This window comes from Adiantum capillus-veneris, chromosome 11 (assembly GCF_014529385.1).
Source record: "Adiantum capillus-veneris isolate H3 chromosome 11, ASM1452938v2, whole genome shotgun sequence".
NCBI lineage: Eukaryota > Viridiplantae > Streptophyta > Polypodiopsida > Polypodiales > Pteridaceae > Adiantum > Adiantum capillus-veneris.
The window spans coordinates 84,450-156,538 of NC_140941.1; positions in this window are offsets into that span (position 1 = coordinate 84,450).

Below are 72,089 nucleotides of genomic sequence, written 5' to 3' on the forward strand. Positions count from 1 at the left end.
TGACCTGCTTCATGTGCCTCTCCATTTAGAGCACGTTCAATGTGTCTGATGATCCATGCTTCGAACTTTTTTAACAGGCCTTTAATTCTGAAGAACATTTCCTTCAATGAGGTGTTCTTGCTCTTCCACACACCCAGCACTTGCTTCACCACTAACAAGGCATCACCTTTTATGCTCAACCTTCGAACCCCATGCTTCAAAAAAATGTGTAATCCGGCTTCCAGAGTAGCATATTTAGCCTCATTGTTACTATGAGCATCCAATTTGAACCCTCTCTTGCATACTAGCTTCCCCTATGGATCATAAAGTGCTATACCCCCTAAAGCTGCATCATGGCTCTTTCTGTATGAACCATCAAAGAACAACACATGTGCATTGCTGATTTATGGAACGTCTTCAACTACCTTTCTCACCACCTCTTCCTTAACAATAAGGGGATTCTCCTTGTAGGTCAACAAATCAGCTAGGGTAGCCCTTGTACTATCTTCCACTAGAAAAGAGAACTCAAACTCTTGCAGATCAATTACCCATTTCTTCACCACATTTGACATGTTAGTACCATTAATTAACTGTGGCAAAAAGGCATAACTCATCAAGAAAACAAAAGGTCGTGGTAGCAAGTAATGACAAAATCGTCGATAAGAAAATATTACACTGGCCATCACTAGCTCTACTTCCAATAACTTTCTCTCCGCTACCAACTTCACTCGGCTTGCACAATACACTGGCCTCATATAATGGCTGCCCTTCCCCTTTTGCAATAGCATGGCTCCAATGTCATCATCCCCTACTAATGGATTTACATAAAACACTTTCTCCCAATCAGGAGCGTGCATGGCTGACAACCCCCCTAGCACCTCTTTCACCTCTTGAAACACTTCTTCACACTTGTCATCCCATTGCAATGGATCATGCTTTTCCACTTGTTGTAATGGATAAAGAAGCTCCAAAGACAATGGAATAAACCGTGCCATGTACTTCACTTTGTGTATAAAAGTTTCCAATTGCTTCGTACTCGTAGGTGATGGAAGAAGAATAATAGACTTAACCTTATCTCGATCAGCTTCAATGCCATTTTCTGACACCATATGGCCCAATAACTTCACCCTTGGCTGTGCTAGATGACATTTCTTTGGATTTAGTTGTCCTCCACATTTATCATATCGAGCCAATGCCATCTGCAGCTTCTCATGGTGTTCAGTCCTACTGCTATAAACACAGAAGTCATCCATAAAAGCTTTAACACAACCACCAATGAATGGTTCCAACACCCAATTTGCTCTGTCTTGATAGAAGGAAGGTCCATTTGACAACCCAAATGGAAATACTGTGTAGCAATAGCATCCCCATTGCGTAATAAAAGTGGTCTTTGTGCGTTCTTTAAGAGCAATCTTCAATTGAAAATAGCCTGAAAAACCATCACACACACTGTACCTCTCATAACCTGCCACTGAATCCAAGATCTGATCGATCAATGGAAGAGGATATGTGTTCTTCTTAGTGGTTGCGTTTAAGGGTTTAAAATCTACACAAATTCTCCACTTCCCATCCTTCTTTGGATTGACTACAACTGGACTCACCCATTCTGTGGTCTCCACAGGGACTATGAACCTTGCCTTCAACAACTTGTCCACCTCTTCTCGCAAGGCTTCCATTTGCTCTTGACCCATCCTTCTTAGCCTTTGCCGCACTGGCTTAGCACCTTCTTTCAGCTCTATATGCATCTCTTCACCCTTGAAACCTCTGATCTCTTCATATGAAGTAATGAACAAATCAGGAAAACTAGACAGCATGTGCAAATATATATCCTTCTCCATAGCTGAGAGGTCTCTACTGATCATTTCTGTCATGAATTCCTGCTTCTTTGACAACTCAACCTTGGTTTGCATCAGCCCTTCAATCACTTCATAAGGCCCTTCACTTTCATCTTCAACCTCATTCGCAAATGCAAGTAAACCAAACTCCTGGATTTCTTTGTCCATCAAAAGAAATGCAACATCAGCATCCTCATCACTGCTGGTAGTGCTATCACTGTCCTCATCTGTCACCGTGGAAGAGTCTTCATCACTAGACTCATCCTCATCTTCATAAAGCTCCTCTAATCGTTTCCTTGTGTCCATATTATAAAGCTTCTTGGTACCTGTCTTTCCATAGAGGCTAATCGTACCATGTCGCAAATCTTGAACAGCTCCCACTACACGTAACCATGGTCTGCCCAGTATAATAGGATATGCTCCCAACCCTGCTGGCATCACATGAAAATCAACCACTGTCTTTGCATCATATGCCTCCACTTCTAAGCTCTTTACGACACCCAAGCATTTTACTTTTTGATGGTTTGCCAATCTGATCCGAAAACCTGACACCCCAGCCACTGTGAGACCCATCTTCTCAACACATGAGTGTGCTATGACGCATATTTGGGCTCCGCCATCCACATAAACTTGTCCCAAATTTTTCCTTTTATGCCACACATCTACTATTGGAAAAATGTTTGGTAGCTCATCCATTGCCAACACCTTTACTGAACCTCTCTCTAGCTCTGTCTCCATTGGGTTAACCATCCTCTTCCACTGTCGCTTTAGCTTAGGCACCATCGCTATAAGCTGCCCAAAAGTAACATCTGCCTTCCTGCTCGTCAGACCCTCCTTCAAGTCATAGCTTAATTGCCCATCCCCTACTGGAAAATATGAAACATGAAACTTTCGACGAGCTCTCCTTTTCCTCTTGGCCTTGACATCCTCGCCTTCATGGCTCTTTCCTTTCTTCTTACTAGGACCTGGGGCACTTCTTCCTTCCTTATCCTCGGTGCTCCTCTTCCCAATAGGCATCACTAATGTATCCTCTAGCTTTGATGCCTTCTCCAAGGTGACTACACTTAGCACTTTTGTCTTTCCCTTTCCCTCCTGGGTTAATCCACTGGTTCCTTCGTCTACCTTAATTTCGATGCCATAATCATTTGACCTAGTTAGCACTTGTGTTGGCAATGGATACATGTCTCCTCCCATCCTTGGTGGCTTATCACATTACGGGCTGATGTGACCCAACTCTCCACAATTATAACATGTGGGCGTCTGCCTCTAGAACCTACCATTGCTTTTTCCAACACCATTCCTAGGCCTTTCTTCATCTCCTGGCTGATTTGCAAACCTCCCTCGACCTCGATTATTTCCCACTTGACCTAGCATGTTTAGGCTGAGATTCTTCATCAAATCTACCACTTGCCTCATGTCTTGCCTTAGCCCATCATCTTGCACCGATGTAAGGACCACTGCTGGCATAACCTGAGTAGTAACAGGAACCACTGGTTCATGATGAAACCCTGACATGAGACCTTGTAAAGACTCTATAGGCTAAAATTCAGACCTCATGGGCAAAGACTCCACCCCTAACTGGCTCATTTTCCTCAGCTTCCACTCTTTGTTCCTGGCTACCTCTAGTGCATCCTCATATGTCCTAGGCTTCTTTAGCTCCACTCTCCAACGTATATTCTCCCAAAGACCAGCCAAGAACCTGTCCTTCGTCATCATGTCAAGCAGGGGTACCTGTGGTGCTAAGGCCTTGCACATTCGCTCCTATGCCAATGAGAAATTACGTATGTACGCATCTCCTGGATCATCTTCCTTTTGCACCAAACCTTGTACTTCTTGCCACACTTTGTCAGGATCTTCTATCTTCACAAACTCCACTTCCAACCCATGCCTTAGATTGTCCCAACTCAATCTTACAGGTGGATCCGCTGCACGCACCTCCTCTTCAAATGTTTTGGACCAGACTCGTGCATCACTCTTCAAACAAATTTGGAGAAGACGTAACATCTACGCAGGGTCATGAATCTGGTTGCTAATGCAGGCAACCTCCATCTTTTCCAAAAAATATTCCACATCTTCATCACTTCTTCCATGAAACTCCGAATAAGAGAAAGCCATGGCTACCCAAGTTACAATGCTTTGAGAACCCCTTTGAACACACGTGCAAGAACCCAAAACTTTTGACTACCCAATCCCCATAAACTTTAATGGAGCTCAACTTTAGATAAGGACAAACACATGCACATCAAATGAGTTTTCATAGTTGATCATCGGAATTACAACAGGCAAAGGACATTCCAAGATCTCTCGTAATCTTCTTGGCCCGAACATAAAGACTATGCGCTGCTGGAAAAAAATCTTCCTGGACACATGAACATTTATCTGGATTCTTTGAGTTAAATGAAATGGAGTGAATTGAGGGCCATTTTGATCATCCATTAAAGCCAACCATGAAGCTCTCAAGAAGGCACACTTGACTTAACCTCTGATTTTGCCAAAATTTCAGCAGCATAACAGCATAAATGACTCAAAAGACCAAAAAACCAGCCATCATAACTTGCAAAAATTTTGGCAGAGTTTCCCTAGAAATAGAGCAGTAGGAACCCAAAATATAGACTATATATGTATGCATAAACTGTCAATAATAGAACCCGAGCATCAAGTAGGACTCACTAGTACATAGCCTATGGCGAGGTCACAAAAAGGGTGCTCCAGCTACTTGTATCACAGAAAGGATCTCCACATTTGAGAATCCCCCAGCTCAATAAAAACCTCACGCTATCGACCCTCACACGAAGGCTAATGCAAATCACGTATAGTCAAGTCTCATAAATGACTATCTTCTAGACCAAGTCTTAGAAATGGCTGGGATTTCCAAATACAACCAAGTATGGCTCCACAAATGCGTACAATGGCAGTTTCCACAAGTAACATACAATCCAGAAGACAATGCGCTTACATAGGCGCCAACTGATGCATAACCACAACAACTGCAAGTGACATCACTGGTAGTATATCACTATACTCCAGCTACCTGTACCTGTGTGAATCACCTGTACCTATACCTGTCCCTGTAACCTGTAACCTGTAATCTGCAACCTGTAATCCCGAATCTCGAAGCTTGAAGCTCGAAGCAGAAGGTACTCGAAGAAGATCCTCCGTGGGGGCGCCAAAAGCATGTGAGCGGGATGAAAACACACACAACGCCTCTATAATTACCCGACACACACTCTTGGAATAGTTTACATATTTTTCATGTGGCTCAAATAGTTTACACAGTATTGAGGAAAAATACAAGATACAACCACAAAGTTAAGGAGAGGCTTCACTCACTGGAGAAGATTACACAAAAAAATAGCAGAAAATCTGTGAGGAATTTGGCAAAATGGACAGCGCCATTACGTCCGGAACGCCCAAAAACCCCACCCGACAATGTCACAGTGCTCAAATCCGACCTCGGATGAGCAGTTTACGGCCAAAACAGGCTCCAAAAACCCCAAAAACACAGTTGCGGCTGTTCCTCCTCTCTTCTCCACGTTTTTTCTGGTCTTCTCTCCATTTTTTCAGTTCCCACACTTAGCTTTATTATTTGGGCACCCGTGGTCTTTTAGATGACCTCAAATGGACCCCGAACAGGCCAAAAATTGACCTCACAGTGCATAGTTGTCACCTTTTTGCATCATCCGCACACCTTGCAGTCAGATTATCCAAATAATGCATCCCGAAGCCACGTGAAGTGGCCCCAAAAAGTGGTCCTCATGATGACCTTTCTGCATAAGTATCACAAGAAAACACCCACGTCGTGTCCATACTTCTCCGCGTGCAAGTATTGACCCCGTTCGACCTCCTTACGCCACTCGATACCATCTGACGCACCTGTTGACCTCATGTCGTTGGCCTCCGGATAGCTTCCTTGAGAAGTTTTACGCGCTACCAACTCCTCCTTATTGTAGAAAAAACACAGTGGTACTGGTAATAGTGAAAATCGATGCACTATGTACACCCTGTCCTACCTGTACACATGTGGGCCCCACGTAACCACCTGGCTCTGAAAAATGGGAAATTTTTTATTTGATGCACCATGCATGTATATGTACATATGCGCAATCCCTTGCTCCAAAAAACTCCTGACAACGTGAATTCAACAGAAGGGTATTTAAAGTTCTTGAAACTTACAGAAATATATATATTGAAGGGAAATATTTTTTCAAATTTGAAACAAATTTACAAATTCTAAAAGAAAAGGATATATTATATTCCTAAAAAAATTCATAGATAAGGGGTTTTATAAACATGTCTTGAACGCACATGATATGGTAGTTTTACACATAGTGACCCCTCCGAGGTTTTAAATGCTGCTTTTGAATAAGAAGGGGGTCCATTTTCAATCCAAAACTCATCAATGTATATGCAAATGCCCCCGACGTAGTAATAAATGTTGTCTTGGCTACATCCGTTGTGAGCTGGATGAAATCACACAGAACGCCTCTTTAATGACCTGACACACACTCTTGGGATGATATACACACACACTATAGGGCACCACTCGGCTTACACAATCCACCTGGCCGAGGCAGGGAACACACCGATGGAGTGAGAGGAGAGAGACTATCCACTTGCCCACTCCACACAGAGACACACACACACACACACCCAAAAAACTCAGATCAAAAGAGGAGAATTTTTGATGTTTCGATACAATAGAGCTTGGCCCAACACCAATGGGGCAAATAGCTCACACAATATAGGTAAAACTTGCTAGATACAATCACAAATTGGAGCAGAAGCTTCGCTCATAGGAGAAACTTACACAACCAAAACATCAGAAAAACAGTGAGGAATTTGGAAAAATGGACAGCTCCATTGCATCTGAAATGGCCCAAAACCCCAATCTACAATGTCAAAGTACTCAGATCCGACCACGGATGAGCAGTTTACGGCCAAAACATGCTCCAAAATGAGCAAAAACACAGTTGCGGCTGTTCCTCCTCTTATCTCCACGTTTTTTCTGGTCTTCTCTCTGTTTTTTTAGTTTCCACACTTAGCTTTATTAGTTGGGCACCCTTGGCCTTTTAGATGACCTCAAACGGACCCCGAACAAGCAAAAAACTGACCTTGCAGTGCATAGCTGTCACCTTTTTGCATCCATCCGCACACCTAGCACTCAGCTTTTTTCAATAATGCATCCCACAACCACGTGAAGTGGCCCCAAAATATGGTCCTCATGATGATCTTTCTGCATAATTATCACAAGAAAACATCCACGTTGTGTCCGTACTTCTCCACGTGCAAGTATTGACCCCATTCGACCTCCTGACGCCACTAGATGCCATCTAACGCATCTGCTTACCTCATGTCATCGGCCCGCAAATAGCTTCCTCGAGAGTTTTTGCGCGCTACTAACTCCTCATTATTATAGAAAAAACACATTGGTACTGGTAACGATGAAAATCGATGCCCTATGTACATGCTGTCCTACCTATACACACGTGGGCCCCACATAACCACTTGGCTCTGGAAAATGGGCAGTTCTTTATTTGATGCACCTTGCATGTGTATGTACATATGCACAATCCCTTGCTCCAAAAAACTCCTGACATAATTTGCCCATCCCCTAGCCTGCTAGAGCATTCATGCTCAGCAGAGCAGCTAAAAGAGATATTCACTCCACCTGGATCCCACACAAAAACACTTGCCATTCCTTGCATCAAAAGCTTAATCAAGCTTCCACCTGGTTCCCAAAGAAAACTTATAGAGATTCCATCTATCAACCTTACATCAAGAAAACCATCAATTACTTTGGCATAGACCTGCATGTGCAAATATATCTCCTTCTCCATAGCTGAGAGGTCTCCACTTATCATTTGTGTCATCAATTCCTCCTTCTTTGACAATTCAACCTTGGTTTGCATCAGCCCTTCAATCACTTCATAAGGCCCTTCACTTTCATCTTCAACCTCATTTGCAAATGCAACTAAACCAGACTCTTGAATTCCTTTATCCATCAAAAGAAATGCAACATCAGCATCCTCATCACTGCTGGTAGTACTATCACTGTCCTCATCAGACACTGTGGGATAGTCTTCATCACTAGACTCATCCTCATATTCATAAAGCTCCTCCAATCATTTCCTTGTGTCCATATTATATAGATTCTTGGCACCTGTCTTTCCATAGAGGCTAATCGTACCACGTCGCCAATCTTGAACAGCTCCCACTACATGTAACCATGGTCTGCCCAGTATAATAGGATATTCTCCCAACCCTATTAGCATCACATGAAAATCAACCACTGCCTTTGAATCATATGTCTCCACTTCTAGGCTCTTTACAACACCCAAACATTTTACTTTTTGATGGTTTGCCAATCTGATCCGAAAGCCTGACACCCCAGTCACTGTGAGACCCATCTTCTCAATGCATGAGTGTGTTATCACACATATTTGGTCTCCACCATCCACATAACCTTGTCCCAGATTTTTTCTTTTATGCCACACATCTACTATTGGACAAATGTCTGGTAGCTCATCCATTGCCAACACCTTCACTGAACCTCTCTCTAGTTCTCTCTCCATTGGGTTAACCATCCTCTTCCACTGTCTCTTTAGCTTAGGCACCATATCTATAAGCTGCCCAAAAGTAACATCTACTTTCCTTCTTGTCAGATCCTCCTTCAAGTCATAGCTTAATTGCCCATCCCCTAGTGAAAAATATGAAACATGAAGCTTGCACGACGAGCCCTTCTTTTCGTCTTGGCCCTGATATCCTCGCCTTCATGGCTCTTTCCCTTCTTCTTTCTAGGACCTGGGGCACTGCTTCCTTCCTTTTCCTCTATGGTCCTCTTCCCAATAGGAATCACTAATGTATCCTCTAGCTTTGATGCCTTCTCCAAGGTAACCACACTTAACACTTTTGTCTTTCCCTTTTCCTCCTGGGTTAATCCACTGGTTCCTTCGTCTCCCTTGATTTCAATGCCATAATCATTGGACCTAGTTAGCACCTGCCTTGGCAATGGATACATGTCTCCCCCCATCCTTGGTGGCTTATCACATTGCGGGCTGATGTGGCCCAACTCTCTAGAATTATAACATGTGGGTGTCTACCTCTAGAACCTACCATTGCTTTGTCCAACACCATTCCTAGGCCTTTCTTCACTTCCTGGCTGATTTTCAAACCTCCCTCGACCTCGATTATTTCCCACTTGACCTAGCATGTTTAGGCTGAGATTCTTCATTAAATCTACCACTTGCCTTAGCCCATCATCTTGCACTGCTGTAGTGACCACTGCTGGCATAACCCGAGGAGTAACAGGAACCACTGGTTCATGATGAACCCCTGGCATGCAACCTTGTAAAGAGTCCATAGGTTGAAACTTAGGCCTCCTTGGCGAAGACTCCACCCCTAACTGGCTCATTCTCCTCAGCTTCCACTCTTTGTTCCTGGCCACCTCCAATGCATCTTCATATGTTCTAGGCTTCTTTAACTCCATTCTCCAACGTATATTCTCCCAAAGACCAACCAAGAACCTGTCCTTCTTCATTATGTCAGGTGGGGGTACCTGTGGTGCTAAGGCCTTGCACATTCGCTCCCATGCCAATGAAAACTTACGTATGTACGCATCTACTGGCTCACCTTCCTTTTTCACTAAAGCCTATACCTCTTGCCACACTTTGTCAGGATGTTCTATCTTCACAAACTCCACTTCCAACCCATGCTGTAGATTGTCCCAAATCAACCTCACAGGTGGATCAGCCGCACGTAACTCCTCTTCAAATGTTTTGGACCAAACTCGTGCATCACTCTTCAAACAAATTTGGAGAAGACGTAACATCTGCGTCGGGTCATGAATCTGGTTGTTAATGCAGGCAACCTCCATCTTTTCCAAAAAGTCTTCCACATCTACATCACTTCTTCCATGAAACTCCGGATAAGAGAATGCCATGGCTACCCAAATTACGATTCTTTGAGAACCCCTTCAAACACACGTGCAAGAACCCAAAACTTTTCACTACCCTATCCCCAGAAACTTCAATGGAGCTTAGTTTTAGATAAGGACAAACACATGCACATCAAATGAGTTTTCATAGTTAATCATTGGAATTACAACAGGCAAAGGACATTCCACGATCTCTTGTAATCTTCTTGGCCCGAACATAAAGACTATGCGCTGCTGGAAAAAAATCTTCCTGGACACATGAACATTTGTTTGGATTCTCTGAGTTAAATGAAAAGGAGTGAATTGAGGGCCATTTTGATCATCCATTAAAGTCAACCGTGAAGCTCCCAAGAAGGCACACTTGTCTTATCCTCTGATTTTGCCAAAATTTCAGCATAACAACATAAATGGCTCAAAAGACCAAAAAACCAGCCATCACAACTTGGAAAAATTTTGGCAGAGTTTCCCCAGAAGTAGAGCACTAAGAACCCAAAATATAGATTGCATATGTATGCATAAACTGCTAACAATAGAACCCGATCATCAATTAGGAATCACTAGTACATAGCCTATGGCAGGCCTATGGCGAGGTCACGAAAAGGATGCTCCAGTTACCTGTATCACCGAAAGGATCTCCACATTTGAGAATCCCCTAGCTCAATAAAACCTCATGCTATCGACCCTCACACGAAGGCTAATGCAAATCGCGTATAGTCAAGTCGCAGAAATGACTATCTTCCAGACCAAGTCTCATAAATAGCTGGGACTGCCAAATAAAACCAAATATGGATCCACAAAAACGTATAATGGTCCACAAGTAACGTAAAATCCAGCAGACAATGCGCTCAAACAGGCACCAAATGATGCATATCCACAACAAATGCAAGTGACACCACTGCTAGTATATCACTATACTCCAGCTACCTGTACCTATACCTCTCCCTGTAACCTATAACCTATAGTCTGAAACCTGTAATCCAATGTTGAAGCTTGAAGCTCGAAGTAGAAGGTACTTGAAGAAGATCCTCAGTGGGGGCACCAAAAGAATGTGAGAGGGATGAAAACACGCAGAACGCCTCTATAATGACCCGACACACACTCTTGGGATGATATACACACACACTATGGGGCACCACTCGGCTTACACAATCCACCTAGCCGAGGCAGGGAACACACCGATGGAGTGAGAGGAGAGAGACTATCCACTTGCCGACTCCACACAGAGACACACATACACATACACCCAAAAAACTCAGCTCAAAAGAGGAGAATTTCTGATGTTTAGATACAATAGAGCTTGGGCCAACACCAATGGGGCAAATAGCTCACACAATATAGGTAAAACTTGCCAGATACAATCACAAATTGGAGCAGAAGCTTCGCTCATAGGAGAAACGTACACAGCCAAAACAACAAAAAAAAAAGTGAGGAATTTTGCAAAATGGACAGCGCCATCGCGTCCGGAACAGCCCAAAACCCCAATCTACAATGTCAAAGTGCTCAAATCCGACCTCGGATGAGCAGTTTACGGCCAAAACTGACTCATAAAGGCGCAAAAACACAAAAGCGGCTGTTCGTCCTCTTCTCTCCATGTTTTTTCTGGTATTCTCTCTATTTTTTCAGTTCCCACACTTAGATTTATTAGTTGGGGACCCTTGGCCTTTTAGATGACCTCAAACGGACCCCGAACAGGCAAAAACCTGACCTCGCAGTGCATAGTTGTCACCTTTTTGCATCCATCCGCACACCTGGCACTCAGCTTTTTTCAATAATGCATCCCACAACCACGTGAAGTGGCCCCAAAATATGGTCCTCATGATGACCCTTCTGCATAATTATCACAAGAAAACATCCACTTTGTGTCCGTACTTCTCCACGTGCAAGTATTGACCCCATTCGACCTCCTGACACCACTAGATGCCATCTGACGCATCTCCTTACCTCATGTCATCGGCCCACGGATAGCTTCCTTGAGAAGTTCTACGCGCTAATAACTCCTCATTATTATAGAAAAAACACACTGGTACTGGTAATGATGAAAATCGATGCACTATGTACATGCTGTCATACCTGTACACACGTGGGCCCCACATAACCACCTGGCTCTGGAAAATGGGAAATTCTTTATTTGATGCACCATGCATGTGTATGCACATATGCACAATCCCTTGCTCCAAAAAAATCCTGACACCGTATTTGCCATCCAAATCTGATTCTACTCTGAAAATACATCAAAAAAACAATACATATCATGGCTTGCCATCATCCAAAATAGAGTCCACAAAGGGAAATGGGAATGGATCTGCAATGGTTATTGCATTCAATTTCCTGTAATCCACACTAACATGGATTTTTCCTGACTTCTTGGGAGCCACTACTATAGGTGACAACCATTCCGCTTGATCAATTTGAACAATAAATCCCACTTGGAGAAGCTTATCCAACTCCTCTTTAACCTCCTCAACATAATTGGGGTTCATTCTATATCTGTGCTAAATCACTGCAACTGCATCCTCCTTCAAATTAATTTTGTGCTTGTACACCTTTGGGTCCATGCCCTTCAAATCAGAATAGTACCAAGCAAAAACATCAATAAAATCTTGCAACAACTGCTGTAAATCCTCCTTAAATGCATCATCTCGATGAACACTAATTTTAACAACTTTGGGACTCCCTTGAGATCCCAAATTCAAATTCAAATCATGCAAATCATCCTCCTTCACTCTAGAAACCTTCTCCATCAGCTTATCATACAGGAACTCTGTTCTAAGGATTGCCTCTTTTGGTGCAATATCTCCCTCTGAACTGTCCTGATCCTCTTTATCACCACTGTGACTGAATTTTGACTACTGGTCTAACTTCTGATCCGCATCCGTTGTTTTGGACTTAACAGGTGACTTCTACAACAGTTTGTGATTCCCATACTCCTCAACAATTTTCACAACATCCACTCTAAATATCGGAACCACGTAGTATTAGCCACCAAAAAACATGCTTCCTCATTGTCTTCCACTTCCTCAACCAAATTTATAGTCTGAGCCAACATTGGTTTCATTGATGTCAACAACTGCTTCATTGAACTCATCAAAATCCTGCTACCCTTCTTCAAAATAACCTCATTCTTTTTCCAATCTTGTTTCAATTTTGCTGACTTAAACCATGGTCTACCCAACAACATAGAGTAAGCATGTCCAGCATCTTGCATCTTCAGCACAACAAAATTTGCAGTAAAAAACAATCCATGCACTTTTAGAGTCTGGCTTCTCAACATCCCAATAGGCTGCACTCTTCTCTGATCTGCCATCCACACTTGGAATGGTGCAGGCTCCAGCTTCACATTTGTCATCTTCTAAAATTCAGTTTCTAACAGTATATTCACATCAGACCCACCGTCTTACATAACATCTGGAAAAATACGGCCATCAAACTCAAGCGGCACAGCTGGTATGGTGAAATCGACATCATCTGGATTAATTGATAACTTCCAACTTATTTCTCCAATGTATTTCAAGTCATTGGAGCTTTTGTCATCCTGATCGCAGAGTAAAACCTATCTCGGAAAATCGGTACCAACGAAAGCAACTGATCCATGGTAAAGTGCATAGGAGTATTCAACAATTCCTCAAACAAAGCTCCTGAGCGCAATTCAGAATTCACCACTTTCTTCATCTGCTTTTGCATCTTCCTAGAAATTGTCTCATTAGGACACAATTTTTGAACTTCCTCAACTACTTCATCCCTTACTTCTTTTTGTTCCTCCCAACCCAGAGGTGGTTTAAGCCGCACTTTAGAACGTGTCACCACCAAAATATTTAGATCCTCCGACATGTCTTTTGAAGAATTACATTCTCGAGAACAATCTACTGACAATGTATTTGCTCCATGATCTGAAAACATTTGAACACCAATTAAATTACTATGAGCCACTTCCTTTGTGGCAACGTGGTTTGCTGGTGGTGCAGGCAACTGTCGTAGCTGTCCATTTGGTACTTGCTAATTCCACCCTAGTGGATCCCAACTCTACTGATTCCAATTCTATGGTTGCTGCCAATTCTGCTGCTAATTCCAATTTCCTCCCCAAGGCCAAAAGTTATGATATCCTCCAAACCTTGGTCGATACCCTTGATGAAAATTTCCCCAAAATTGTTGATTCGGATTAAAAAGTGGTCTCCACCCTAAGAATGGCTGCTGCTGCCTTTGCCATCCCTGATTATTAAATGCTATTTGTTGTCCTCCAGCATCCGGAAATACTCCACTTACTTATGCTAAATTCTGTTGAATCTTCTGCTAAATCATGTCTGGGATTGGTCCCCATAAATTTGGATTATACCAACAATTGGGTGTGACATGACCATCTTTACCACATATGTCACAATGTAGTTTCTTACTAGATGACTCCTGCTTGATACCCAACTCTTTCAACTTCTTCTCCACCAACATTTCCACTGTAATGCCTTTAGACTTTCCTTTGGCCTTCTTCTTACCCTTGTTTGTATGTTTCCTCTTCTTATCCTCCTTCTCTGACTCAGAATCAGAATCTGAACTTCCTTTGGAATCGAAATCAATGCTAGAATCTGAATCTGAATCATATCAAGATCTGAATCAGAATCTGACTCATCCTCACTACTATCATCTGCTGATCTCTTCTTCTTTCTCCCCTTTTTTTTCTTCTTCTTGGATTTATTTTTAGAGAAACTCGAGTTTATAACTCCAAACCTCTTCTCTACCCTTGTGGTAGTTTCTACCAAATTATCCAAACCTGCTCGAACATCAACACCTACAATGGCATTCCATGGCTCTTTTTGCAAACCATTCATATAATATCCGGCTAACATTTCATATGTAGGCCTCTCTGCATAAGTAATCCAATTCAAATATTGATTAAGCTTCTGAGTATAATCTTCAACAAACATTTTTTACTGCTTAATACCCTTGACCTTCTTATGCACATCATTTGGTGTCTTCTCCTTACGCAATCTGTTCAAAAATTCATTTCTCAATGCATCATAATCTACAAAATGTCTCACATTAAAATTACTTAACCACTACATGGCCTTCCTTTTCCAATGTCTCTTGGAATTGTTGTATCTTGACTGCTATATCATATACTCCGTCAAATTCTTTGGCCTACCATCTTGTCTCAAATTGAGCTATGTTCCAATCAAGGTCTTGTTTGGATTTCCCTAAAAAAGGTCCAGAACTTGACGCGTAAATCCACTCTAGCCGCTTCCGCCATATTCCTTTGCATATTGGGAGATAATTGCCCTGCTGAGGATGATGATGATGATCTCGGTACTACTGTTTGCTATGGGATATTTCTACCAATGCCCAAAGGATCATACTCTAACCTTCTTCTTGTCGGAAACAATTGCTACAACACAACACCGCCAACATATCTTGGGCCTACTAGCCTATTCTCCTTAGCCTCATGAAAGATACCACCATACTCCTCAATATCCTCTAAATCCTCCATACTTGGCTTTAATTATTCTTCCAAATTTTCAACCTAAAAACCTTTGTCTTCTTGACCTTCCTAGACTGCTGCACATTGTTCCTCTTCCTGGTGCTGCAATTCGTGCTACCTTGCAGCCAACCATGTCAACTAAGAAAGTGTTGATCGTTGTAAATTATCCACAACTGATTACCCGATGGAAATTCACTCCTTCAAACCAAACCTGTCGTAATAACCCCCAATGAGTTTTTGCTTCCACTTCATCTTGGCACTCAATCTTCCCACAGAAGAGAGTAAATCCGACCATGAGCACATGTCACTAACACTGTAATCGCTAGTGTATTATTAACCTTAAACATCCACACTTCCAACACCATGCACTCATGAAAAAATTCCAAACAACTTCTCAGATGCAGTTACAAAAATATGCCATCATTACAAGCTTCAATTAACTCTCATAGACATACTTTGCAGACAATCACTACTTCATCTATGTATTCAGAGCACCAGGTTGACAAGAATACAAAAATGAAAAAAGACAATAGTGTATGACAAAACTGTATTCACTTCCTTGACACAGATAGAATCCGCCATTACATTGGTTGCATCAGCATATATCTACTCTCGCTATGCCTGAACACCCTTTCACAAAAAACATCACATCCCTTCACTAAGATTCGAAAAGACACACTATCCTATTAAGATCCATTACATAAGTTAAAACCCAAAAATACTAATCCGCCGTGGTGCAGCCGTAACATAGTGCCTCAAAGCCTTTAGCAGCAAAGTACATCTCTGCCAAATCAAATCATGATGAGTGATCATAGCCCAAGTTCCAATAGGCCGTCTTTCATGTGTAATCATCCACCTGAGATAGAATTTCCTTTGCTAAATCCCGAGGGTACATATGCACAACCAAATTGGTGAAACATAATGTAGATTTGCAGGTATTATGTCACACCTTTAACTAACATGGGAAGTGAGTGTCAGGCCTATGGTAGGACCATACAAGGAAAGGCACTAAAATACTGATGCATATCAAGGGGTCCCCTAAAGGAGGGAAAAGGGCCTCTTCGGAGGTATGTTGTGTAGAGATGAGCATGGAATAGGACCCTAGGCCCTTCACTAGTTATGGTGGGAAGGGTATATAAAAGAAGGATGGCTAGGTGGAGATGAGCATGCAATGGGACCCTAGGACTTTTAATGAGGGGTGTGTCATCTGTGTGTGTGTGTGTGTGTAGTTGTTTAAATCTTAACTGATAAGACATAATTGAATTTTTACATTCAAAAGACAGCTGGCCAAGGAATAATGAACAGATATGTACAAAGCTAACTCACTATCAGAATTATTTTGGTACAATGATTGTAGGAAAAAGATCCTCTTTCAGTAAGACCAGCAATAAAAGAACTTTCCCATTCCCCAGTGAGTACTTCAATACATTAAGGTTGCTTGCCAAAGAAAAAGGGTGGTATGCTAGACTTCTAGCTTCAGGAGTAAAAATCCATCGACTTAATGAGGTGCAACATTTAAAGAACCATGACTTGGTTACCATGTCAAAGCCCAAGATAGCTGTTATATACTTACCTTGAGAAGTCCCAAATCCATGATCTCCTTATACCAGCTAATACCATCCCTTAAAACAAAGAAGGGTAATGTTCGGCCATGTTTGTGTAAGATTTCAATCATTATTTCCATACATTGTAACTACCAAGGTTACCTTGTGGATACCACTGCATGGCCTTCGCCTGCAATGTCTCTTGGAATTGTCGCATCTTGACTGCTGCATCATATACTCCGTCAAATTCTTTGGCCCTTGTCTCAAATTGAACTATGTGCCAATCAGGGTCCTGTTTGGATTTTGCTAAGAAAGGTCCAAAACTTGACACGTAAATCCACTCTAGCTGCTTCCGCCATATTCCTTTGCATATTGGGAGATAATTGCCCTGCTGAGGATGATGATGATCCCAGTACTACTATTTGCTGTGGGATATTTCCACCAATGCCCGAAGGATCATACTCTAACCTTCTTCTTGTGGCTACTAGCCTATTCTCCTTAGCCTCATGAAAGATATTACTATACTCCTCAATATCCTCTAAATCCTCCATACTTGCCTTTTATTATTCTTCCAAATTTTCAACCTAAACACCTTTGTCTTCTCGACCTTGCTGGACTGCTGCACACTGCTCCTCTTCCTTGTGTTTCAATTCCTGCTGCCTTGCAGCCAACCTTGTCAAATAAGAAAGTGTTGATCGTTGTAAATTATCCAGAACTGATTATCGATGGCACTTGACTTCTTCAAACCAAACCTGTCATAATAACTCCCAATGGCTTTTTGCTTCCACTTCATCTTGGAACTCAACCTTCCCACAGAAGAGAGTAAATCCGACCATCAACACATGTGACTTACACTGTAGTCGCCAGTGTATTATTAACACTAGTTTGGTACCAAAAAGGACACTTTAGTGTCCTTTTTTGTGAGTTTAAATAAAATGATACATGAAATCTAGAACACATCTCAAGAAATGCTTTTGCAAACTTATAAAATGTTTCTCAAAGTACTCATAGAAATTCTAATCCCTCACTTTTGATCATAACCTCAATGGTAACTACATTCATGAAAAGAACCTATGTAAGAGAGCATTCAATGTTTCATTAAAACTCGTACTCTAGCCTAAGAAAAAAATAAGGAGGGTGCATGCAATAATCCGTGGTAACTACTTATATATGTGTTTGATATTTTTGCAATTTTTATGCGAGAAAAAAATCCACTGTGTCTAGAATTAAATATACAAAGTCCTGTAGGTCAAATATGCAACGTTCAAAAATTCAATTAACACTAGAATGGAAACCTAAGAGGACATAAAAGTGTCCTTTCATGGTTTTGGGAAAAAATTCCAAAACCATAGTAGATCCACTCATTTTGAAAACTCCTTTCATGAGCTTATAGTTCAATAACTACTACATATGGAAAAAATGAGAAACTTGTAATTTTTATCATCCCTTGGTCACTACAAGCCTCCAAAGTTGATGGACCAGTGCATTTTGCCCAAAACAGCAATTTCTTACGGTTGATTGCATATAAATAAGAAGGGGGATTTTTTGTAGGACATGAGATAAAATGCCCCGTTAACTTCAAGGGGTCGGTGACCAAAATATATGGTTGCTTTTACCTCACTAAAATTTTTTTGGGAAAAAAAAATAGGTACAAGAAAGTTGCATTTTTGCCATTCTACGGACCTATCATCAAAGTTTCTATAGTTACGCTCAATACAGATACTATATACATGTTTTCTTAATTCCCTTTGGGCCTTTGGATTCAAAAGGTGCCATGGAGCATGTCAAAAGGATAATGGATCTCTCACAATTGGAACCTTGGGGGCAATGATAAAGTGCTAAATACAACAAACATGAAAAAACTGGGTTTAGCATTATGACCTTTAGAAACCCATAGAAACTACTCAATATCTAGCCAAGTTTGTAGTCTATGATTAGATATAGTTACTACCTAAAAAATACACACAATTGGCCTAAGAAACTATCAATATTGAGAAAGTTATACTTGCTACTCTAAAATGTATCGTATTCTTCAACAATCAAAAAACTCAACCATCATCATATACTATGCTATATAGCATATTAGGTCCCCCCAAACCCAAGGAATATTAGCTTTATGTTATACATTACACTTACACAATCAAAATTGAATTTGGATATCAAGAAAGCCACCAAAAAAATCATAAAAGTGCTAATTTTGGCCAAAAAACAGGATTATGCAATTCTTGTAAATTGGTCATAACTTTCAATTTTAACACTTAGCTCTCCCTACAAGCATCAAAACATGTTGAGAACTATGAAGGCCTAACCTCTAGCCATCTAAACCTCACAAACATGAAGTTTAGAGTGGTATAGTTGCCAAAAATTGTAAAAAAAGCCAAAAATAGGACACGTTTTTTCACACAGTTTAGGTTCAAAAATGTCATGCAAGAGTAAGGTTAACAGTGAGATCGATACTAAAAAAGAATTGATAAGTTTTTTTCAGCTCATAAGGCAACTTTGTCGATGTATAGCACCTAAAAATTCCTTTTCATACTCTTCAAATAATTCAAGCAAAATGGTCACTGAACAGGACACAAAAGTGTCCAAGGACATAAAAGTGTCATGTTACCATTCTAGTGTTAACGATCACAAAAACCATTTAGTTCATCTAAATTTACAACGTCATATGATACATATACACTAGATCTATGACTCCATTACATAAGGTTATAATTTTTAATGGTTATGCAAGCCACTTTTGGTGATTTATGGCGTAACCAAAAAACTGCACATGTGTAATTATGATTTTTTATTTATCAAAGATAAGCCTTAAAATAAAGTCCACTTTTGGATTTTTTCATTCGTCTCACTTATTTGTATACAAATACCTCATATGGACACAATTGGGATATTTATATACACAGTTTCATTTGTTTTTAACAGCAATGTTTTTTTTTGCAAGAAATTATGTACTACAATTTTTTTAAAATGGGTTTAAATTCCAAGATTCCTATGAGTTTGAACCCTTGAAAAATGCTTAGTTGATGGATATTGACCTATAGATATATTATACACCTTAGTTTTTCTCCCATAACCTCATCATGTTAATGAAAGATGCCTTGATTTTCCTCTTTGTCGGCATTTTCAAGATTTTGATCTTTTGATTATAACAAAAATCTAGTCCCATAACTAGGTTATAAAGCTCAATTTCTTGCTATAATAAGTTTTTTCCTATCCGCACACCTTGGAATCTATGCAAAATCTTATTTTGATGAGCAGTTATATTCAATTTATGAAAATTTTGTTACAACTGCACTAAATTTCTATGATTTTTTCATCTTAAAACTTATCATTATAATCTTAATTTGGTATATATTTTGGAAAAAGTAAAATTTGGCTATGTTCTTCACCTCATAGTTCACCTAAGATATGAAGGTGACCTCTAAAGTTTTTTTATAGATTCACCAAATAATTATGAAAAGTTGCTAGAAAAATAGGACACTTTAGTGTCTCAAGACATTTGAGTGTCCGATTACAGAACTAGTGTTAACCTTAAACATCCACATTTCCAACACCATGCACTCATTAAAAGCTGCCTAACAACTTCTCAGATAACTCTCACAGACATACTCTGCAGACAATCAGTGCTTCATCTATGTATTTAGAGCACCAAGTTGACAAGAATACAAAAATGAAAGAAGACAATAGTGTATGAAAAAACTGTATTCACTTCCTTGAAACAGATAGAATCAGGCATTACATTTGCTGCATCAGCGTATATCTCCTCTCGCTATGCCTAAACACCCTTTCACATAAAACATCACATCCCTTCACTAAGATTCCAAAAGACACATTATCCTATTAAGATCCATTCCATAAGTTAAAACCCAGAAATACTAATCCGCCGTGGTGCAGCCTTAACATAGTGCCTCAAAGACTTTAGCAGCAAACTACATCTCTGCCAAATCAAATCATGATGAGTGATCATAGCCCAAGTTCCAATAGGCAGTCTTTCATGTGTAATCATCCACATGAGATAGCATTTCCTTTGCTAAATCTCGAGGGTACATATGCACAACCAAAATGGTCAAACATAAGGTAGATTTGCATGTATCATGTCACACCTCTAACTAACATGGGAAGTGAGTGTCAGGCCTATGGTAGGACCATACAAGGAAAGGAACCAAAATACCGATGCATATAAAGGGGTGCCCTAAAGGAGGCAAAAGGTCCTCTTTGGAGGTATGATATGTGGAGATGAGCATGGAATAGGACCCTAGGCCGTTCACTAGTTATGGTGGGAAGGGCATATAAAAGAAGGATGGCTAGGTGGAGATGAGCATGCAGTGGGACCATAGGACTTGTAATGAGGGGTGTGTCATATGTGTGTGTGTGTGTAACTGTTTAAATATTAACTAATAAGACATAATTGAGTTTTTACATTGAAAAGACAGCTGGCCAAGGAATAATGAATGGGTATGTACAAAAATAACTCAGTATTAGAATTATTTAGGTACAATGATTGTAGGAAAGAGATCCTCTTTCAGTAAGACCATTAGTAAAAGAACTTTCCCGTTCCCTAGTGAGTACTTCAATACAGTAAGGTTGCTTACCAAAGAAAAGAAAACCCTCCAAGATAGGATAGAGTCCTTACCTGAATCCATCTAAACAAGACAACAGTTCTTCTAGCCTTGGGTGTGTTTTACAGGTATCAATGGACCATATCAGTTGTTATCCATGTCCATCTTATAGAATTTAATCACTTTAGACAAGCTAGGTCATCTATTAGAAGTTGTATGTTAGCAATATATATTTATTTACTTTAAACAAATGAGTGGTATAATCTCCTTTCTCAATGGTGAAGTCCACCAAAGAATTTAACAATATTGCGGTTTACTTGTAAGTCTAGAGCAAAACAGCCCTTTTCGTTTCTAGAGCTAATTTACTTGATAACTTCAATATGTAATTTTTTAATCTTTCACTAACGGCTGGCCCAAAAAGTAAAGCCCAAGTACTTCCAAACAAGTTAAAATATGCCATGCTGATTAGTTCATTTACAGTGAGCTCTATATCAATAACTGCTTCTAGTACCTCGGTTTTTTTTTCAGAGAAAAACATATCATACTCACTATCTCCATTCGGCAAGTTGTTACTGGTACCAAAAAGGGTGGTATGCAAAACTGCCAGCTTCAAGTGTAAAAGTACATTGACTTAATGAGGTGCAACATTTAAGGAACCATGGCTTGGTTACCATGTCAAAGCCCAAGATAGTTGTTATATACTTACTTTCAAAATTACCAAATCCATGATCTCCTTATACCAGCTAATACCATCCCTTAAAACAAAGAAGGGTAATGTCCGGCTATGTTTGTGTAAGATTTCAATCATTATTTCCATACCTTGTAACTACCAAGGTTACTAAACGAATAGATCCCCCTTTTTTTCAAAAACCAAACTAGCATAAAGGCACAATAACCAGTTAAGCCCGTAACTGTAAGAACCTGAGGCGGCTAGCATAGAGCCAAGAAAACCCCAACCAAAACTATTTTTTTGCCTGAGTTAATCAAAGCACAATCGCCTTTTATTCACAAGAAGTTATTAGGGCCACACTATATATGTGCCAAGGGATAGCTGCTGTTGGGAACAGCCATGTAATCAGGCCGAACCAGTATCCTCACAAAAAAATACCCACCCACACACATATCCGCACATTGTGCCTGCATCAGTAAAGCCCTAAGGCGGCAAAAAACCCAATATAGCAATCTGTAGAGTTTACATTGTTCATTCAAGTGTTCTCCCCATTAGTACAGTCAACAAAAAGGCCCAAAATCAGTCGCTCTATATGCATAAGAGGTCCTAAGGCCCACAACAATGCCCAGGCATAGCCGTTTTCAGCAAAAACCAATTGTATATGACAACAGGCTCCCAAACTTAGCTACTGTGTACACATTGTTTAGCTCAAAATAGCAACAAACGAGTACTGTAAAACCTAGTACCTGAGATGTTTGAGCAGCAAGCTCCATGGCCCAGGAAGTTCAGACAGTAACGAGACAAAGCAGAAAAAAATCTAAATGAAGGCTAAGTGAGGGCCAATGCGTGCCCTCACCTTTCTTTATATAGGTTGGTTTGCATGCATCCAAAGCAGATGAAATGAAAGGGCCAGCCCCGCCACTATTGTTTGAGTTCCTCAAGCGATCAACGAATACCACTGCATGGCCGTCCCATGCAATGTCTCTTGGAATTGTCGCATCTTGACTACTGCATCATATACTCCATCGAATTCTTTGGCCTACCATCTTGTCTCAAATTGAGCTATGTGCCGATCGGGGTCTTGTTTGGATTTCCCTAAAAAAGGTCCAGAACTTGACGTGTAAATCCACTCTAGTCACTTCCGCCATATTCCTTTGCATATTGGGAGATAGCTGCCCTGCTGAGGATGATGATGATGATGATGATCCTAGTACTACTTTTGCTGTGGGATATTTCCACCAATGCCCAAAGGATCATACTCTAACATTCTTCTTGTCACAAACCATTGCTACAACACAACATCGTCAAAATATCTTGCGGCTACTAGCCTATTCTCCTTAGCCTCATGAAATATACCACCATACTCCTCAATATCCTCTAAATCCTCCATACTTGGCTTTAATTATTCTTCAAAATTTTCAACCTAAACACCTTTGTCTTCTCGACCTTCCTGGACTGCTGCACATTGTTCCTCTTCTTGGTGCTGCAATTCCTGCTGCCTTGCAGTCAACCTTGTCAAATAAGAAAGTGTTGATCGTTGTAAATTATCCAGAACTCATTAATGAATGGCACTTGACTTCTTCAAACCAAACCTGTCATAATAACTCCCAATGCCTTTTTGCTTCCACTTCATTTTGGCACTCAACCTTCCCATAGAATAGAGTAAATCTGACCATGGACACATGTCACTAACACTGTAATTGCCAGTGTATTATTAACCTTAAACATCCACAGTTCCAACACATGTCTCAAATTCATTTACACAAATCCACCATCGTTACAAGCTTCAGTTAACTCTCACAGACATACACTGAAGACAATCACTGCTTCATCTATGTATTCAGAGCACCAGGTTGACAAGAATACAAAAATAAAATAATACAATAGTGTATGACAAAACTGTATTCACTTCCTTGACACAGATAGAATCCGCCATTACATTTGTTTCATCAGTGTATATCTCCTCTCGCTATGCCTGAACACCCTTTCACATAAAACATCACATCCCTTCACTAAGATTCCAAAAGACACATTATCCTATTAAGATCCATTACATAAGTTTAAACCCAAAAATACTAATCCACCGTGGTGCAGCCTTAACATAGTGCCTCAAAGACATTAGAAGCAAAGTACATCACTACCAAATTAAATCATGATGAGTGATCATAGCCTAAGTTCCAATAGGCAGTCTTTCATGTGTAATCATCCACATGAGATAGCATTTTCTTTGCTAAATCTCGAGGGTACATATGCACAACGAAAATGGTCAAGCATAAGGTAGATTTGCATGTATCATGCCACACCTCTAACTAACATGGGAAGTGAGTGTTAGGCCAATGGTAGGACCATACAAGGAAAGGGACTAAAATACTAATGCATATCAAGGGGTCCCCTAAAGGAGGGAAAAGTGCCTCTTTGGAGGTATGTTATGTGGAGATGAGCATGGAATAGGACCCTATGCCCTTCACTAGTTATGGTGGGAAGGGCATATAAAAGAAGGATGGCTAGGTGGAGATGAGCATGCAGTAGGACCCTAGGACTTTTAATGATGGGTGTGTCATGTGTGTGTGTGTAGCTGTTTAAATATTAACTAATAAGACATAATTGAATTTTTACATTCAAAAGACAACTGGCCAAGGAATAATGAACAAATATGTACAAAAATAACTCAGTATCAGAATTATTTAGGTACAATGATTGTAGGAAAGATATCCTCTTTCAGTAAGACCATTAGTAAAAGAACTTCCTTGTTGCTTGCCAAAGAAAAGAAAAACCTCCAAGATAGGATAGAGTCCTTACCTGCATCCATCCAAACAAGATTAGTCCATTTACAGTGAACTCTATATCAATTACTGCTTCTAGTACCTCGGGTTTTTTTAAAGAAAAAAACATATGATACTCACTCTCTCCATTCGGCAACTTGTTACCGGTACCAAAAAGGGTGGTATGCAAAACATCCGGCTTCAAGAGTAAAAATCCATCGACTTCATGAGGTGCAACATTTAAAGAACCATGGTTTGGTTACCATTTGTTACATACTTACCTTAAGAAGTACCAAATCCATCATCTCCTTATACCAGCTAATACCATACCTTAAAACAAATGTCCAGCCATTTTTGGGCAAGATTTCAATCATTATTTCCATACCTTGTAACTACCAAGGTTACTAAACCAATAGATCCCCATTTTTTTCAAAAACCAAACCATCAGAAAGGCAAAATAACCTGTTAAGTCCGTAACTATAAGAACTTGCGGCGGCTAGAATAGAGCCAAGAGAACCCCAACCAAAACTATTTTATTGCCTCAGTTAATCAAAGAAAAGTCGCCTTTTAATCATAAGAAGTTATTCGGGCCACACTATATATATGTGTCAAGGTATAGCTGCTGTTGGGAACAGCTATGTAATTAGGCCGAACCAGTATCCTCACACAAACACACACACAAAAATACCCATCCACACACATATCCATACATCGTGCCTGCATCGGTAAAGCCCTAAAGTGGCAATAAAACCAATATAGCAATATGTAGAGTTTACATCGTTCAATCAAGTGTTCTTTTCATTAGTACAGTCAACAAAAAGGCCCAAAATCAGTTGCTCTTTATGCATAAGCAGCCCTAAGGCACACAATAATGCCCAGGCGTAGCTGTTTTAAGCAAAAAACCAATTGTATATGACAACAAGCTCCCGAACTTAACTACTGTGTACTCATTGTTTAGCTCAAAATAGCAACAAACAATAATTGTAAAACCGAGTACCTGAGATGTTTGAGTGGCAAGATCCATAGCTCAAAAAGTTCAGACAGTAACGAGGTAGAGCAGAAAGAAACCTAAACCAAGGCTAAGTAAGGGCCAATGTGTGCCCTCACCTTTCTTTATATAGGTTGGTTTGCACGCGTCCAAAGCAGATGAAATGAAAGGGCCAGCCGCCACTATTGTGTGAGTTCCTCAAGCACCCAACGGATACCATCGCCTGGGGAAGCACATAGCTTGAGAGTGGAAGGGGCCACCTTCTTCGTATAATGATAGAAAGAGATTTTGCGCTTCTTAAAGGTATGCAAGTTTCATCACCTAGGTAGAGCGATAGAGAGTAGAGTGAACAAGGGCCACCTACCCCATGTGATGATAGCTTCATGCTTTGCTTTAAGTGGGGGTAATACCCCAATATAAGGCAATATTTATTTGCATAGCAAATAAAACAAGTTATCACTATTACGTAAAATGGGGGGGGCGGGGGGGGTGTTATTTAGGAAATAATGATCAGTATACTAGAGTGTGTGTGTGTGTGTGTGTGTGTGTGTGTGTGTGTGTGTGTGTGTGTACCCACCCTTGCCCTGGCATCACACACAATGGGTCGGTAGTAGGTCCATTGTGTATGGGCCTACTACCTTATAAGAGAGATGAGACTATCTTTCTGAAATAATAGACCAGGCCAGTTATGCCGAGTGAGAGCTTGTATGATAGTGTTTCAGATCTGATTTTGATTAAATCTGTTATAGCAGTATTTTTTAATTAGTACAGATATCTCTTCCCAGGCCAACGAGGGGGTAGAAGAAGAGTAGCAGATTAAGTAAAGAAGGCCAATACAGGAGCAAATAGAGGCTTTGTATGGCCTATTGCTATTTATTTTAATAAATTCTATGTGAGGTAGCTTAAGTAGATCCTTTTTCCAGATCCTTTTTCCAGCCACTTGAAATAATAGTGCAGTTATTCAACAACCAAGAAATATAGGAGCAATGTTTTGCTTCATTGAAGTGTAGAGGGTGCGCGGAGTGACATGCTTGAATCCATCTAGGTTTCTTGGATAGGGAGATAAAACAATACTTTCTCTTTTTAGGATTGCTAAAGGCTAAATTAATAACCTTGGCTAAAATAGTCTTAAGGCCGAGATCCCCATTAAGTGGAATGTTTTCTTAGCATTGTTTAATATAGGCTGTAAAGATGTGGAAGATATGTTGAGGAAGGTTAAGTGTGACTTCTATAGCATTTTTCGTTAACTAGAAGGGATTATATTGGATATTTAGAAAATCCTTGCAGATTCTCTGCTTCTCTGCAAAAAAAAGGTCAAATTCTGTGAGAATAAGGTCAAGGAAAAGTGTAATATCTTTGGTGATATATGAGAAGATACAGTTGGAGGCATTAGATATCCATCTAAACTTTTGTTTGTGGAATTTATATGTAGGAAATAGTACTGGTAACCTTGTGTTACTTAGTAAGTACCCAAGCTAACCTAAATGTTTAGAAATCTTGTTAGAGACATTATGCGGCATATTGTCAGTATGACAGAATTGTTTATCGGATACTCGATCCCGAGCGGCTTTCCAAGCTAGGTAGTTGCACATAATAGTAGGACAGTTGGAACTTTTGTCAAGCCCAACCACAAACCTTTTATCCAAGATTAGTTGAAAATCAAGAGCTCGTTGAGATGTAAGCCAAGAGCTATCAGAAGGCAGCCACTTCGTGGGAAGTTGAGAAATTTTATGAAGGAAGCCTTCCTTCACTAATTCCATTAAGTCCAGTAGGACTATGATCTCCAGTCGGAGCGCACTGACAAGGTTCGTGAGCTAGCTAAGTAAAGCTTATAGGGCAAGGTAGGGGTTTTTTGGATACTTAGGTATGTGATTGAGCCCCTTGGCCAATAATTTACGTATGCTGGCATTATCTATAATGCTGAGATCCTGGGTGCAGACATGGTTATCAATTCCTTCGAAATTCCTGCAGAATGAGGCAAAATGACTGCATGTATAGTAAGGGAATGTTTCTTGTCTAAGAAAGTCATTATTTAAAACTAATCCTTTTATACGATGATGATATTTGCATCCTATGAGAATATTGTCAAGCAGTTTATGATTCCCAAAAAATAAGTCAAAGCACTCACAAAAAAGAGTTTTTGGTAGAATCCAATTGAGAAGTACATTGTGAAAGAGATAGTGTATGTAAATAGCACCACATTTTGTATCTTCTCTGTTGAGAATTCTTCTTCCACACGGGTTTGTAGAGACCTACAATATATTCATGGGTTAGATTTCAGGGAAGTTTCTGATAGTAGGAACTCTGCCTCTCCCTCTTGTATAGCTACGAGTTTTTTCTCGATTAGACGAGGAGCTGGGTGTAAAAAAGGAGGTGAAAGAGTTGGGAGTAGTCAAGGAGTTAGATCTTTTTAGAGCAGGAGAGTCGTCATCTTCAATACAAGGTTTAAGCAGTTTAGTTATGAATTGGACTCCCTTAAAGATAGCATAAGTGGTAAGGTATAGATCGGGTTCATCTGCTTTAAGCTGTTTCAGAATATCATGCATAAGACCATGAAAGATATTAAAGGCAATTTGTGCAATAACAATCTTCTTAGCATGTCCACCTAGCCAAGAGCAGATGAGAGATAGATGAAAGTCGGCTGGCTTCTCTGGGAATAATAAATCCAGATGGTTGAGGATGAACCATATTGCATGATCAAACCACATGATGCTTGATTCACAGGAAGCCTTGGGGTCAAGAAATCTACAGGCACATTTTACATTTGGGCGGAAGATATTCCAAATGGACTCAGTGTAGAATTCCGTGTTACTTTTAGCAAATTCCATGCTATGCTTAGTACGTATGTATAATCCTGCATTTCAAGGGCATTTGGAGTGGTCGATAAGATGAAGGTTGAAGGGTGCTTTAATCAGTTCCCCTTTGTCCAGGAACTGTCCTCCTTTAAGAATCTTGAGTTTACAGTCTTCTATAGTTGAGGCAGGAAGGTTAGCAAGGTACACCCATGTTTCACTAAGAAATGGAGCTATGAGAGCTATCATTCTATAACGTGAGAAATCCTCAAACATAGGTGACATAAACATTAGCAAAGTGTCCAGATTGTAATGTATACTTGGTTGTGCAACCCTTAAACCGGCAAAGTCAGAGACTATGTTAGCCGTGAGCAAGGAACCAGAAAAAGAGTCTAAAAGGGGCCACCTAACACCAGTCTACCAATAAAGGATTTATAGACTGTGGGTCCAAATTAGAGCTCCATTTCTAAGATTATTTCCTAGGCCAGCATCCCGATTTACCCAAAAAGGAAAAACCCTATGTATAGCATGTGTGTGTAGCTGTTTAAATCTTAACTAATAAGACATAATTGAATTTTTATATTCAAAAGACAGTTCGCCAAGGAATAATGAATAGATATGTACAAAAATAACTCAGTATCAAAATTATTTAGGTACAATGATTGTAGGAAGAGATCCTCTTTTAGTAAGACCACTAGTAAAAGACTTCCCCCTTCCTTAGTAGTACTTAAATACAGTAAGGTTGCTTGCCAAAAAAAAGAAAAGCCTCCAAGATAGGATAGAGTCCTTGCCTGCATCCATCCAAACAAGAAAACAATTCTCTTAGCCTTGGATGTGTTTTACAGGTATCAATGGACCATATCAGTTGTTATCCATGTCCATCTTACAGAATTTAATCACTTTAGACAAGCTAGGTCATCTATAGAAGTTGTATGTCAGCAATCTTTATTTATTTACTTCAAAAAATGAGTGGTTTAATCTCCTTTTTGAATGGTGAAGTCCACCAAAGAATTTAACAATATTGCGGTTTACTTGTAAGTCTAGAGCAAAAAAGCCCTTTTAGTTTCTAGATCTGATTTACTTGATAAATTCAATATGTAATTCATTAATCTTTCACTAATGACTGGCCCAAAAAGTAAAGGTCAAGTACTTCCAAACAAGTTAAAATATGCCATGCTGATTAGTTCATTTACTGTGAGCTCTATATCAATTACTGCTTCTAGTACCTCGGGTAAAACATATCATACTCACTATCTCCATTTAGCAAGTTGTTACGGGTACCAAAAAGGGTGGTATGCAAAACTGCCATCTTCAAGAGTAAAAATCCATCGACTTAATGAGGTGCAACATTTAAAGAACCATGGCTTGGTTACCATGTCAAAGCCCAAGATAGTTGTTATATACTTACCTTGAGAATTACCATATCCATGATCTCCTTATACCAGCTAATACCATCCCTTAATTAACTCTAGAATGGTAACCTAACAGGACATAAAAGTGTCCTTTCAGGGTTTTGGAAAAAATTTCCAAAACCATAGTAGATCGACTCATTTTGAAAAATACTTTCATGAGCTTATAGTTCAATAACTACTACATATGGAAAAAATGAGAAACTTGTAATTTTTCTCATCCCTTGGTCACTACAAGCCTCCAAAGTTGATGGACCGGTGCATTTTGCCCAAAACAGCAATTTCTTACGGTTTATTGCATATAAATAAGAGTGGAGATTTTTGTAGGACATGAGATAAAATGCCCCGTTAACTTCAATGGGTTTGTGACCAAAACATATGGTTGATTTTACCTCACTAATTTTTTTTGGGGAAAAAAAATAGGTACAAAAAAGTTGCATTTTTGCCATTCTACGCACCTATCATCAAATTTTCTATAGTCACGCTCAATACAGATACTATATACATGTTTTCTTAGTTCCCTTTGGGCCTCTGGATTCAAAAGGAGCCATGGAGCATGTCAAAAGGATAATGTATCTCTTACAATTGGAACCTTGGGGGCAATGATAAAGTGCTAAATACAGCAAAAATGAAAAAAACTGGGTTTAGCATTATGACCTCTAGAAACACATAGAAACTACTCAATATCTAGCCAAGTTTGTAGTCTTTGATTAGATATGGTTACTACCTACAAAATACACACAATTGGCCTAAGAAAATAGCAATCAAAATTGAATTTGGATATCAAGAAAGCCACCAAAACAATCATAAAAGTGCTAATTTTGGCCAAAAAACAGGATTATGCAATTGTTGTAAATTGGTCATAACTTTCAATTTTAACACTTAGCTCTCCCTACAAGCATCAAAACATGTTGAGAACTATGAAGGCCTAACCTCTAGCCATCTAAACCTCACAAACATGAAGTTTAGAGTGCTATAGTTGCCAAAATTTGAAAAAAGGCCAAAAACAAGACCCGTTTTTTCACACAGTTTAGGTTGAAAAATGTTGTGTAAGAGTAAGGTTAATGGTGAGATCGATACTCAAAAAAAAATGATAATTTTTTTTCAGCTCGTAAGGCAACTTTGTGGATATATAGCACCTAGAAATTCATTTTCATACTCTTCAAATAATTGGAAAAGTGTCTTGATACCATTCTAGTGTTAAAACAAAGAAGGCTAATGTCCAGCCATGTTTGTGTAAGATTTCAATCATTTTTTCTATGCCTTGTAACCACCAAGGTTACTAAACGAGTAAATCCCACTTTTTTTCAAAAACCAAACCAGCAGGAAGGCAAAATAACCCGTTCAGCCCGTAATTGTAAGAACCTCTAGAGGCTAGAATAGAGCCAAGAAAACCCCAAGCCAAAACTATTTGATTGCCTTAGTTAATCAACGCACAGTCGCCTTTTATTCATAAGAAGTTATTAGGGCCACACTATATATATGTGCCAAGGTATAGCTGCTATTGGGAACAACCATGTAATTAGGCCGAACTAGTATCCTCACACAAACACACACACAAAAATACCCACCCCACACATATCCACACATTGTGCCTGCATGGATAAAGCCCTAAAGCGGAAGAAAACCAATATAGCAATCTGTAGAGTTTACACCGTTCATTCAAGTGTTCTTCCCATTAGTACAGTCAACAAAAAGGCCCAAAATCAGTCGCTCTTTATGAATAAGCAGTCCTAAGGCCCACAAAAATGCCTAGGCGTAGCTGTTTTAAGCAAAAAACCAACTGTATATGACAACAGGCTCCCGAATTTACCTACCATGTACATATTGTTTAGCTCAAAATAGCAACAAACGAGAACTATAAAACCCAGTACCTGAGATGTTTGAGTGAAAGCTCCATAGCTCATAAAGTTTAGACAGTAACGAGACAGAGGAGAAAAAAACCTAAACCAAACCTAAACCAAGGCTAAGTGAGGGCCAAGGTGTGCCCTCACCTTTCTTTATATAGGTTGGTTTGCACTCATCCAGAGTAGATGAAATGAAAGAGCGAGCCGCCACTATTGTGTGAGTTTGTTAAGCGCCCAACCGATACCATCTCCTAGGGAAGCACATAGCCTAAGAGTGGAAGGGGCCGCCTTCTTCGTATACTGATAGCAGGAGATTTTCACGCTTCTGAAAGTTATGCAAGTTCCATGGCCTGGGTAGAGCGATCGAGAGTGAGAGTGAATAGGGGCCGCCTACCCCATGTGATGATAGCTTCACACTTTGCTTTAAGCGAAGGTAATGCCCCCATATAAGGCAGTATTTATTCGCATAGAAAACAAGTTATCACTATTATGTAAAATGTGGGGGGGGGGGCGTTGTGTTATTTAGGGAATAATGACCAGTATACTAGTGTGTGTCTGCGTGCGTGTGTGTGTGTGTGTGTGTGTGTGTGTGTGTGTGTGTACCCTCCCTTTCCCAGGCACCACACACAATGGGTCGGTAGTAGGCCCATTGTGTATGGGCCTACTACCTTATAAGAGAGATGAGACTCTCTTTCTGAAATAATAGTCCTGGCCAGTTATGCCGAGTGAGAGCTTGTACGATAGTGTTTCAGATCTGATTCTGATTAAATCTGTTATAGCAGTATTTTTTATTAGTACATACATCTCTTCCCAGGACAACGAGGGGGTAGAAGAAGAGTAGCAGATTAAGTAAAGAAGGCCAATATAGGAGAAAATAGAGGCTTTGTATTGCCTATTGCTATTTCTTTTAATAAATTCTATGTGAGGTAGCTTAAGCAGATCCTTTTTCCAGATAAATCTAAGGTCATATCCACCTGTGGATGGGGAGTGGAGGGATATTGAAAGATTAAGAAATTCAATTGATTTGCAAAAGTCCCCAAAAAAGTCGAATTATCTGGGAGGGAAGTAGGCTCAATTTTTAGGCAGTGGAGGTAGATTAGGTCAATCTCATTAGATAACATCCTATTGTTAACACTAAGTAGGTCATCCATATATCTAAAAGTATGATTAAATAATGGAATCTTTTTATATTCAATTTCCATGTTCTTAAGACACCATCTGTATTCAAAGAAAGCCAGGTAGATATTGCACATAAGTGGTGAGCAAGAGAAGCCCATAGGGATGCCAAGGCTTTGGTTAAAGCACCAGAGCTGCCTGAAATAATAGTGCAGTTATTCAACAACCAAGAAATATAGGAGCAAAGTTTTTCTTTTGAAGTGTAGAGGGTGCGCGGAGTGAGATGCTTGAATCCATCTAGGTTTCTTGGATAGGGAGATAAAACAATACTTCATCTTTTTAGCATTGGTAAAAGGCTAAATTAATAAGCTTGGCTAAAATAGTCTTAACACTAGGTTGGTAATGGGACACTTTTATGTCCTGGGACACTTTTATGTCCTGTTAAGTGACCATTTTCCTTGAATTATATCAAGAGTTTCAAAATGGATTTTGAGGTTCTATCTATTTAGAAAGTTGTCTCATGAGCTGAAAAAAACTTGACATTTTTTTGGAATATCAATTCCATCTTTAACCTTGTCCTTGCACAACAATTCACAACCTAAACTGTGTGAAAAAACGGGTCCTGTTTTTGGCTTTTTTCAGCTTTTTGCAACTATACCACTCTAGAATTCATGTTTGTGAGGTCTATAATGCTAGAGAACTATCTTTAGTAGTCCTCAACATGTCTTGATGCTTCTAGGGATAAATAAATGTTAAAGTTGTAAGTTATGACCAAATTACAGAAATTGTCAAATCCTGTTTTTTTAGCCAATTTTAGCTCGTCTATGATTTTTTTGGTGGCTTTGATGATATTTAAATGCAGTTTTGATTTTCTATGTTGCATATTGTAACATAAAGATAATATTCCTTGAGTTTTGGGGCACCTAATACCCTATTTTGCATAGTACACAACGATGGTTTTTTTTTTCAATTATAGACGAAAACAAAACATTCTAGTATATCAAGTATAGCTTTTTCAATATTTCTAGTTTCTTGTGACAAATATATGCATTTTGTAGGCAGTAACCATATCTAGTCATAAGGATCAAATTTGGCTAGATATTGAATATTTTCTATGGGATTCTACAACTCATAATGTTGAACCCAGTTTTTCCATGTTTGCTGTATTTACTGTGCAAAAAAGGGTGGTATGCAAAACTGCCAGCTTCAAGAGTAAAAACCCATCGACTTAATAAGGTGCAACATTTAACACTAGGTTGGTAATGGGACACTTTTATGTCCTGTTAAGTGACCATTTTGCTTGAATTATGTCAAGAGTTTCAAAATGGATTTTGAGGTGCTATCTTTCTAGAAAGTTGGCTCATAAGCTGAAAAAAACTCGACATTTTTTTGGAATATCAATTTCATCTTTAACCTTATCCTTGGACAACATTTTGCAACCTAAACTGTGTGAAAAAACGGGTCCTATTTTTGGCCTTTTTCAACTTTTTGTAACTATACCACTCTAGAACTCATGTTTTGTGAGGTCTATATTGCTAGAGAACTATCTTTAGTAGTCCTCAACATGTCCTGATGCTTCTAGGGAGACATACATGTTAATGTTGTAAGTTATGACCAAATTACAAAAATTGTCAAATCCTGTTTTTTAGCCATTTTTAGCTCTTTTATGATTTTTTTGGTGGCTTTCATGATATCCAAATGCAGTTTTGATTTTCTATGTGGCATATTGTAACATAAAGCTAATATTCCTTGAGTTTTGGGGCACCTAATACCCTATTTTTCATAGTACACAATGATGGTTGATTTTTTCAATTATACAAGAAAAAAAAACATTCGAGTATATCAAGTATAGCTTTCTCAATATTGCTATTTTCTTGTGACAACTATATGAATTTTGTAGGTAGTAACCATATCTAGTCATAAGGGTCAAATTTGGGTAGATATTGAATAGTTTCTATGGGATTCTACAGCTCATAATGTTGAACCCAGTTTTTCCATGTTTGCTGTATTTAGCACTTCATCTTTGTCCCCAAGATTCCCCTTGGTAAAAGATGTATCATGCTTTTGATATGTTCCATGGATCCTTATGAACCTAAAGGCCAATAGGGAACTAACAAAACATGCATATATTATTTGTATTGAGCGTAGCTATAGAAACTTTGATGATAGGTTCGCAGAATGGTAAAAATTCAACTTTTTTGTACCTATTTCTTTTGGCAAAACAAAAAATAGTGAGTGAAAAGAAATCATATGTTTAGATCACCAACCCATTGAAGTTAACTAGGGAATTTATCTCAAGTCCTGCAAAAATCCCTAATCTTATTTTTATGCAACAAAACGTAAGAAATGATTGTTTTGATGAAAATGTATTGGTTCATCAACTTTGGAGGCTTGGTGTGACCAAAAGATGAGAAATTTTACAAGTTTCTTAATTTTTTCCATGTGTAGTAGGCCTTGAACTATAACCTCATGAAAGGAATTTACAAAATGAGTGGATCTACTATGGTTTTGGAGGTTTTTTTCAAAACCCTGAAAGGACACTTTTATGTCCTGTTAGGTTACCAACCTAGTGTTAAAGAACCATGGCTTGGTTACCATGTCAAAGCCCAAGATAGCTGTTATATGCTTACCTTCAGAAGTACCAAATCCATGATCTCCTTATACCAGCAAATATCATCCCTTAAAACAAAGAAGGGTAATGTCCGGCCATGTTTGTGTAATATTTCAATCATTTTTTCCATACCTTGTAAATACAAGGTATGGAAACGAATAGATCCCCCTTTTTTTTCAAAAACCAAACCAGCAGACAATTAAGCCCGTAGCTGTAAGAACTTGTAGCGGCAAGAATAGAGCCAATAAAACCCCAGCCAAAACTATTTTATTGCCTCAGTTAATCAAAGCACGGGGGCCTTTTATTCATAAGAAGTTATTAGGGCCACACTATATATGTGCCAAGGTATAGCTACTTTTGGGAACAACCATGTAATCAGGACGAACCAGTATCCTCACACAAACGCACACACAAAAATACCCACCCACACACATATCCACACATTGTGCGTGCATCGATAAAGCCCAAAGCGGCAGAAAAACCAATATAGCAATCTGTAGAGTTTACACCATTCATTCAAGTGTTCTTCCCATTAGTACAGCCAACAAAAAGGCCCAAAATCAGTCGCTCTTTATGCATAAGCGGTCCTAGGTCCCACAACCATGCCCACGCCTAGCTGTTTTAAGCAAAAAACCAACTGTATATGACAAGTGGCTCCCAAACTTACCTACTATGTACACATTGTTTAGCTCAAAATAGCAACAAACGAGAACTGTAAAACCCAATACTTGAGATGTGTGAGCGGCAAGCTCCATATCTCAGAAAGTTCAGACAATAACGAGACAAAGCATAAAAAAACCTAAACCAAGGCTAAGTGAGGGCCAAGGTGTGCCCTCACCTTTCTTTATATAGGTTGGTTTGCACGCATCCAGAGCAGATGAAATGAAAGGCCCAGCCACCACTATTGTGTGAGTTCCTCTCGCGCCCAACGGATACCATCGCCTGGGGAAGCACATAGCCTGAGAGTGGAAGGGGCTGCCTTCTTCATATAATGATAGGAGGAGATTTTCGCGCTTCTGAAAGTTATGCAAGTTCCATCGCTTGCGGAGAGCGATAGAGAAAGAGAGTGAACAGGGGCCACCTACCCCATGTGATGATAGCTTTACGCTTTGGTTTAAGAGGGGGTAATGCCCCAATATAAGGCAGTATTTATTTGCATAGCAAACAAGTTATCACTATTATGTGACATGTAGGGGCGGGGGGTTTGTTCTATTTAGGGAATAAGTTAGCAATAACTTAATAACAAATCATCAACTATAATCTTTATAATCACCAATTTATGTTGTAATTTAATCAATCTTACATATTTATCCTTCCAAGCTGGCTTGCCTCCCGATCCATAGTGCGTGGGAGTTTGTCTGGTGCAAGCTTTGCATTGTTGTCTGTAGGATGAGCCCGTCATAGCCTGATCACTCTTTTCTTGCATTACCCACTCTTACTCCACATCTACCATATTGCCACCGTGATAGCTCTTGTATGATCTCTAACCTGGTTGGCTACTGCACATTGTACACTAGACTGATTGTTTTTCAAAAAAAAAAAAATGTAGCCCTCCAACCACTGTTGTGAAAAATGTTGATCGGGGGCATTTGGAAAGTCTACCTCCCCGCCATATTTTACCATGTAGTAGCATCCATGTGTGTCTGGCATGGGTGCGTCAGTATCCTCATCCTCAATGTGGGGGGCGACAAGCTCTAAAATAGGGGACTTCGTTCCCCCACCACTACCAAAACAAGCGAAGCCACAAGATCCTTCATCCCTTTGTCTCTCCTGGCACTCGTTGCCTTGAAACGAGCGTTGATGCGCGCCACTAGAGGAAGTATGTCGACGGTGTTCTCGCAAAGCATGAGTGGAATGGAGTGGTGTAGGACCTTGTGATGCCATGGGAGTGGGACCCTGGGATGGAAGGCAAGTAGGACAATAAGAAGGGGCTGTAGACTGAGGTGCCGTCGGTGCGAGGCTCTGGATTTAAGGAGTCCCTCCCTGACTCCCCCATGGTGTGGACTGTGGATAAAGACCGTAGGTTTCAAGCTACTACAAAGTGTAGCGGCCAAATAATCCCTCCGTCAAATGGAGGTAGTGGTCACGTAAAGAGAGAGCCCATTGTAGGTCTGGATTTATGACCGGTGGAGGAACCTAAGTACAGTAGGTGTAGGATGTCCATGCCTGCAAATAACAAAAGTAAGCCTATGAAACTCATGGTTTAGCGTTAACTAGCCAAAAATAATCTTTGTTTCTTTGCTTGTTCACACCGCCTCAAGACTAGGGTCCACTGGAGTCGATGTCCACCGTGGGTGCCAGAGACCACCTGGGATGTGAACCAACCAAAAGAAGAGCCAGGTGGCTGCTCCCCACCAGGTGGTCTCTCGTCTGACATCTACATTACAACGAGCAATATGAGATTTATCTTTTCCCCCTATTCACTCATCTATAAATACGTACACAAGTATATTAGCACACAAGCACGTAATACATATAGATACTAGTAGACCTAAGAAGAGGCTAGTAGTGCCAAAGGTCAAGTGGCACCTCTTTAGATATCATCACAGTCTCAATGGTGGTACAACCAAAGGTACATCGTGATAATCCATGCATGAGTGGATCAATGACCGCAACGCCATGATTAAAAAAGGACTATACCCAAGAGGAAGCATCTAACCTTTGGGTGCTATACTCCCGTACTTAGTGCCTATATACATGCATAAACAAATATATATGTACACACAAATATATATACAATTACGTAAATGTACCCATCATTTTGAGTAGAGATAAAGAGTTATGGTTGTAGATGTAGCCATTGTTTTGTGTTGTGTAGAGTGCGAGAGTTCTCCTGTTTTTGTAGAGTGCTATGAAGAAGAGCTTACTTATTGTCATTCTTGAACATCATCTCTTCACAGTAACTCCTTGTTGAAGGGATTACTTTGCACATTGCATGCCTACCTCCATTTTGAGGTACGGTATTGTTGAAAGCTGTCCAATCTAATTCCTATTCCGTGGGGAGAAAGAGATAGGAAGAGAGAGAGAGAGAGAGAATGATAGAGAAGCTAAGAAGAAGAGAGTAGAAAGTAATTTATAAATTCCATTGGCTTCACATAAAGAAGGTCTTTTTCATAGCACTCTACAAAAGGAAAAGCATACCCGCACTGCACACACCACAAAATCGTTGCTTCGCTTACAACCATTACTCTTTATCTCCCTATTTCTTTATCTTCCTCTATCTATCTATCTCTTTCTCTCCACATATATCTCTATTTCTCTCTCTCTCTCTCTTTCTCTGTTTCCCTCTCTCTCTCTCTCTCTCTCTCTCTCTCGCTTTCTCCCTCTATCTATCTATCTCTTTCTCTTTCTATATCTCTATCCCTCTCCCTATATCTATCTCTCTCTTTGTATTTCTCTCCCCTTTTCCCCTCTCTCTCTCTCTCTCTTTCTCTATCTCTATCCATCTCCCTCTATCTATCTCTCTCTTTGTCTTTCTCTGCCTCTTTTCCTCTCTCTCTCTCTCTCTCTCTCTCTCTCTCTCTCTCTCTCTCTCTCTCTCTCTCTCTCTCTCTCTCTATCTATCTATCTATCTATCTATCTCGGTTCTTAACCTGGTTTACCTCTTCCTAAAATCAACATTATCATCACTAGCGTCCTCTGATTTATCTTTTCTCTTTTTTACTCAAATTTGCCTTATATTAATGAAATATGGTATACTTGCATATTCCCCTCTCTTGGCTCAAACCTCTCCTACACCAAGACCCCCTCAAAAACTAATCGATGGCTCGGACGGTTTTTAAGACAAATTCTTTCTTTTTTCTTAAAAATAAGGGGGTTATTCCTTTACCTAGAGAATATCCTATAGCTCCAGTCGGAACCTGTTAGGACACGGGTCTTGTACCCTAAGAACTAGGCTAGGCAAGGACTACGGCCAAGGGGCAGGCTAGGCAGTGTGGACAGGGGATCCGTCTAGGGCAAGGGGCTAGGAGCCCACCTATAAAGGGAGGTTGGGAGGAGGATCCAGTAGAGAATATTTTCCTAGTTTCTTACACTCGTATTAAATCTTGGGACTCTCTTCCACCCTCTCTCTAGGCGTGGTCACCTTTGGCTCCTAAAAACAGGGCCTTTAGGTGAGAATCCTAGCCTTATAAGGCTGTTTCCCAAAATAGACGGAGATCTTGCCTAAATCAAGAAAGCTTCCCGTTTTGGAGGTGTGTGTGTGGTGCATGTCTTGACGCTCTCTTGGGCTAGGAAGGAGCGCCCTCCAGAGACAGGGCTTGAGCCAACTCCCTACGGCCGTAGCCGGTCTGTGCGAGCCACACCATCATCATCATCATCTTCGTCAGTTGTTGTTGCTCGCTGCCTACGCTTTGGGGGCTTGAGAGTTTACATTCAAATGTCCTTGGGCCATTGAAATTAAGGTTTTTCCACAATTAGAAGGCTCTTCCCACCAAAGGGGAGGCATAAACAAGTGCCGGCAAGCCTCCGGTGAAGCAAGCCGAGCAGTTCGACCAAGATAATTTCACTACAACCTTCCCAAGGTCCAACTGCAGAAATTACAGTACCTCTACTGTTTTTTTGCAAGGACTTCAAAGTAATGTACAAGTCGACCATATACAGTGCATAATTCACTTTCAATTACGCTTCGGCTGAAAGATCACGCTTCGACCATATACGAAGTGGAGTTCGATTACGTGCTACGACGATTTGCTGCTGCGACGTGGAGTTAGCTATACTTTGCAAGTGCTACCAACATCAGGTATTTTTTCTGAGTACTTCTTACACTGCAGTGTGTAGCCATGGATTCGGATATCAACATGACATTCAATTTTGAGCAAAGTACTCCCGATCCTGCCAAGGACGGCTCGCGGCCGAATACTCTCAAGGAGAGTACCCGCAACACTACGACAGGAAAAGATACTTACGAATTGCTTGATATTCAGGAATTTCGTGCACTTCAGACACGCATGACAGTCATGGATGAAAATTTTAAGGCTTTAAATGAAAATGTTACTAAACTTTCTACTTTAGTCATTCAATTGATGCAACAACAGACTAAGAGTCCAGCTGACACGCACATGCATGAGCACGTTGGAACACAAGGGCAAGGCCTAATTAATGAAACCCTGCATACTCTCACTACCAAAGAGGTAGATGATTTGTTGAAGAATTTCAAACCACCAGTTTTCAAGGCAAAGACCGCGACTGCAATAAGGATGCAGTGAGAATCTTTCTCAGTAAATGGGATGGAATTCACGCCTTACGGCACACTCCGGATGCAGTAAGAGCTCTGCAAACGAGCTTAACTCTGGAAGGCAAGGCCTACAAATGGTGGATGTCTCTCAAGGAGAAGAACATCATACCACAGAGTTGGGCAGCCTTTGAAACCATGTTCAACAAGGAGTTTTTGCCTACAAATGAGGCAGATCGGAATTGGACCGACTGGGACACATGTTACATGCACCAATATCCATCACTCCTTCAATATATCTCTCACTATTGGGACATCATCCTCAAGTTGGAAGGCTTGGATACCTTTCAGCAAGTACCAGGGTTCATACGAGGTCTGACTCCAGAACTTAAGAAGTACGTCAAATCTCAGGACCCTAAAACACTTGAGGAAGCCATAGTGAAAGCACATATTCATGATGACCCTAATGATAAGAAAACACATAATAGTCACGTGCCTGCTAGTACACATAATACTGCACACACTCAGTATGGGCATAATAAACAAAAATTTATAGTTGCTAATTCAGATGCATCTAAAAAACCCTAGGGTCCAGGGGTCCTCTCTCTCATGAGGATTTTGATAAGGCAAAGAAAGAGAAGCTATGTTTTCAATGCTTAGGAAGAGACCATGGCAAAAAGGATTGTCCCAAGGGGAAATTTGCTGCCCAGGGCAAGGAGAAATCAGTGCACACGGTGCAACTACTCCCTCTTGATTCTTCCTCCAAGTTTTCTACAGTGGAAGTAACACACACTGAGGTGGTGCATGTATGTTGTCTCACAGCTTCCATGTGGCAAATAGACCTTTGGACCACATGAGTTAGTACATATGCACGGATATCTGCAAGGGCACAAGGTGTGCATCTTGGTAGATGACGGTGCTATGTACAATTTCATCAATTATGGATTGGTGAAAAAGCTCAAACTGCCTCAAATTCCGAGTACCCACCGCTACAAGGTAGCAATGATGAATGGACATGACAGTGAAGTATGGGATACTCAATGCAGAGTTGTTCCATTGGAACTACAAGGGTACTCTACTTGTTTGGATTTTCAAGTTATGAACATGGAAAGGGCTGATGTGGTTGTATAGCCTAGGACCATCACTGAAGCATAGCTATGAGCACAACAATTTGATGTTTGATTCCCATGGTGCACATGTGTTGTTGTTAGGAGAAAAGGATATACCATCATCACCACTGATTTGTACTGCTGAGCTGCTGCAGCTCGTTTCTGATAATGAAATAGAACAGGTTTTCTTGTGTTACTCACTATCTCATTTTCTTTCTAATCTTGATTCTGTTGAACATTCCTCAACGCCGCATGCTTCTCTCTCCTCTATTCCACCAATTTATAATTCTACACAAGAAAACGTTGCTAATCAGTTACAAAAATTGTTAAAGGAATTTCAAGATGTTTTTCCTAATGATTTTCCAGCGGGTTTACCGCCGACACGTTCAGTGCAACATGGCATTGACATGGCTGCAGGTTGTAAGCCTGTTAGTAAACCACCATATCGTATGAGTTACTCAGAGGCTGCTGAAGTGGAACGTGAGCTTGCTGACTACCTTAGCAGAGGGTTTATACAACCCAGTTCTTCACCATGGGCTTCGCCTATACTTTTGGTGAAGAAAAAGGACGGCAGTATGCGCATGTGTGTAGAATATCGGGGCTTAAATGCGGTGACAATTAAAAACAAATACCCATTGCCAAGGGCCGATGAGTTATTTGACAAGTTAACACATAAATGAATTTTTTTAAAAATTGATTTGAGGTCAGGGTATCACCAAGTCTGTATTCTCCTTGCTGATATATCTAAGACGGCATTCCGAACAAGGTTTGGACATTATGAGTTTTTGGTGATGCCCTTTGGGTTAACCAATGCGTCCACGACCTTCATGACACTTATGGATAGTGTCTTGAAACCATATCTGGGAAAATTTGTCATTGTGTTCCTCGATGACATTCTAGTTTATAGTGCTTCTGAAGAAGAGCACTTACAACATCTCTGGCAAGTGTTCGAGTTATTACGTGCAAACAAGTTATTTAGGGCATGTCATTTCAGCTAATAGCCTATACATGGATCAATCCAAAGTGGATACCATCCGAAAATGGCCACCTCCTAAAAATCTAGAAGAATTACATATCTTTTTAGGCTTCGCAGGTTTTTACCGAAGGTTCGTTAAAAACTATGCTCATCTTGTTGTACCTATGACGGACCAACTAAAGGGCAAAGGTAAGGATTTTCAGTGGGGTTCCGCTCAATAGCAGAGTTTTGAAACACTCAAAGACGCATTAGCTACAGCTCCTATCCTGGCTACTGTCGATTCTCTGAAACCATTCTTTTTGGAAATGGATGCTAGTGACCGTGCTATTGGACCAGTCCTATTACAAGACGGACGACCAATCGCATTTGAAAGTAAGAAGCTGGATGCAGCTCATCAAAATTATTCTGCTTACGAACGCGAACTCTATGCAATAGTGTCTGCCTTAACACTAGAATGGTAACAGGACACTTTTATGTCCTTGGACACTTTTGTGTCCTCTTAAGTGACCATTTTGCTTCAATTATTTGAAGAGTATGAAAATGAATTTCTAGGTGCTATATATCCACAACGTTGCCTTATGAGCTGAAAAAAACTTAGCATTTTTTTTGGAGTATCGATCTCAATTAACCTTACTCTTGCACAACATTTTTGAACCTAAACTGTGTGAAAAAAGGGGTCCTGTTTTTGGCTTTTTTTCAAATTCTGGCAATTATACCACTCTAAACTTCATGTCTGTGAGGTTTAGATGGCTACAAATTAGGCCTTCATAGTTCTCAACATGTTTTGATGCTTGTAGGGAGAGCTAAGTGTTAAAATTGAAAGTTATGACCAATTTACAAGAATTGCATAATCCTGTTTTTTGGCCAAAATTAGCACTTTTATGATTTTTTTGGTGGCTTTCTTGATATCCAAACTCAATTTTGATTGTGTAAGTGTAATGTATAACATAAAGCTAATATTCCTTGGGTTTGGGGGGACCTAATATGCTATATAGCATAGTATATGATGATGGTTGAGTTTTTTGATTGTTGAAGAATACGATACATTTTAGAGTAGCAAGTATAACTTTCTCAATATTGATAGTTTCTTAGGCCAATTGTGTGTATTTTGTAGGTAGTAACTATATATAATCATAGACTACAAACTTGGCTAGATATTGAGTAGTTTCTATGGGTTTCTAAAGGTCATAATGCTAAACCCAGTTTTTTCATGTTTGTTGTATTTAGCACTTTATCATTGGCCCCAAGGTTCCAATTGTAAGAGATCCATTATCCTTTTGACATGCTCCATGGCTCCTTTTGAATCCAAAGGCCCAAAGGGAATTAAGAAAACATGTATATAGTATCTGTATTGAGCGTAACTATAGAAACTTTGATGATAGGTCCGCAGAATGGCAAAAATGCAACTTTCTTGTACCTTTTTTTTTTGCCCAAAAAAAATTTAGTGAGGTAAAAGCAACCATATATTTTGGTCACCGACCCATTGAAGTTAACGGGGCATTTTATCTCATGTCCTACAAAAAATCCCCACTCTTATTTATATGCAATCAACCGTAAGAAATTGTTGTTTTGGACAAAATGCACTGGTCCATCAACTTTGGAGGCTTGTAGTGACCAAGGAATGAGAAAAATTACAAGTTTCTCATTTTTTCCATATGTAGTAGTTATTGAACTATAAGCTCATGAAAGGATTTTTCAAAATGAGTGGATCTGCTATGGTTTTGGAATTTTTTCCCAAAACCCTGAAAGGACACTTCCCAAAACCGTGAAAGGACACTTTTATGTCCTGTTAGGTTACCATTCTAGTGTTAAAGACATGGCGTCACTATCTATATGGAGCTCAGTTCGAGATTGTGTTTGACCATGAAAGCATCAAATGGTTTACACAACAAACAGATTTAAAGGGTTGAAAAGCCAGGTGGGCCGAGATCCTTCAGGAATATGATGCCAAGTTAAGGTATCGCAAAGGCCGATACAATATAGTGGTAGACGCTCTCAGTCATATGCCAGAGATCAATTCGCTCTTGTTCACGGAACTTCGTAGTGAATTTTCAGAATCTCTCAAAGGCAAATATGAGCAAGATGAAACATATTCCAAAGTGTGGAGCCATGTTCAAAAGAGGGATCCTTCTCACTCCAATGCGGGTAGTGCACAGTTAACCTCCACACCTAGTTCTCCTTTATCAAGTGATGAACTACAGTAATGGAAGCATTTTACCATCGACAATGGGTACCTACTCCACAAGGGGAGAGTTTGTGTACCGACGGACACAGACATTCGGCGCCAAATTCTTTATGAATGTCATGATAGTCCAAGTGCAGGGCACCCGGGGATTAGAAAAACTTATTCTCTCGTACGACGACAGTTTTACTGGCGAGGTCTACATGGCTTTGTTCAAGCTTATGTCTTGCATTGCCAAAAATGTCAAGTTTATAAAGCAGAGCGCCTGAAAGCAGGAGGACTCTTACATCCCTTGGAAATTTCCAATGGTAAATGGGAAAGTATCTCCATGGATTTCATAGTAGGTTTACCAACCACTATACGAGGTCATGACTTAGTATGGGTGGTCGTAGACAGGTTGACTAAACTATGTACGTTTATTCCAACCAAATCAACGATTAAGACACCAGAACTAGAAAAACTATTTGTGGAAAATCTATACAAATTGTATGGGTTGCCAAGTAATATTGTTAGTGAACGTGACCCAAAGTTTAACAGCCTCTTCTAGAGAGCTATATTTAAACGCTTGGGTACACAACTCAACCTCAGTACAACTGACCATCGAGAAACAGATGGTCAAACGGAATGGGTTAACCAGGTGCTAGAGGATATTCTAAGAGCATACGTCAGCAAAAAATAGAGAGACTGGGAAGAATACTTACCTATTCTCGAGTTTGCCTACAACAGTTCTAAGCATGTCACAACAGGCCTTAGTCCTTTCATGCTCATGTACGGGTTTCAACCTAGGTCACCAGTTACGGTGGGGTTGGCAACTGAAAAAATCCAACAGGTTAAGGATTTCCTCCAAGACCACATGGATATGCCGAAACTTGCTCGTCAGAATGTCCGACAAGCACAGGATCGGTATAAGAAATACGCTGATGAGAAACGTCGGCAAGTTACCTTCCAAGAAGGGGAGGAAGTATTTTTACGTGTGCTAGAACATTTAGAAAGTCTGAAAACTCGACCGACACCTAAATCATCTCCCCGGTATTGTGGGCCTTTCAAAATACTTAAGCGAGTTGGTGATCGTGCCTACAAACTACTACTACCATCACACTCTCGCATTCATCCAGTGTTTCATGTAACCCGTTTACGCAAGCGATTACATGGGGACGACAACGTCGTCGATCAATAGGTTTTGGTTGACTACATTGAACCTCCTACGTTACCGCATGAATCAAAACGTGTTATGGATTATCATAAGTTGCGTACACGCCATCATGTACGACAACAAGCCTTAATCAAGTGGAAAGAACGACCTGAAGAAGGTGCCACTTGGAAAAACATTAGTGTTCTTAAGAAGAAGTTTCCCACTTTTGTTTTCGAGGACGAAAACTCTTCTTTAAGGGGGGAGTAATGTCAGGACACGGTGATTCCTGTACCCTAAGAACTAGGCTAGGGAAGGACTACGGCCAAGGGCCGGGCTAGGCAGTGTGGACAGGGGATCCGTCTAGGGCGAGGGGCTAGGAGCCCACCTATAAAGGGAGGTTGGGAGGAGGATCCAGTAGAGCCCGTTGCCTAGTTTCTTACAGAACCTCCTCTTTAGTATTTAAAATAGGTAATGACTCATTACCTTGATATAGATGGAGCGTTTACTCCTCACTCCATTCTCTGCATGAAGGCGTGCCGATACTCAAAAGCAATCCTATGGTGCAGACCGAGCCAACTAGGTAGCATCAATCTCTTATTTTTAGCATGTAACATTTATCTCTGACATGCGCGCTTTTGCAGAACTCTATTTTGGTAGAAAATGGGAGACAACGCCTCATTAAACATCTCTCACTACACCAATATATTGGTGGGGCCCGGGTATGGTAGCTGGCTCAGAACCACTGAAACTTACAATGGATGATGAACCTGGCACCCTGGATCTTGTGTATAAAGGTGAGCTTTAAGCTCACTTAGTTCTCATTCAGCCCTACTTGTCTCCTTTTTTTCTATTTTCTGTGAGAGAGGGTCTTGTTCTCGCATCGAAACAATGGCTCCAAACAAGAAGATTGTTGCCGAATCATCTGAGGTATTTGGGAAATCTTTTCAAAATACAAGATTTGAAAGTATGGTGGTATGCTGAATAAAAAATGTTTGGTTAAAATTATTCATGGTCGATCTTGCAAAGGTGCACTCTGATTCGACATTTCATGCACAGAGATATATACATCTGTGTAAATGGAAGATTGTTGGCTCCTTGATGGCTATCTGGTCTTCCACATGGTTAATTATATTTGAACTCTGAGATGACAGCTGGCTAAACATGAAAATTTGTTAGAAGATGGGTTTGGTTTTGTTGAACTTTTTAAGAAATGTTTGCCTATGTAATCTTCTATAAGTTGTATTGTCCGTGACAGTATGTTTCTTTTCTAAAACAAACTTTTTGGTCACTCATTTGGCTATGCTCAAGATGTAGCGCATGACCACATTGAGAGAGAGAGAGAGAGAGAGAGAGAGAGAGAGAGAGAGAGAGAGAGAGAGAGAGAGAGAGAGAGAGAGAGAGAGAGAGAGAGAGAGAGAGAGAGAGAGAGAGAGAGAGAGAGAGAGAGAGAGAGAGTTTTCCTGTTGGTTAACTTGAGCATTGGTTTTTTTTTTAAATCTGTTGCTAGTCCTTCTAAATGTCGTTTTGTGGCATGTAACCTGGTAGTAGCTATTTGGTAGATTATTCCTTACACTGTAATAAGTTGAGCTATCTCTATTTTCTCTTGGTTATACTGGTTTATTACTCTATGAATCAATGACATTCTTCACCACGGAAAAAGTGGCAGCCTTATGTTTCTTTTGCCTCTTGCTTTTGATGGGCAGGAAATTATTTCACTACTGATGCTTAGCCGAGTGCTTCTCACTGGGTTTTTCTAAACAAGCCTCTAGACAGGAATACCCGTATACTGTTAGAGATTTGCTGTTTTAATTCAAGACAATAATGGTCTTTTTGCAGTAGAAACTCAAAGTTAACATTATAAACTTTCTAAAATTTAGCTTGGCACTTATGGGTCTGTATTGAAGTACCCCGTCTGAATGCTTCTTACATGATTAATTTTTTGGATATTAGACAACTTAACTAAGGCACTCTGAACCAAAGGAGTATATAATCAAAAAACTCTTTTTACCTCTCTATTTATTTTAGGAACAAAGGTGACATGGATGACAACTAGGGTCACCCAAGTTACCTGTATGGTTGTTTGAGAACTAATCGTTGGATTGTTTTCTTACTGTGGATGCAGGTAAGGGTGCCCTTTCCTTAGTTGCTAATAGAAAGAGGATGTACATTTTAGAACACTACCTTTTTGCAAAACCTTACTATTATCAAATGGCCAGTAACTATGAGATGTATTTTATTTTAATAGATTGTCAAGATAAATATATCATCTTTTGAATTATGTGTGGAGATTGAGTTTGTTGTATTTTGGTCTCATGTGATATGTTTATTGTAAATTAATTTAAACTCTCTCTCCCTATTCACATGGGTGTGTTTAGATGTTTTTTCATATAATCTCACCATGACCTGATTTGCAACACTTGCATCCTATGGATAAGGTTTTACCTTATACATATGGATGGGGGGTTTTCTACACAACCTTTTTTTAAAAACCTTTTGGTTTGGTTGGTTTAAAATATGGATAACCTATCAAGTTTCCTGTTTCCTTCTTTTCTACAGATGATCGTTGCACCTGCCAGGCTCTATCTCTCTACTCTACCCTTTTCCCCAGTATCCCTTCTAGTATCAAAATGATCACTGATCCTGCAACTGCTATTGACCTTCTGAACCAATACTCAAAAGTTTTAAAGAACTCCTCTCATGACACTATCATGAATCTCTTGACCTTTAATGACTGGGCCTTAGTCCTTGGGCCTTAGTCCTAGCCAACCTGGATACTAAGTGAAAAGATGGGCTACTTCTCTCTCTCTCTCTCTCTCTCTCTCTCTCTCTCTCTCTCTCTCTCTCTCTAGGTTCTTGACTTGGTTTACCTCTTCCTGAAATCAACATTATCATCACTAGCCTCCTCTGATTTGTATTTTCCCTTTTTTACTCAAATTTGCCTTATATTAATAAAATATGGTATACTTGCATATTCCCCTCTCTTGGCTGAAACCCGTCCTACACCAGGACCCCCTCAAAAACTAATCGATGGCCCTGATGGTTTTTAAGATAAATTCTTTCTTTTTTCTAAAAAAAATAAGGGGGTTATTCCTTTACCTGGAGAATATCCTATAACTCCAGTGGGAACCTCCTTTTGAGTATTTAAAACAGGTAATGACTCATTACCTTGATATAGATGGAGCGTTTACTCCTCACTCCATTCTCTGCATGAAGCCATGCGGATACTCAGCAGCAATCCGTTGGTGCAGACCGAGCCAAATAGGTTGCTTAATATCTTATTTTTAGCATGTAGCATTTATCTTTGAAAGGAAACAGTTCTGCAGAACTCTATTTTGGTAGAAAATGGGAGACATTGCCGCATTAAACATCTCTCACTACACCAGTATATTGGTGGGGCCTGGGAATGGTAGCTGCCTCAGAACCACTGAAACTTACAATGGATGATGAACCTGGCACCATGCCTCTTATGTATAAAGGTGAGATTTAAGCTCACTTAGTTCTCATTCAGCCCAACTTGTCTCCTTTTTTTCTGTTTTCTCAGAGAGAGGGTCTTGTTCTTGCATCGAAACAATGGCTCCAAACAAGAAGCTTGCTACCAAATTGTCTGAGGTATTTGGGCAATCTTTTCAAAATACAAGCTTTGAAAGCATGGTGGTATGATGAATCATAAATGTCTGGTTAAAATTATTCGTGGTTGATCTTGCAAAGGTGCACTGATTGGACATGTCATGCACAGAGATATATACATCTGTGTAAATGGAAGATTGTTGGCTCCTTGATGGCTATCTGGTCTTCCGCATGGATAATTATACTTGAATTCTGAGATGATTGCTGGCTAAACATGGAAATTTGTTAGAATATGGGTTTGGTTTTGCTGAACGTTTTAAGGAATGTTTGCCTATGTAATCTTCTATAGGCTATACTGTCTATGACAAAATGTTTGTTTTCTAAAACAAACTTTTTGGTCACTCAGTTGGCTGTGCTCAAGATGTAGCGCATGACCACATTGAGAGAGAGAGAGAGACAGAGAGAGAAATGAAATGAAATGATATATTAATGTCTTCAAAAGGCCCAAATGACCTATGAGACCATCAGATACAAAGTGGTGAATCTAATACAATGTCTGAAGTACAAGTACAAAAAAGTACTGAAAGTAAAAACGAAAACTGAAATGAAGTGTGAAATGTGAGATGTTAAAATGTAGAATAGGCCCTCAATGACAATCTGGGTGTCGTGCTAGAATGCCTATGATCCTCTGCTGGAGTCTCCGTCGATGTAGTGTGCTCCTGTGTCTCGGTCGTGGTCGTCTCGATCTCCCGAGCTCAATCGCCCTGTCAATGAGGGTGCCTCTGGTATGAATGCGGGTACAACTCTGTGGTGGTGTTTGGTCTCTTGGCTCCCTCGATCCAAAGAAATCTGTGATCTGTCTCTGCGACTGTCGTACTCCATGACTCCCCAACAGACTGTCTCTATGTCGGTGTAGCTCAAGTAGATATAATCCAAGGCATCTCTTTTCCTAATACATCATGACTCTATCTAGGGGTCCAAAACCCTCCCTGAATAAGCAATGGAAGCGCCCTCGTATCTCATAATACACAGTGCAGTGGCATATGTAGTGTAGCTCTGTCTCTGGCTCTCTACCACATAGTTGAAATATCCTAGCCTCTGGTGGTATCCCTCTGAATCTACCCATCTCAATCTCCAGCTAGTGTGAGTATGTGCGAATCTGACCAATAGCACATCGCAAACCATGAGATAAATGAGTGTCCATGTAGTTCGGACGAGTCACAAACCCATCCCCTGAAAGTTGGAGAAGGTGCTCTTTGTAGAAAGCCATCTTCGTACCCAACTCCTGTATCGGCTCTACCCATGTCCTCCTGGTGTCCAACTGTATAAGATCCTTACGAATGAGTCTAGTGATCTCCGTCCGTGTGACTGGCACGGAGGGTGCATCTAGGGAATACTGAAAGGGAGGCAATCTATCCATGCTAAGACCATGCCTCTGAAACCATGAGGTCATCTGTGCATACCAACATGATGCATCTCCCTGCATCACTAACTGTCTAGAGGACTCAAGAGCCAATCTAGTATATCTGCCTCTATGTGTATCCCATAGACTGTGCATAAAGGACACTAATCCGGTAAGAGCCTCAATATCTATAGGAGGGGCGGCTACCTCCGCTCGAATAATCGCATGTGGTACCGAGGCCTTGGCTCTAATCATCCGGGATATCAAAAATACCAAGGGTCTCTCCATGTTCCTCCAACTGTTATGATTCACAGATGGTCCCCAAACTTGGACCCCATAAAGCATAGCGGAAGCAACCAAAGTATCAAAGATCCATAGTTTTGTTCGTGGTTCTTGAAACTAAACCTGTGAACACATCCTCTCTAGCCCTCCTAATGTCGCATGGGCTCTGGATAGTTTAGTCTCTACTGCTCTCCTCAGGGTAAACCTCGGTCCCGTGAATACCACCCCCAGATATGTATATTCATATGTGTACTCCACAGTGTCCTGGCCATATACGAGTGTAGGTGTCGATCTCTTGACCCACTGTGGTGTGGTGTTAAACACCATAACCTTGGTTTTACCAAGGTTCACAGACAGTCCACTATCCTCTGCAAAGTTGCGCAATGCATCCAAATGTCTTTGCATGCCCTCTGGCGACTTTGACATTAACACAATATCATCAGCATGTAATAATAAAGGGATCCATGTCCCTGCCAGCTGAGCGTCTCTGTCACTCTCTCTGTCAATGTAGTCAGAGACCTCATCTACATACATACCAAAAAGTGTAGGGGACAAAGGAAACCCCTGTTTCACTCCAATAGTGGAATGAACAATGTCAGAAATCCCCTCAGGAGTGCGTACCTGGACAATCACTGAGCCGTATAAAGCCATGATCCCCCATATGATCTCTGTGGGTACTCCCAACTTCAGTAGCCTGTGCATCAATCTGGCCCTCGACACTATGTCAAATGCCTTGCGGAAGTCCATAAAGCAACAATACATCCGTCCCCCATGTGCCCGACCCTCCTCAATAATGGCTCTGAGTGTAAGAATATGGTCCAAAGTGGAGAAACCCCTCCTGAATCCATCCTGTCCTGCTGCTTGTATGCCCTCATTTTCTGCCCATTTACTCAGTTGCTATTCAAGAATGGATGCATACAACCGTGCCAATGTGTGCCCTATCATAATAGTATGGTAGTTCCCTGGTACCGTGGGGTCCCCTACCTTGAAAAGAGGTACAATAGTAGATAATCTCCAGGACTCCCGTAGTCCCTCACACATGACACGGTTAAACAACCACACAAGAACCTCTGACGGTAAATCTCTAGCATGTATCAAGTGCTCTCCCACCAAACTATCATGATCATATGCTCTCCTAGTCCTCATCCTGTCAATGGCGTTCTTCACCATCTCAGTGGTAAAGAAGGTACTAGTGGCTGGACATGGTTCTAGAGGGTCTGGTAATGGTGGTTTCCCAGGTACTGTATATAATGATGCTGCATATTGACCCCAAATCTCGAGAGAGGTAATCACTAGAGGAGGTGAGTGCTCATGGAAGAGACGCCAGGCCTCACCTGAATCTCAGCTCAAAAAGAGCTGATACAAATCACGCTCCATCTGGGCTAAAAAGGCCCGCTTCTTCTGTCGCACTAAACGCCGAAGGGCAATCCGAGATTGTCTATATGTAATGACGCCGAAGGGCAATCCGAGATTCTCTATTGCTCTTGGTTATACTGGTTTATTACTCTATGAATCAATGAAATTCTTCACCAGGGAAAAAGTGGCTGCCTTATGTTTCTTTTGCCTCTTGCGTTTGATGGACAGGCAATTATTGGTCATTTCATTACTGTTGCTTAGCCGAGTGCTTCTCACTGGCAGCCTGAACCAAAGGAGTATATAAATAGAAAATGTTTTTTACGTCTCTCTTTCTTTTAGGAACCAAGGTGACATGGATGACAACTAGGGTCACCCAAGTTACCTGTATGGCTGTCTGAGAACTAATCGTTGGATTGTTTTCTTACTATGGATGCAGGTAAGGGTGCCCTTTGCTTGGTTGCTATTAGAAAGAGGATGTACCTTTTAGAACACTACCTTTTTGCAGGACCTTATTATTATCAAATGGCCTGTAACTATGAGATGTATTTTATTTTGATAGACTGTCAAGATAATATATCATCTTTTGAACTATGTTTGCAAATTGAGGTTGTTGTATTTCAGTCTCATGTGATATGTTTATTGTAAATTAATTTAAACTCTCTCTCCCTATTCACATGGGTGTGTTTAGATGTTTTTTCATCTTATCTCACCATGACCTGATCTGCAACACTTGCATCCTATGGATAAGGTTTTACCTTATACATAGGATGGGAGGTTTTCCACACAACCTTTTTTTCAAAACCTTTTGGTTTGGTTGGTTTAGAAGATGGATAACCTACCAAGTCTCCTTTTTCCTTGTTTTCTGTAGATGATCGTTGCACGTGCTAGGCTCGATCTCTCTACTCTACCCTTTTCCCGAGCATCCCTTCTAGTGATCAAAATGATCACTGATCCTGCTGCTGTTGCCCTTCTGAACCAATACTCAAAAGTTTCAGATAACTCCTCTCATGACACTATCATTAATCTCTTGACCTTTAATGACTGGGTCTTAGTCCTAGCGAACGTGGATACTAACTGAAAAGATGGGCTACTTCATCTAAAGAATCTAGTGGCCAACCTCGCTGTTATTGAGCTTAGTCATAAATCGGACCTGTTGCAGCTCTTGGCCAAAGGTGCAGAGCTATCTAAATTTATTAGGATGCAATGCGGCCTAGCTTCATGCTTTGCGACATCCAAATCAACTAATCTCTCTAAAGCTCCCAAAGGACTTTTTTTGTAGGTATGATGCTGCCTTTGAAGCTGTTAAAGACTTTTAGAAGGGGCTTAGTTCATCAAGTGAGGTCTCCCTGCTAGAACTTTTTCCTAAAGTCTCTTAATGTTTTCCCTTTCTCCCTGCTAGGAGAATTTCTATTCAAGGGATCGACCTTGACCATCGACTCTGGGACCTCCAAAATAAAGCCTTCATTGCTCCTATCTCCATTGAGACATGGGTCTTTCTTGCGGCACTTCCTACCTCAACAACTGAAGACTGTTGCCTCAAGATTCTCAAAGGAGTTCAGTTTCTAGACAAAGGAGATGTGCTTAAAGCACCCTTTTGCATGCACTTCCTTGATGCCCGGAGATGTCCAGTTTTTACAGGCATCTATGCCAGGAATAAAGGCACTATGACTTTTTCTAGATAGATCAAGGAGTTTTACTCCGAGTCTATCTGGAATATATACATGCCATACATTAAATTTGCCTGCAAAGCTCTAGATGCCAAGGCAGACTATGAAAGCAACATCCTGTGGTTCAACCACGCCATCTGGTACCTTGTCAATCACCTTGAAGACCTGTTCCCCTCTCATGCAGAGTAGCACTTCCTCCCTATGATCTGTTCCTAGCTCAGTGACCAGGCAAGAGAAGCAGTTCAAGCTCAGATTGCCTATCTGCATTTTAGAAACTTCATGTATGAGGCTTTAAAGGAACTGAAATCTGAATCTCCTAGCCATTTAATTTCTAACCTCAGCTCTTCTAAGGGTATCAAGCATATCTTACCCTTCTGAAACCATCTCTAGAGCTAGAAGACACTCCAACTCTCAAAAGAACTTTACTAACTAGCTCTGCTTCTCCTTCTATTACCTCCCTATTAACTCCAGATTATACACCTAGCTCTTCTGATGGTCGTGGGAAATCTAGAAGTTTTACTAGAGGGAGAGGGAAAAGCTTCCCTATCAAGAAAATGTTTAACTCTTGACTGTACTGTTTTTATTTTTTCAGATTAATGTGAAAATCTCTGGGAAGGTCTTTTTGCGGAAGGAACATAACCAAGCAAAGGATATGGTGCATTGTCATTTTACAAACCGCCTATTTAATTTCTATACTCCAAAATCTTTTTTTCAGCAAATTTATCAGAGTTTTTGGTCATCATGACAGGCTTGATGATTTAAGAATTGGTTGGACTTTTAATCCACCGATTAAGAATTTCATATACTCAACCGAGTTCCTTACTTCTGATAAAGAGTTAAAGTGTAAATACTCCCTTTTTAATGATTATTGTAAGGATTTTGGTGATCTAGGACAACATGTCTGCACTACTAATTTGACATTAATTAATGAATGGGAAATAAGGGAATTGATTGAGAACGGTCTCAACCACATTCCACTTCAACCCCTTAACCCTCCGTTGGCATTAGCTGCACTATTGAATTGTCTGGCCAACATAGCCACGACTCTAGGGCTAGACAGCTTACAACTTGCTAAACTGTCTGATGCTCTTGTCCCACACTTTCATAACTATTGCAACACATTCCCCCCGGAATGGATTAGTCATGATACAACTTGGCTTACACCTCTACTTGCACGTCTACCATCCAAACTTAAGCAAGACTGTGTGGTAGGGCTCGACAAAGCTCCACACATACCTACTCTCATCTATAAACATGTAGAAAAAAGAGTTGCCATTGCTCGGCTCAATGGCAATGAGTTCACCCTCTCTGAGATGAAACCAAATGAAACCTTACCTTTCCTTGGAAGTTCCTTAGCTTACTTTAAACTTGAAGCTCAGAGCAACAAGTTTCCTATCTTGTTCCCCACCTACAAAAGTCGCAAGCATAAATTCAGATGGATATCTGATGCTTCCAATTGTATCATGCTTCAAGCCACTGAAGTTATTACCTCTTGTCTTAACCTGATTCTCATGGATTTAAATCTAATTTGCAAAGAGAAATTTTATACTGTTAAAACATTCACAGGCATTGAAGTCAACCACTCCTGGTTGGATCAGAATGCAACAAAAGTCTTCCTTAATCTACCTCAAAATATTTTCTCTATCTTCACAGCAGATAGCACCCAGTGCTATGAGAACATTTGACTATTTGAGGCGTCCGGGCTTCTGTCTATCCTACAACAGACCTGTAGGATGGTATTTAAAAGAAGAAACAATCTGGGATACCATACCATTTTTTTGGTAAGGAATCCTAGATGCGTAGAAAATACCAAGAAAGCACCACCTACTTACTATAATTATCTCAATCTACTGAACCTGATTGAATGGTTGTTTATGAAGTGATTCATTCATCTTGGAGATAAATACTATAGGTAGATTCATGGAATTCCAATGGTTTTTTCCTGTTCACCGATTTTATGCAATCTCTACCTAGCCTTCTTTGAATTCAAATGTATTAAAAAACAAGTAGAAACGCCACAAATTTTGCTTCATCTGGCATCATTTAACCACACTTACAGATATATGGATGATATTTTGAGCCTAAACATCCTATTTTCATAAATTGTTTATCGTTCATATATCCAGAGAATTTATTAGACTCAACCTACCTCGTTGGAATATCTCGAGTTAGATGTCTACCAGATTGTTACTAAAACAACCTTTCTGAATATTGAAATTTCACTTCTATCCCCTTTCACGGGTCTCTTTGTCACTGAATTCTCTTGGAAAAGGGATGCGCTTAGTCTGGGACAGATTGAATATGTCAAAAACAAGAGTAATAGACCCCACAAGGTGGCCATAAAAACTTGTCTTGGTATGGTTTATCTTATTATGTACTCTTCCTTTGATACTATTATTGCCTTCTATGCAATTTGCCATCTCATAAAGAAATATAGAGCTAATGGATTTACTCTGAAGGAACTGCAGAATACTATCAACCAGGTCATCTCAGAACACTCTTGGGTACTTTCCCGAGCCAATAAAGAACACGTCATTGAAATTATAAACCTTGTACACTAACTTAAGGAGTAGGGGAGGTCTTACCACTTGGTAGACCTCCTCTACCAAGTGGAAGACCTCTCCTGGGTAAAGGTGGGTCTCTCTCTCTCTCTAGGTTCTTGACCTGGTTTATCTCTTCCTAAAATCAACATTATCATCACTAGCCTTCTCTGATTTATCTTTTCCCTTTTTTGCTCAAATTTGCCTTATATTTATGGAATATGGTATACTTGCATATTCCCCTCTCTTGGCTCAAACCTCTCTTACACGAGGACTCCCTAAAAAACTAATGCATGGCCCTGATGGTTTTTAAGAAAAAATCTTTCTTTTTTCTAAAAAAATTATGGGGTTATTCCTTTACCTGGGGAATATCATATAACTCCAGTGGGAACCTCCTTTTGAGTATTTAAAACAGGTAATGACTCATTACCTTGATATAGATGGAGCGTTTACTCCTCACTCCATTCTCTGCATGAAGCCATGCGGATACTCAGCAGCAATCCGTTGGTGCAGACCGAGCCAAATAGGTTGCTTAATATCTTATTTTTAGCATGTAGCATTTATCTTTGAAAGGCAACAGTTCTGCAGAACTCTATTTTGGTAGAAAATGGGAGACATTGCCGCATTAAACATCTCTCACTACACCAGTATATTGGTGGGGCCCGGGAATGGTAGCTGCCTCAGAACCACTGAAACTTACAATGGATGATGAACCTGGCACCATGCCTCTTATGTATAAAGGTGAGATTTAAGCTCACTTAGTTCTCATTCAGCCCAACTTGTCTCCTTTTTTCCTGTTTTCTGTGAGAGAGGGTCCTGTTCTTGCATTGAAACAGTGGCTCCAAACAAGAAGCTTGCAGCCAAATCATGTGAGGTATTTGGGCAATATTTTCAAAATAAAAGCTTTGTAAGGATGGTGGTATGCTGAATCATAAATGTTTGGTTAAAATTATTCGTGGTTGATCTTGCAAAGGAGCACTGATTGGACATTTCATGCATAGAGATATATATATCTGTGTAAATGGAAGATTGTTGGCTCCTTGATGGCTATCCGGTCTTCCACATGGTTAAATATATTTGAGTTCTGAGGTGATTGCTTGCTAAACACGGAAATTTGTTAGAATATGGGTTTGGTTTTGCTGAACTTTTAAGGAATGTTTGCCTATGTAATCTTCTATAAGCTATACTATCCGTGATAGTATGTTTGCTTTTTAAAACAATCTTTCTGATCACTCAGTTGGCTGTGCTCAAGATGTAGCACATGAACACATTGAGAGAGAGAGAGAGAGAGAGAGAGAGAGAGAGAGAGAGAGAGAGAGAGAGAGAGAGAGAGAGAGAGAGAGAGAGAGAGAGAGAGAGAGAGAGAGATTTTTTGCTGGTTAACCTGAGCATTGGTTTTTTTTTTAAATCTGCTTCAAGTCCTTCTAAATGTCCTTTTGTGGCATGTAACATGGCAGCTGTTTGGCAGGTTTTTCCTTACACTGTAATAAGCTGAGCATTCTCTATTTCTCTTAGTTATACTGGTTTATTACTCTATAAATCAATGACATTCTTCACTAGGGAAAAAGTGGAAGCCTTATGTTTCTTTTTCCTCTTGCTTTTGATGGACATGCAATTATTGGTCCTTTCACTGGGTTAGCTGAGTGCTTCTCACTGGGTTTTTCTAAACAAGCCTCTGGACAAGGATACCCGTATACAGTTAGAGATTTGTTGTTTTATCTTTTTGCATTAGAAACTCAAAGTTAACATTGTAAACTCTTTAAACTTTAGCTTGGCACTTATGGGTCTGTATTGAAGTACCCCGCCTGAATGCTTCTTACATGCATAATTTTTTGGATATTGGAAAACTTAACTAAGGCACTCTAAACCAAAGGAGTATATAAACAAAAAACTTTTTTTACATCTCTCTTTCTTTTAGGAACCAAGGTGACATTTATGACAACTAGGGTCACCCAAGTTACCTGTATGGCTGTCTGAGAGCTAATCGTTGGACTGTTTTCTTACTGTGGATGCAGGTAAGGGTGGCCTTTCCTTGGTTGCTGTTAGAAAGAGGATGTACATTTCAGAACACTACCTTTTTGCAAGACCTTATTATTATCAAATGGCCTGTAACTATGAGATGTATTTTAATTTGATAGACTGTCAAGATAAATATATCATCTTTTGAACTATGTTTGCAGATTGAGGTTGTTGTATTTCGGTTTCATGTGATATGTTTATTGTAAATTAATTTAAACTCTCTCTCTCTCTCTCTCTCTCTCTCTCTCTCTCTCTCTCTCTATATATATATATATATATATATATATATATATATATATATATATATATATATATATATATATATATATATATATATATATATATTTCTTTGCCTCTCTCTCTCTCTCTCTTTCTCTCTCTTTTGATCATAACTTGTTCATCCAAACTCTAATTTGGGTGATCTATAGCCTCAATCAAAGAGCATGAATCGCTCTACACATTCATGTAAAGACAAAAAAATTCAAAGTTATGGAAGGCATTTCTGTAGCAGCATTTATGAAGTGAAGAGGTTCAATACAGTTGACTCTCATCTCTTATTTTACATACAATGTCTTCCGGAAATTGCAAGGGTTCTTCTTTTTCAACAAGGTCTACAACCATTGTGGAAAATGATCCAAAATCTCCTAAGTGTGGAGATAGCAACACAACCACCCAACAAACGACATCAAAAACATGATCTCAGCATACTTGGTATCGTTACAACAGACCGTAAACAAACAAGGTGAATAATTACGAGCACTTGCAATGGAGAACGGCACCCTAAGGGTACTTATGGTTGAGAATGAGAATCTCAAGATGACACTTGAGATACAAACAACACGTTTGATGCATCTTGAACAGGAAGTCAAGGAATGTAAATGCTCTCTTGTGGACTTGAATTCTTTGAAGGAGAACATGAGCAAAGTAGAGCATGACCATGTATTAAAAGAGGAGAAATTTGACACCATGAGTCGGGATGTATGCAACATGAAGAATGTATACATAAACAAGTCTTGGGCTGATTTATGTGGTAACAATGTGGTTCCTAGTTCCTCACTCATGTAAGATACGGTTCAAACAAAGAATGTTGAGAATGTGGATATGGAGAAGTTAAAGGAACGGGAGCGACATCCCAAGAACATTGTTATTCATGGAATTTCCAAAAATAAGTTAGAGACACCTCCTTCTCTTGCAATTGTTATCAAAGATTTCTTCACTTTGACATGTCCGGAGTAATGGTCTACGGAGCACATAGAGTCAGGAAGCAAGGAGCTTCCCGCTCGGGAGAACGGCCAATTGTATGCACCATGCCGGATGAGACCAAATTCAAGATTATCCTTGATTATAGTTGGATCTATTTGAGTGATACAAAATGTTCCGTATCTGAAGATCGCATTATTAAGCAACAAAATATGCTTCTCAAGGCATATGAGGAAAAGGATAAGAAAAACATGGAGATCTCTCACAAAGAAAATGTGCCCAAGTCCCTCAAACAAATAGGGATGCGTGACCTATGAGATCCAGTTACAATTGAAGATATACTTTTGGAATTGTAATGGAAATTCATGGAATGCGGGGGTTGGCATTGATGACTAACAAGAAAATCCGATGTTGTACTTCTTGTTGAAACTTGGGAGCATGATACACAAAGAATTAACGTCTTGGACATTCATTGATGTGGTCAAATAATCTCAAGCAAGGAAGAGGGCAAGGAGGGGTAGCATATATGGTTAAGAAAGGATTGGAAGATTTTGTATTGATTGTGAAAGTTGACAAGTACAAACGCTATGTATGGCTGAAAATTATGACAGGAATAAGAGCACCCATTTTTGTAGCCGGTTGCTACATTCCTCATCATGATTCCCCCTTTTGCATAGATAGAGATCATCCATTTTTTTTTCAAAAATATGACATTTCTTATTTCAAAGGTGAAGGTGATGTTATTGTATTTGGGGATATGAATGATCACATTGTTCACAAAAACGTTACAACATGATACTCAGCAATTTGATATGCCATACATTTCAAGGGAGTTGGAGGAAGTTCACTTGTATCATCGTACTTCAATGGATGAGAAAGAGTCGGATCACTATGGAAAGTTACTTTTACACATGTTTAATAGCACAGGTATGCTCATTCCCAATGGTGTATCTTTGTGGAGTGGAACAAGTGGATTTACATGTAGGAAACATAATGGGGACATTATGATTGACTATACGGTACTCTCCAAAGCCATCATGTATCGCATAAAGAGTTTTATGTTTGGCCAATGGACCTTGGAATCCGACCATTGCACCTTATGTATTGACCTTTCATGTGGAGAAGCAACTAAGAATGATAATTTGAGCCAAAGGAAAGAGAAATTATCTCTATGTATGGATTTCAAACGGGCACCAATGTACATTGAAATGGTTGAGTAAAAGTTATGGATGATAGATCTTCAATATGATGCACAATTGGAAATTAAATGGGAAGCTTTCAAGAAAGTTATTTGTTCTTGTGCCAAAGAATTCTTTGCCATAAAGCATCTCCATGGTATCAACAAAGATAGATCACGCAAAAGGTGGTTTGATAAAGAATGTCAAAATGCTCAAAATTTCTTGATAAAGCTTGATGCAACTATGGACAAAGACAACTATCAAAGCCATTTGCATACATACAAGGCATTGATTCAAAAGAAGAGAAGAAGATGGAAAGTAAAGAAATAACCTTTTCAAGTCCAAGAAAAGGCACATGCATTTAGAAGATTTTGGACAAACTTGAGGGGCAATCTCTTCAATGCCCGCTTGCCCCTAAAGTTTGTCCAAAATGTTCCACATGCATGTGCCTTTTCTTGGACTTAAAAGAGTTATTGCTTTACTTTGCATAAACCAACCATAAGGAGAAGCCATGCACTGTATACAACAATGAGACACTTGAATTTGTTGAGAGCTTTAAGTACCTTGGCATTGAGATTCCGTTGTCAAGAAGTTGGTGGTCTTGCCAAGAAGGCACCGGGCCTCTTGCTGTGAGAGTTGGTGAGGAACCTCAAGGGTTATGAGAAGGAGCTAAGATGTAGATAACATAGCTTCTAAAGCTAAAGAAGAAATGTAGCCAAATAAGCCGCTCACTTTTCCTTACAAACACACACGTGATGGAGAGAACTCATGAAAGATAGTCAAAACAAAACAAAAATGAAAACATCGAGATTACGATCATATCGTATCATGGGTAGGATAAAAGGGTTAATGGATGAGTTAATGATATTTAATCTTTGTTGTTCAAATAAGCTACGGATTGCTCTTTGGAACTGTAGCTTTGTGCTTACTATAATGTATATGTTTTGTCTAGCGATTGGGATTAGTTGTGAGTACAAATCCTCTTGATTCATAATAAAATAACCACATTCACATCAAAAGAGAAGTCATAGTCAATAATAGGTAGTATGATGGGATCTGGTGAGAGAAGTACTTCGTTGAGCCTTTCAGGACCAAATAGAAACACTATGCGTTGCTGAAAGTGAATCTTTTGACTAATCCAAATGTTGACCCTAATAGATTGCACTGAATGGAATTGAAAGAAATTACCTCTATGTGGATTATGGTTATTCATCAATGATATACTTAGTATGTTCAAAGGTAAAGGTGTGAAAGAAGTGAAAGTAGAAGAAGAAGAGAGTTTCTCTCCCAAGCCCTATTGTTGCCCTTAGGCAATAAGGATACTGCGGGGAGAGAAGTACCTGTAGAAAGGAGATTCTAGAGTTTGTGGAAGAGAATGAGAACCGTAACACTAGAATGGTAACATGACACTTTTATGTCCTTGGACACTTTTGTGTCATGTTAAGTGACCATTTTGCTTGAATTATTTGAAGAGTATGAAAATGAATTTCTAGGTGCTATATATCGACAAAGTTGTCTTATGAGCTGAAAAAAACTTAGCATTTTTTATTGAGTATCGATCTCACCATTAACCTTACTCTTGCACAACATTTTTGAACCTAAACTGTGTGAAAAAACGGGTCCTGTTTTTGGTTTTTTTACAATTTTTGGCAACTAGACCACTCTAAACTTCATGTTTGTGAGGTTTAGATGGTTAGAGGTTAGGCCTTCATAGTTATCAACATGTTTTGATGCTTGTAGGGAGAGCTAAGTGTTAAAATTGAAAGTTATGACCAATTTACAAGAACTGCATAATCCTATGTTTTGGTCAAAATTAGCACTTTTATGATTTTTTTTGTGGCTTTCTTGATATCCAAATTCAATTTTGATTGTGTAAGTGTAATGTATAACATAAAGCTAATCTTCCTTGAGTTTTGGGGGACCAAATATGCTACATAGCATAGTATATGATGATGGTTGAGTTTTCTAATTGCTAAAGAATACGATACATTTTAGAGTAGCAAGTATAACTTTCTCAATATTGCTAGTTTCTTAGGTCAATTGTGTGTATTTTGTAGGTAGTGACCATATCTAATTATAGACTACAAACTTGGCTAGATATTGAGTAGTTTCTATGGGTTTCTAGACGTCATAATGCTAAACCCAATTTTTTCATGTTTGCTGTATTTAGCACTTTATCATTGCCCCCAAGGTTCCAATTGTAAGAGATCCATTATTCTTTTGACATGCTCCATGGATCCTTTTGAATCCAAAGGCCCAAAGGGAACTAAGAAAACATGTATATAGTATCTGTATTGAGCGTGACTATAGAAACTTTGATGATAGGTCTGCAGAATGGCAAAAATGCAACTTTTTTGTACCTATTTTTTTTGCCCAAAAAAAAGGTAGTGAGGTAAAAGTAACCATATGTTTTGGTCACCAACCCATTAAAGTTAACGGGGAATTTTATCTCATGTCCTACAAAAATCTCCACTCTTATTTATATGCAATCAACCGTAAGAAATTGCTGTTTTGGGCAAAATGCAGTGGTCCATCAACTTTGGAGGCTTGTAGTGACCAAGGGATGAGAAAAATTACAAGTTTCTCATTTTTTCCATATGTAGTAGTTATTGAACTATAAGCTCATGAACGGATTTTTCAAAATGAGTGGATCTACTATGGTTTTGGAATTTTTTCCCAAAACCCTGAAAGGACACTTTTATGTCCTGTTAGGTTACCATTCTAGTGTTAAGAGAGAGAGATGCTTGTGGAAGATGAATATATGGTTACTAACCTTGTGCACAAAATTGTTTCCCGCAAGAAGGTTGTACCCATTAGATTGACAAGATTGTTGCTTGAATACATGAGAGCAATCGCCACCACCTTAATGGAGAGAGAAGATGAGGCAAGTCTTCAGCCTTTCTTCAAGAGAAAGTGTGGCACTAAGATGAGTGTGTCACTATGGAATTGAGCTATTCTCACTCACTCATAACTTGCCCCCAATGAAGAGAAGGTTGCCCTTTTTATAGGTGAGGAAGCCATGTTTTACATAATTACTTGATTAGGCGAAAGAGTTAGCCCAAACCAAATGTTCTTTGGATATTTATTAGAATGGGAATTAGGACTCATAATATCATGAAATTCAGCATTTTGGGTCGTTGAGGCTCCATGTGGGTGCATGATGTATGTGGGCCCCACCTAAGCATCTTCTATGTGGCTCCAGCAGGGGGTCCCAACTTGTGTGTCTTGTCCTTCAAGGCATCTTTGAGGTGTCACATTCACATGATTGTGTCTTTTATCCTCCAAATATCCTATTTTATGGAAAAAGACCAAGATTACCTCTTTTCGCTTGATTCACTTGTTTACCATCTCTTCTTGCAGTGTAGTTGTGAGAGGATTTTTCACTCTTTTCCCTGTAACTTTTGACCTGTAACTCGGATTGACATGCTTCAAAAGGAAAAATTGGCCTACTAAAAGAGCTTGACTTGGTGTTGGCCTTTTCTCCACTCCCTTAGGTCGGAAGTTTCAAATTGGGATGGTCCAAGAAGCTTTGGATCTTCCTTTTCATAAAGTCTTCTAGTAGGCCCTTCCCTCTTGTATGTATCCAAGAAGGTATGCATTATTGAAGGGTTATATTATTAAATAAATGTGAAAAGAAGAAAATAATTTATATATGGTAGGGTATAGCTGAGATATTAGAAGAAATATACAAATGCTTTTCCCCCAGACAAAAAGAGGCACAATCATTGATACTTCTCTTGCAGTACTTTCTAATAGTAATGTACATTTATATTACTTCAAAGGTAATACTAAGGTATGGTAGAAAGCTTTTATTTATGCATATGAGTATTATATGAAGTATAATTATGCGTCAAGAAGTCACAAGATAAATCGTTTAATGCCCGTTCCCACTATATACGTGCCACAGCACGACATCCACCCCCTCTAAACCTGCACATCCTTCGGTATGTGCCACATTGTCTCTTTGTAAGATCAGACCTCTTGTACATCTTGCTTGATTTCTTCTTCATTGGATGATTCTAGAGCTTCATGTTCACTTTGATCTTCACCTGTGTTTTGCTCTTCTTTCTCATCAACATCTTCTAGATCATTGTCTCCTCTTCTCTTAAACATTTTAATCCTTTTTCCTGCAATGGGAATCTTTACTTCTGTACCATCTAGTTTAGACAAGCTGTAAGTAGCATTTTCATGCACATGCCTTGCAACATACGGTCCAAACCATCTTTTTGAGAACTTACGCATGACTGTGTGCTGGTTATCAAGGCTACTATCATACACTAAAACCTAGTCACCTTTGTCAATTGCTTTGCTCCTGAGTCGATGTCGCTTATCAAAGTAGTCCTTGTTTTTAAACCTTGCATTTTTGAGTCCTTCTTTTGTAGCTTCAATGTCTCCAGGTCTTCTCTCTAGTTGCCTTATACGCAGTGCAAGGAGATCTTCCCTCCTAAGCCCCTCTTGCCAAGGTAGTGCATTCCATGTGGGAATTGTATCTTCAATCGGCATCACTGGCTTTTGACCATACATTAGCTCCGTAGGCATGTAGCCAGTTACTGAGCTATGTGTTGTACGATCAACCCATAAAGCATATGGTAACAGTTTTGGCCTCTCACCAACTCTTCCTTCACAAGCCTTAGCCAAAGCTTTGATCATAGGAGGATGCCCTCTTTCACTCTTTCCATTGCCTTCAGGGTTGTAAGCTGTAGTAAGAGAAAGATTGATTCCTAATCTAGAAAATAACTCCCTTGCTTCTTCGGCATCCAGTTCACCTCTATCTGCAGTGATTTTCCCCACACAACCATAACGGCAAATCACATCATCAAGAAGTAATTTGCACACAGATTCTGTGGTTTTAGCTCTTAATGCTCTTCCTTCAACTTGATTAGTTAGGTCTTCTCATGCAAGATCTAAGTATCTCATTTTCGAGAGTCCTAAAGGCATTGTGACTAGATCCACAACCCATTTATAGTGCATGGCTAGTGGATATGTAGGGTGCAATCCATCACGATGTCGGACATTTGAATACATTTGACAAGTTACACATGACTCTACAAATTGAGATACATCTTTATACATACCCTTCCACCAATATTTTTCTTTCAACTTGGAGAAGGTTGCCCACACACCCCTGTGTCTAGCCCATAGACTCTCATGAAACTCTTGCATGAGCTTTACTTGAGTCTCTTTTTTACATATAACCCGTTGTGGTGTAGCACCCTTTTGTTTATGATGCTTCCACAAGTAACAATCCCTCAAAAAGTACCCATATGCTTTCTTACGTATCCTCTTGAATTCTTGTTCAGACCAATCATCTTGTTTTGTTAGAGTACTCAAGTAGCTTCCAATAAGAAGCCAATCACCTTCATAAAGCTCTTTCAAGAATGATTCAAGTAGATTAGTCATGCAGACATTGTTACCTTCGACATGAGAGAGAGAATAGAACTTTGTGCCTACATCATCTCCCTGTCAATCATTTGTGAGTCATCTTCATACCTTGCCCTTGATAGCATACTTGCCACTGTATTGTCTTTAACTGCAATGTGCTTAAACTCAGGATTTAAGGACTTAATGTAGGCAATCCACCGCAACATAGCAATGTCTGGCGTTGAGCAGCTTGTAATCATCCCAAGAAGTGGTAGACAATCTGTTTCTACAACCACACATGCACCAATTAGGTACTCTTTCCCGCTTTTCAAGGCTGTAACCATACCCCATAACTCTCTCTTTATCTGTGGATAGTTTCTTTGGCAAGCACTTAGTACCTTTGCTCCAAATCTTACCACATACCTGTGTCCTTTGTCATCTTGCCCTATTGCCCATCCAGTCCCTGTAGGACTGGTGTCTACTATCACAATTACTGGCCTTTGACACTCATAGTCTACGTTTCTCAAAGTTGTTGCTGACTGGAGCAACTCCTTTAGCTTTTTCATGGGTTTTACATGTGCTTCTGTCCATTTAAACTTCTGATTCTTTCTAAGCAGCTGATAAAGAGGATCAGCTACATGTGCATAATGTGGAATCCAAATAACATAGAAGACACATGATCCCAGAAACCTTCTAACCTCAGTGATGCTAGTGCACGTTTCTTTCATTCTTTGGATGGCATCTAGCTTTGTTGAATAAGGTTTCCTACCATATGGCTCGCACATGTGCCCCACAATGAGCACTTCATTGACACCAAACATAGACTTCTTCCTTGACAATGTAAGATTCAATTCTTCCGACCTAGACAAAATTTTATCACAATCATTTATGTGATTTACCACAAACCTGCGACATTCCTTGAGATCCAAAGCTTCATCTTTGTCACTTTATTCACATCCTTTGATAGGAAAATCATCAATGAAAGGCATTGTGATTTGAGGAATAAAGTCACGTAAGACCTTATTCATCCCATTCATCATATGTGCAACCGAGTTGGTTGCTCCCTGTGGCAAGGTACACATCCTTACCAAACCCAAAGGTGTCCTCATGGTTGTCAAGTCTCTGCTTTTGATTGCAAGTTGAAATTGATCATACCCTGAGTAGAGATCCCCCATTGAGTAGATTGCCCTCACTGCAAACGCGTCTGCAAACTCATCCACAATTGTACATGTACCTACATTTCTAATTGTCACCTTGTTTACTGGTTTCATATCTTGGATGAAGCGTAGAGAACCATTCTTCTTTGGAACTGTGAACCACCTGTTTGAGTATGGAGCACAAGAAGGCTCCAAGATTCTCATTTTGATTTTCTCATTCAGTAGATCTACTAAGTTTGGCAAATGAGCCTTTGGAACTGGAATAGGCCGCAGATTCCAAGGCACATGAGGTATTGTGAAAATTACCATAGGAGCTACAATAGAAGGATCAACACATCCTATCTCATGTGGCTCAAATGCAAAAGCCTTACCATGCTTTGAAAGCATTTCTTTGAAGCACTTTTTCTCCTCCTATGTTAGAAACTCATCGCAACCAATCTGCAACTCTTGAAAAGATTCCTTTGTGAAGGTATGCCCGATATTTTTAGGTTTTCTCAAACTTGGTTGTAAAGAAGCCTGCTCAATCTTTTCCCTGTTGTTAGGTGTTAAGGGTAAAGCTACTGGTTTCACCTTCTTTTCTACACTCTTGTATTTAGTTTCAACATGGACTTCTGGGCCAACTGTTTGGCTTTCTTTAACACTAGGTTGGTAATGGGACACTTTTATGTCCTGGGACACTTTTATGTCCTGTTAAGTGACCATTTTCCTTGAATTATGTCAAGAGGTTCAAAATGGATTTTGAGGTGCTATTTGCCTAGAAATTTGTCTCATGAGCTGAAAAAAACTCGACATTTTTTGGAATATCAATTCCATCTTTAACCTTGTCCTTGCACAACATTTCACAACCTAAACTGTGTGAAAAAACGAGTCCTGTTTTTGGCTTTTTTCAACTTTTTGCAACTATACCACTCTAGAATTCATGTTTGTGAGGTCTATAATTATAGAGAACTATCTTTGGTAGTCCTCAAAATGTCCTGATGCTTCTAGGGAGAAATAAATGTTAAAGTTGTAAGTTATGACCAAATTACAAAAATTGTCAAATCCTGTTTTTTAGCCAATTTTAGCTCTTCTATGATTTTTTTGGTGGCTTTCATGACATCCAAATGCAGTTTTGATTTTCTATGTCGCATATTGTAACATAAAGCTAATATTCCTTGAGTTTTGGGGCACCTAATACCCTATTTTGCATAGTAGACAACGATGGTTGATTTTTTCAATTATAGAAGAAAACAAAACATTCTAGTATATCAAGTATAGCTTTTTCAATATTGTTAGTTTCTTGTGACAACTACATGCATTTTGTAGGTAGTAACCATATCTAGTCATAAGAATCAAATTTGGCTAGATATTGAATAGTTTCTATGGGATTCTACAACTCATAATGTTGAACCCAGTTTTTTCATGTTTGCTGTATTTAGCACTTCATCCTTGTCCCGAAGATTCCCCTTGGTAAGAGATGTATTATGCTTTTGACATGCTCCATGGATCCTTATGAACCTAAGGACAATAGGGAACTAAGAAAACATGCATATATTATTTGTATTGAGCGTGGCTATAGAAACTTTGATGATAGGTTTGCAGAATGGTAAAAATTCAACTTTTTTGTACCTATTGCTTTTGGCAAAACAAAAAATAGTGAGTGAGAAGCAATTATATGTTCTGATCACCAACCCATTGAAGTTAAATAGGGAATTTATCTCAAGTCCTACAAAAATCCCTAATCTTATTTTTATGCAACAAAACGTAAGAAATGACTGTTTTGATGAAAATGTACTGGTCCATCAACTTTGGAGGCTTGATGAAAATGTACTGGTCCATGTGTAGTAGGCCTTGAACTATAACCTCATGAAAGGATTTTACAAAATGAGTGGACCTACTATGGTTTTGGAGGTTTTTTTCAAAACCCTAAAAGGACACTTTTATGTCCTGTTAGGTTACCAACCTAGTGTTAAAGGCTTCTATTACTTGATACATTTCCATAGAGAAAACTTCCACAACTTCATTTTCAAGATGTAAACTAGACCTCATTATAGCATCAAGCTCACCCATAGTATCTACAAAAGAAAGTTGTTCACACAAACCCAAAACATTTTCAGTAGGCTCTAGCAACCCACTCTTTTTCATGCCTATTTGTATAGTATGCACATATTGCCTCTCACATCTCTTCAAATCTTCAAGTTTTGTAAAACATACTGATCCATTCCTTGTTACCAAGGAGCTCGTTGAAAAAGTTTCACCTAATTTTGGATCAGGCAAGACCCTTTTTCTTTTTGTACCACTGCAATCCCGCTTTACAATGGTACTTGCCCAAAACCCATCATTTCCCTATGGTCATGAAACTCTTTGCTCACCTTTGCTAGAGGATGTTCTCTGAGGTTGTCACGATTTCTTTCATGGTTCACACAAACTGTGAGAAATTGGACAGCACGCTTACCATCTTTGCTACGTATCCTAGCATATGCTGAACCATCGTCCATTACCTTTGTTTCCATTCGAACTCCCACAATGTAGGGCTGTCCAAGGATGAGATGATATGAAGATGTATCCTGTACAAAGAGGTTTTGGTCAATCTTTACATCACCTATTGTCACCTTCACACCTGGACATGCTGCATACAATTCACCGGATGACTTCTTTGCCACTTTTACCATCCAGCCATGATCTGTGTCCATTGGCCATTTGCACTTGTTGTAGAGACTCTTTGACATTATGTTTATTTCTAAACCATGGTCAATCAAGGCAACAAATGGCTCTTCAAGATCACCTACCTTGACCAAAGTTTCTGTAGTAGCCCTTGCCCAGTGACTTCGTGAACAGTAGCTCCTAGGAATATCTTCAACTTTTTCATCATCATTTGAGAAATGCACTTGCTTCACTCTCCCACTAGATTGGTAGCATCCTACCACAGCTCCATCATCCTCCTTATTTTGCAGCTGCATCCCTTGTGTCTTCCATGTCTCCCCTTCAACCTGTGGTGGATGAGAAACTTCAGGAAGGGTTTGCCTCTTCCTCTTGATGATGTCAATGATCTCCTCATGGAATTCACGCTTTGCAATGCCAAGAAATTCTCCCAGAGTAAACTCAATCTTGCTATTCAAGATCCTTTCCTCCAAGACTTTCTTTAAATCTGTAGCAACCTCAATATCAGATTGTATTTTTTAAGTTGGGCCTTTTGTCTTACCTTTTGCTGGCTCTTTCTTCTTTACTGTTGTAGACTCCTCCATGAGTACTTCAGGCGGAGATGCTCCTTGTGTTGAGGGTGTTTGAGAAGGCATTGAATCGCTTCTTCCCCCACTTCTAGAAGCTCTTTTTGATGGTCCTTCATTAGCATTATCACGCCTGCGCTTCTCTTCTACAATTGCCGCATTTTGTTGGCATTTTGTAATGTAGGCATGCACTGACAATGAGTCCACTGGATCATTCCATCCTGTTTCTAGACGTATGCAATCACCTGCTTCATGTAGAATATCTTTTGTAAGCTTTCCCTTTTTAGCTAATTGCATGACATTTGGCCAAATTTGACCATGATGGTCACTCACCTCTTCATCACAAAAATGTTCAATTTTTACTCCATAAGTAGTTGCCTCAACTGAAGAGGTGGCATGCTTAGTTGCCATATCTTCAACTAAGGTTTGCATTCCCCCCTTCCCAAAGTTAGTTATCAAGGGTAGACCTGTCTCTCTTAAGTGGATTTTACCATCCTTAAAAAAGACAACATCTTTTAACAAAGCATCACTAAAATCGTCACAATCCCTTCTTACATGGTCTGTACTATCACACCAAATACATCTATTAACAAACCCTTCTTTGGGCTGTTGTCTTTTCCTAGGAAGTGGCCTTGATGGTTGGCCTTTTTCTTCAAGATTTGCAAGCTGCACCTTCAAGTCACGCATTCCCTTCAAGTTTTGCAAGCTTCACCTTCAAGTCACGCATTCCCTTCACAAGCTCATCTAGCATGGACTCATCAAACTTAGGAGCGATAAAAGTAGGCTTTACCATTTTGTCAGAAGTTGAGGTTGAAGGACTTGTAGTGTTTACTACCATCTTGTCCCTTCTTCTTTGTCGTTTGGCAAGCGATGAGATAGCACCTTCAACTTCATTCCGGTCGGTCTTTAGTCCTTGCTCAACATCTTTATCTTCAAGGAGAAGCTCCAAATTTTCTTGAAACTCTTTACCTGCGGATTGTAAGAAAAGATCTGTCTTCTCTGCATCTAGTGTGGCCCTTTCTGTCCTGGTGAGTTGTGCATAACGCCGCTCAAATTCCCTAAGTAGCTCT